A 72,089-nucleotide genomic window follows, 5' to 3' on the forward strand; every position below is an offset into this window, starting at 1 on the left:
TTCCTCTATTGTAGAAGTAGATCGTTAGGCATGTCACCGCCTGCAGTTAGTAAACATAAATAATAAGAAGTGACTACGCTTACGGCGCCGTAGATATACCTAGCCGTTCCATGCCTTTTTTTATCTTTACGTCGCTCTTACTGCGCACGCGCGCTGTTGCTGCGCTTGCTGTGTATTTTTTTCACCTTCTCTTTCAACGGAAGAACAAATGAAAAAGGTGCGTATATAACTTCTAAATTCAACTGTTTTTGCCAAATGAATCGGTGGCACACCTTGCGATCTTTGTCAGGCTCGTACTCCCAAGGATATGAGTTTGATACTACCAGGAGGTGTTTTTTTAAGGCTGTGGCTATATTTACACTATATAGTGTAATAATAGCCTGAATAGTGTTGCCAGATAAGGAATTCTGCCCTAATTTGAGAAAAGTTTAAAGTGCCTCTGACAGGAAAATAAATTCTCTAAATTCACCTATTACACCAAAGAGATGACACTAACAAACTTCCCTGACCAGAAAATCCTAAAAAATATCAACAGGCTACTAAGTTACATGCTTGCCAACTTTCGTTCACTTTCGGCGAATCTGGCACTCATTTAATTTCGAAAATATAAACGGCAACACTGCTGTGACGTCACCATGGGTGGGAAGGATACTTTCTTTCTCTGTGGTGAGTTGGTAAGGTATGGTAAAATGCATGCATGTGCAAAATGAGAATTACTGAAATGAAAAAGTCACCTTATTATTACTATCAGGTTTAGATCAAATAGGTTGAGTTTATTTTATCAAACAGCATCTCAATTCAATTGAAATTGCGGTTTTTCTAAACTCTTGTAGGGTTACAATTTTGATAATTTTTTATTTGTCCTAATCTGGCTATAGCCATTTGCAGTGTAACAGCAGTATCTCACAAACGGGTCTGCTACTATTCGGCGAGTCCGATTCGGAGAGTTCCCTCTGAACAACTAAATAGTTTGGATCAACAAATGTGTGGCCTACAGCTTGGATTGAAAGGAAATTATCGGGTACCGTAGCCTAGTTATCCCGACCAGCAAAAATTTGTTCCAAGAACCCAGTTAGTCTAACAGTTAATTTTTACATTGTAGTAACAGATAACCAAATGTGTGGCCTATCGTTTTAACGTCACTAAACGTTGAAATTGTGTAGAAAAGAAAAATTTTGCTGACTAGGATACGTTGAAACTGAGAAACATTCACAGAAGCCCTTCGATTTGTTCCAAGAACCCAGTTAGCCTAACAGTTCATTTTTACATTGTAGTAACAGATAACCAAATGTGTGGCCTATCGTTTTAACGTCACTAAACGTTGAAATACCATAGCCTAGTTATCCCCGACTAGCAGAAATTGCCGTTTCTACATCGTTAGAATGCTACAACAGAATGCTCACTCCACAGAACAATTAGCCTCAACTCCAAATTCCTTTGTTATGTTGACGTGTATTGTTTTTGATATGATGGTCACAAATAAAAACAATTCAACTGAACTGACATAACGAATTTTCATTTAATTGTTCAAAGATTTTATTTCTATTTTTTTTCTGCACGATTTCAACGTTTAGCAACGTTAAAACGATGTAAAAACGGCAATGATAATTAGGCTACGGTACCCAATAATTTTAAAAAAAAAAATTTCAAAACATCTCCGAATAGGGAACTCTCCGAAAAAGGCTGTCTCCGAATAGGGAACTCTCCGAATTGGACTCACCGAAACGGGCCATTCCGCTCACCAACAGTACCCTTAATTCAGGGGTCGGCAAACTTTCTGTACTACTGGGCCAAATCTACAAACTTCCGGTAACATGCGGGCCGCATAAATTTCAACCTATAAACCAGTGGTTCTCAACCTTTTTGACCCACGGACTATTCTCAAGCTCGCCTATATATCCGCGGACTCAAGCTATATATTAACGAAAAATAGGTTTTTTGATTTCTATCCAAGAGAGTTTAATACGGTATCAACGAAAAAAGCAAGCACTGTGTTTCACTTAACACACACTCAATGAGAGCCTTGTCCTTGAACTTGCTTGACAAGTTTATCGAATTCCGGAATTATGGTTGTCAGTGCACATCTGATGTCATCTTCCAGTTGAAGTCTATTGCGATACTTCGTTTTGATCATCGTCAGAGTTGAAAAGCCAGATTCACACAAGTAGCCTATGTGGTTGGAAATGGCAAAAGAGCTGAGCTGTTGCAGCTTGCTTGCAAAGATCTGAGACTAGGCTCCGTCGACTGCACATTTGCCCAAAATTGAGTCAAAGAAGCCTTTTTAAACTTGTTTTTCCACATCCGTCGGCTTTGCAATTCAAGCAACTGTTCAGCAATGCAGTCCATATCTGAATGAAGTTCTAGCGCTGACACCTGAAAAGGATTCCGAACCCAATTAAAGATCCTGCAATAATCGTTGGAAGGAATATAACGATCCAGTTCAGAAAGAAGTGAGGTGCTCAACAAAGATGGGAAGAATGACGCCCAAATTGATATTATTCTCTTCCACAAATCAGCTAACCTCCCATTTTTCATTCGATGCATCCACAGCTTTATTTTACGTTTGAATGCATCAATACTTTCCAAAACATCAAAAAATAATTTCTCTTTTCCTTGCATAGAACTATTCAGTTGGTTTACATGGCTGAAAACATCGGCCAAAAATAGCAACTTCGCAATCCATTCATCATCACGAAAGCGATCAGCAATTCATAATTTTGCTCTTTTAAAAAAGCATGGGTTTCCTCTTTAAGAGTAGCCACTCTCTCAAGCACCTTTCCTCGTGACAACCAACAAAGAGTTGAATGGAACAGAAGCCCACTGAGTTCCGCTCCCATTTCGTCACACAAAGCACAAAATAAGCGAGTGTTCAAAGGACGAGATTTAATATAATTCACCACAGATACAACCTCTTTGAAAACTATGGCAAGATTTTCTTGTATTTCTTTTGTTGCCAAATTTTCTCTGTGGAGAAGACAATGAACAACCGAAATGTTATTGTTTTTCTTTTTCACAAAACTCATGAAGCCTTTCTTACTTCCCATCATGGCTGGAGCACCATCAGCACAAACTGACACGCAATTAGACCACTCAAGCTGATGTTCTTCAAAGAAGTTATCCACTTTCTTGAATATTTCTTCTCCTGTGGTATTTTTAGCAAGTGGACGGCAAAACAGAAACTGCTTAACGAAATCATTTGTGTCAAAATATCGCACAAACACCATGAGCTGTGCATCACTTCCAATATCGGTTGTCTCATCCAGTTGCAAACTAAATCTTTCACAGCATCTTATGGCAGCGATTGTTTGATGCAGAACATTTCTTGAGAGTTCTTCGATACGCTGCTTCATGGTGTCGTTTGACAAAGGAACCATTTCCAGTTTGTTAGCAACAGCATCACCACACATTATCCTGGCCATTTCAACAGATGCTGGTTTAATCAAATTTTCTCCAGCTGTGTGAGGTGCTTTTGCACAAGCGATTTTCCATGCAACCGCAAAAGAAGCACGCACTGCATGACTGTGAGAATATACTATTCCTCCCCAAGCAGTTGGGCGATCAATGCGACTTCGCTTCACCTGATGCTCTTTTTCTTTAAATACTTCAAGAGATTTGTTAACAAAATTTCCATGGTTTGATTCCAGGTGCCGATGAAGTTTCGTGTCCTTTAAAGAGCTGTGAGCTAAGACTGTTAAGCACAACACACACTGCGGCCTCACTTCGCCATTCACCTCAATCGAAGTAAATCCAAGCTTCAAGTATTCATCATTATATGCAAAAACTTGTTTTCTTTTAGCCATTTTAAGTAATTCTGTCTGAGACTGTTCACCAGGCATCTAATCTAAAACTGACTGTGTTCTCACCGGTAACACAGTCAGTTTTGGAATTTTAGCCAATTTATTATGACATCACAAAGATAAAGTTGGTGAAATAGGAGCATTTTACGTTTTATTTGTAATACAATATGAACTGACTACTATCAAAAGCAACTGTGCTCGTGGACTCATCCAGGCCCTTCCGCGGACTCATTTGAGTCCGCGGACTCGGGGTTGAGAAACACTGCACTATAAACAATCGCCACATTATCCTTAAAATCATGGCGCACCTGCAACTCCTATTTCTGTGTCTATTGCACAATGAGACGTGTTTGTTGCCGTTTCATATTTATTATCAAACACGTAGGAACGCAATGCATTGTTTTTATTTACTTATCATTTATCAATGTGAAGGATGATGTTGTTTCTGTGTCATGGCCAAGGTGTTTAAATCAACTGGCAACTTTGTTGATGATATTTGCAATACGTCATTCAAATGACGATCTGACAGGCGAGTGCAAAGTTTATTCTTTGCGTAATTCATTTTTGAAAAAAGCTTCTCACAGCAATATGTGCTTCCAAACATGCACATTACACGTTTTGCATTGTCATACAGATGAGGATAGGTGGATTTATGGACATTTTCTTTATAAAAGTTGGCAATTGGAACTGAATCGTGGAAAATTACTGCATAAATCAGTTTCGCTTCTGTTACGTCATAATTACACATATATAATCAATGAGTGCTTTCGCTTGCGTCATTCCTTGACAGTGGGGTACATAATTTTGAGTAATGTCAGACCATAATTTTGATAGATTTTGTAGCGTACATGGGAGTTACCGAGTAATGTCGGGACACATGTTAAAGGGCTTTTTGTTATGATATAAAATAAATTCATGCGTAGATAATGATGAAAGTTTAGTTTATGCACTAAAAGTAAGATCGTTCGAGGGCCGCAAAAAGTTTGTCCGCGGGTCGCATTTGGTTCGCAGTTTGCCGACCCCTGCTTAATTAATGCTAGAGGTAATGCCTGCAAATTGCTGTTTATGTGGCAGTGTCAGTGACAAAGACGTGTGCTATCTTTTCATGCTTTCAAACAAAACAAAGTGCTGAGAAGAAAATAGTCAAAGTTTTCTTCAAGTAAAGTAAACAATATCACACCAAATCAGAAGAATCGGTTTATTTAAATACAGAGCTTTCGCCACACAAGTGTGGCTTCATCAGTATAAACTGCAACAATAATAAAGAATGATATACTATTAAGATGGTTATAAAATTTAATGAAAGTGTTAAAAAAGTAGATAATATAGTAAAGAAATAGAAAAGATCAAATATTATACATAACTATAAGACTTTAGGTCAATACACTAGATAATAAGATGATAATTAACATGTAAAAATTCAAATCTATTAAAATTGTAATTGGAGAGAACTTTTAACTATAAAACTAGTTTCTACGTATTGTAGCTCCTATCATTTGTCTGACTTGTCTGACTTCTAACGATGACATAGCCTACACTATTTATTATCGTGATAGCAAGGGATGAAAACAAACTGAACTGCTAATTCAAAGAATGTTGAGATGCAAACAAACTGAACCGCTAATTTAAACAGAACTAAATTCTAAGAATGTTGAGATGCAATGACATTGGCATAGCAACGATAGGTTAAAAGTAAAAATGCATTTCAATAATGATGTCATAATGAAAATTTTATATAAGAAATGAATTAAAAATGAACAAGGGAGTAGTAAAGAAAAAAACGTATTGAAATGTTTAAATCAATTACTGAAAGAAAAGAACATCTAAATCTAAAACGAGAGAATTAGGATTAGGAATTAGAATTAGGAATTAGAATTAGAATAAGAATCCTAATTCTCTCGTTTTAGATTTAGATGTTCTTTTCTTTCAGTAATTGATTTAAACATTTCAATACGTTTTTTTCTTTACTACTCCCTTGTTCATTTTTAATTCATTTCTTATATAAAATTTTCATTATGACATCATTATTGAAATGCATTTTTACTTTTAACCTATCGTTGCTATGCCAATGTCATTGCATCTCAACATTCTTAGAATTTAGTTCTGTTTAAATTAGCGGTTCAGTTTGTTTGCATCTCAACATTCTTTGAATTAGCAGTTCAGTTTGTTTTCATCCCTTGCTATCACGATAATAAATAGTGTAGGCTATGTCATCGTTAGAAGTCAGACAAGTCAGACAAATGATAGGAGCTACAATACGTAGAAACTAGTTTTATAGTTAAAAGTTCTCTCCAATTACAATTTTAATAGATTTGAATTTTTACATGTTAATTATCATCTTATTATCTAGTGTATTGACCTAAAGTCTTATAGTTATGTATAATATTTGATCTTTTCTATTTCTTTACTATATTATCTACTTTTTTAACACTTTCATTAAATTTTATAACCATCTTAATAGTATATCATTCTTTATTATTGTTGCAGTTTATACTGATGAAGCCACACTTGTGTGGCGAAAGCTCTGTATTTAAATAAACCGATTCTTCTGATTTGGTGTGATATTGTTTACTTTATTTAAAATGTTTTGTCACACCGTGCATCCCAGTGGATCATCAGTTGAATTATAGGAAAATTTGATGAAAAGTTTAGGAACGAAGCTTTGTTTTGGAATTTTCTTCAAGTGTTCGAAAGTGGATGGACCATACAAAACTAGTCGTATATGTTCTCTTCACTTCACTGGAGATGATTTTGTTCACCACTAACCCGATTTGGATCTTCCCAGCAATGAGTGGCGTGCTGGGAACTTTAGGTGGTGCGTTTGCCACAAGTGCGAGTCTATGCCCCAGCCCAATGAATGTGTAGCCTATGTTGCTATGAAGTGCCACAGACGAAAGAACTTTTGAAGAAAGACGCACCTACCTGTGTTACCAATTTAACCGATTTTGAGGCACACTTACATCCTGCAGTTCTGAGAACTTCTTTTTATGAGGAGCAGGAAGAACTGGCGAAAAAGCAATAAACCGAAAGGAGAAAACGGAGACCTATCAAACGAGTAAGGATGCTACATTACGCTAAAAATACCCTAAACGCTAAAGAATGCACACTAAAAGTTCTAAGTAATTTTATTTCCTTGCAGGCAGTATCGGTAATTAGTCGCTTACAGGCATGAATTAGATTGGAGTGAATACTACTTACTACATTACTACAAGGTGATGCTCTCGGGAGCAACAATCGGATTGTGCTGTCGTCATGCATTGACGAATCCGAAACAATTTTCAAGTCCAGATGGCCGTTACACCGGATTTCAATGGCCAACTGAAGGCACATTATGAGAGAGAAAGAGAGAACTTTTATTTATGTATGAATAAGTTAGTGAATATGAGTGATGATTTGTACGATTTCTTCATTTTAGATTTTGTAGGAACGCATCCAGTACAGTTTTATTAAACTGCAAAAAACAATAAATCTTTGAAAAAGCAACTGCTTGTACCAACTCCGACCAAACTGTAATCCACCAATTACATCTAGAAAGCATTTGTTTCATACGTCGCTAACGACGCCCACCCAGGATGACATAACACCACCAAAGTCGTCCCAGAGCAGTAAAATATGGAGTTTTGCCTGTGGTGGCGCTGCGGAGCAGTCGTTTTGTATAAATTTTGCCCTAACCAGTCGAGCTTCGAGGTTAAGATTAAAATGTTCGCTAAGCATAGTTCTGCGCTAGGAAATGCTTAGAAAAGTTACTATACTTGGGTCCAACCTGTCAGGGGCACTTTAAAGCTGTTGAAAACAAAAACTTGTATTTTGGAAATTTTTTATATCGTAGTCCTGGGAAGATCAAAACCCTAATCTTATTCCTAACTCTAACCAGGGCCGGATTTAGCTGATGGGGGGCCTCTGTGCAAAAAATTTTTTCGCGCCGTTGGCTCCAAAAACTACCTCTACAACTGCAATAGCATTAATCCAGCACTGCACAGCATTTTGCAGAAAACTTCAAAGGCTGAAAGAAAAAAAAAACACAAAATCACATTTTTTCCACGTAGGGGGCCCTTTAAAATTTGGGAGGCCCAGGGTACCTGCACCCTCTGCCCCCCCCTAAATCCAGGCCTGACTCTAACCCATACCTTAACCCTTCCTAACTTTAATCCTAACTCTGGCAACACCTGATTGTGGAAAAATAGCCACTTTCTTATTTTTAAATTAAATTCTAACCCGAAGTGACTCAATCGTTAGGCTACGCATTTTGTGGCCGTTCAGTTTAATTTAGTTCTGACCATCACAGCGAAAAAACAGTAGGCTATATGACAAACATAGCAGAGGCCTAGAAAAAGGTAGAAGCGACAAAATGGGACGTTATAACGTGCGTGATACCAAAGCAGGACAATCAGTTTAAAATATGGCACGGTCGCAACACTTTAAAGGCATACTAAATGAAAATTTCAAACCGGAATTAAGCATTAAAATGAGTAAACTGAACATTCAAGAATACATTTCAAAAACAATTACCCAAAAAAAATTGTTTTCAATGGCGCTGGCAAGGCCCAAAGTCCAGTGTTTCATTTATTTTCATTTTTTTCAAAATGACCAAAACGTGCAAACACTGCTCGAGAATACGTAATAAAAGACAGCAGTAACAAAAGCCACGTTACCACATTTGATGTTTTGAGCAAACTGTCTGCTGTTTTGATGTTGAAATGCGCTGTTTTGATGTACATACATACATAGCCTACAGTCAAATCGCCCGCAGTAACAATTATTGCGTGATCGGTTGATTGCAAGTCTTTTGTTACGTAGACTGTACAGTCGCACGCTTCGTTGCTCAGGCCCAATCTCATTTTGAAAGCTCTGACAAAAGCACGCGCACAATGGTGGTCAGACCGCAATGGGGCAAAATTTTATTGAAAATTGTTTTATGGTAGCATGTTAAACACAAAGAACGTGGAAAATCGCCAAGTCAGGTTTTTCCTTTAGTACCCTTTTAATAAAAGTTTTGTAAATTTAGAATTTTTCTTTACTAAGATTAATTGTTAAAGAAAAAAAACTCACTAGCCTTTTTTTTCTCTTTTTTCTAAACTTATTAAAATTTTATTAAGGTGTTGCGACCGTGCCATATTTTAAACTGATTGTCCTGCTTTTGTATCACGCACGTTATAACGTCCGTGTTTTGTCGCTTCTACCTTTTTCTAAACATCTATGTTTGTCATATACTATTTTTTCGTTGTAATGGTCAGAACAAAAAACAAACTAAACTAAACGGCCACAAAAATACGTAGCCTAACGATTGAGTCATTTCGGGTTAGAATTTAGTTTAAAAAAATCACCTCCTGGTAGTATCGAACTCATATTCTTGGGAGTACGAGCCAGACAAAGATCGCACGTACCACTGATTCACTTGGCAAAAACAGTTGAATTTAGAAGTTATATATGTACAGTCAAACTTCGATACTATGCCACCTTGCTATTATGCCACTCTCGCTACTATACCGCTTTTGATCATCACCAACTAAATTCAATAGAAAATGTATTTACTATGCCATCCCTTACTCTCGCTAGTATGCCACATGAGAGTACAGTACTGTACAGTCAAGCTTCGATACTCGGAATGGCCCGTTTCGGCGAGTCCGATTCGGCGAGTCCGATTCGACTAGTCCGATTCGGCGAGTTTCCTATTTGGCGAGAGCCATTTTCGGCGAGTGCCCTATTCGGCGAGTTTTTGAAATTTTTAAAAGGAAATTATCGGGTACCGTAGCCTAATTACAATTGCCATTTTTACATCGTTTTAACGTCGCTAAACGTTGAAATCGTGCAGAAAGGAATAAAAAGAAAATGTTTGAACTATTAAATTAAAATTCGTCATGTCAGTTCAGTTATTTATATTTTTGACCATCATATCAAAAACAATACACGTCAACATAGCAAAGGTAGAAGCGACAAAACGCGAACGTTAAAACGTGCTTGTGACCGAAGTAAGTTGTTGAGTTGAAAGAAATTTGGCAAGGTTGCATCACCTTCAGAAAAATTTAAGATATGAAGGAAAAATAAAACAAAGAAAATGTTAGAAAAAAAATAATGTTTATGTCTATAAGTTAGTACTTTTGAATAGTTAAAATCATAGGCGCCTAACTATTTTTTTGGCCGTGGGGGCGAAAACGTGTTTCATCAGCAGCAACGTAAATTCAGTGAAATGTCACGCAGATGGATGACGTAATTATGTCGTCACACTAGGATTGCTTTTATTGCCACACTCGGAGTTATCGCTACGTTCGACCTGCCGTTAATTATTATAAACAAAGCTCGACCAAAACACATGCTATGCGTCTGCGTTGGCTAGCGGTTGATGGACTGCGACTCTTTAAGCAAAGCACAACATAAAGTTTAGCAACGAACTAGATTTATTAGCATGAAACAAGAGACGAAAAGGTTTACTAAAAAGTATACTGTAAATGGAATGAAAATACTAACTTGATCATATGCTTGAAAATATACCTGTTGAAAGCAAAATCATTCATGTTTACATCAATTCAACAGCACGTCACCTTTAATAAATTTAAAAGTTGCTGACATCCGTAAACAGCCCTTGAAAAATAGTTACAGAGAGACGTTTGATTAAGTTTTCGACTTGACATTGCTCCCTTTTCACTACAATATCGCAACTTATGGCTGACCAGCTTTCAAGTTCCAATTCGCTGTAATACGCCCGTTTTCGTGTTGCAGATGAAACAAAAGATGCGCATATTCCCCGCCTTTGATCGGGTTTCCATGGCAACGGACGTGTGTGCGCCATGCAGTTGGGTCCCTTGTTGTGTTGATTATGCCGCTTGTGCGACTGTGGGCAGTGCGGTTTGTACCAGCCCTTGTTACGTTGGTTAATGGTAACCTCGGGCCGAGACTTCAAGTTCATTTTCACAGCAACCGATTCACTGCCGCGACAATTCTCTGCAGAGGTTTCGACTTCCGAAAGCGACAGCGAGGCTGTTTGCTAGCGCATTAAGTTAAACGCACGCTGCGTCAACGTAGCAAATTATGTTGTTTTTGGGTGCATTCAACATCTGATGACATTGAATCGACGCAAAATGGTAGATTTTTGCTATGTCACAGGCAGCAAAATCAGTCATTTTTACATTGATTTTACGTCTGCAGACGTTAAATCAACGTAAAAATGACAGATTTTTTTGTCTGGGGTGGGATTGTAGCATCGCTACTCGTTTTAGTGATTATTTACTGCGAAGCTGTTGCGGTTTGCATTTAAAAATGTTTTCCTGCTGCCGATCGCTAGTTCATCTATTGTTTTATGTATCAATGCCGCATAAAAAGTTGCTCCCACGCGGAAATATGCGTGGGGGCCTGGTCCCCACGGCTTAGGCGCCTATGGTTAAAATGATTAGTTTGGATCAACAAATGTGTGACCTACACTCCTACAGCTTAGATTGAAAGGAAATTATCGGGTAGGCTACCGTAGCCTAGTTATCCCGACCAGCAAAAATTTGTTCCAAAAACCCAGTTAGCCTAACAGTTCATTTTTACATTGTAGTAACAGAATGAAAAGGCTAACCAAGTGTGTGGCCTATCGTTTTAACGTCGCTAAACGTTGAAATCGTGTAGAAAAGGGTGCTTTTGCTGACTAGGATACGTTGAAACTGAGAAACATTCACAGAAGCCCTACAATACGTTGCATTTTTAAGATAATGTATTCAGACGTTGAATCAATGCACAAATGAAATGTTATGCTAAATGGGTTCTTGGAACAAAGCGTAGGGCTTCTGTGAATGTTTCTCAGTTTCAAAGTATCCTAGTCAGCAAAAGCTCCCTTTTCTACACGATTTCAACGTTTAGCGACGTTAACACGATAGGCCACACATTTGTTTAGCCTTTTCATTCTGTTACTACAATGTAAAAATGAACTGTGTTCTTGGAACAAATTTTTGCTGGTTGGGATAACTAGGCTACGGTACCCGATAACTTCCTTTCAATCCAAGCTGTAGGCCACACATTTGTTGGTCCAAACTAATCTTTTTAACTATTCAAAAGTACTAACTTATAGACATAAACATGATCTATTTTTTTTTTTTTTTTGTAACATTTTCTTTGTTTTATTTTCCCTTCATATCTTAAATTTTTCTGAAAGTGTTGCGACCGTGCCAAATTTCTTTCAACTCAATAACTTACTTCGGTCACAAGCACGTTTTAACGTTCGCGTTTTGTCGCTTCTACCTTTTTCTACACCTTTGCTATGTTGACGTGTATTGTTTTTGATATCATGATCAGAAATAAAAACAACTGAACTGACATGACGAATTCAAGCACGTTTAAACGTTCGCGTTTTGTCGCGTCTACCTTTGCTATGTTGACGTGTATTGTTTTTCATATGATGGTCAGAAATAAAAACAACTGAACTGACATGAAGAATTTTAATTTAATAGTTCAAACATTTTCCTTTTATTCCTTTCTGCACGATTTCAACGTTTAGCGACGTTAAAACGATGTAAAAACGGCAATTATAATTAGGCTACGGTACCCGATAATTTCCATTCAAAAATTTCAAAAACTCGCCGAATAGGGCACTCGCCGAAAAGGGCTCTCGCCGAATAGGGAACTCGCCGAATCGGACTAGTCGAATCGGACTCGCCGAATCGGACTCGCCAAATCGGACTCGCCAAATAGTAGCAGACCCTCGATACTATGCTACCCTTTGGGACCGCGAGAAAGTGGCATAGTAATAGTATCGAGAGTTTGTAAAAACAGCCATGTGACATGACAATGTAATGCCACGTTGTGTTGTACGATTATAATTGTACGAGGAAATCCAATCTGAGCAAGGCGATGTTAAATTTGCTCGAGACCTGGGAAGCGCTGCCTTCCGAGGAAGATGCACGAGAACGAGGAGATCGAGCTTTCTGACTTTCTTGAAGCTGATGAGCGCGTCGAGACTGGTGGGTCTTTTACACTAGATGAGATTGCAAAGGAGATGTTGCTCCGCGAGGAGCCGATTGAAAGCGAAGATGATGAGATAACTGTTGAGGAGGAAATTGTTTCGTTCGAGGAAGCCCAGTGGGCATGGAGCACTGTCTGGAAGTTCACGCAGCACTGTCCGGAAGTTCATGCAGCAGAGTAGCAGGAAACCCAGTATGATGCAAGCATGCGATCGGCTAGACGACGAGGTGCATGAAATCCGCGGAAAGAACGTGCGCCAGCTGACGATTCCTCACATTAAATGCACAATGTGCTTTGCACATACATATACTTTTGCCGTTTTACAGCCGTTTAATCGTTTCGTTTGTAGCGTTTGTTATTTCGTCAATACAGTAATACAGTCAAACTTCGATACTATGCTATGCCACCTTGCTATTATGTCACTCTCGCTACTATACCACTTTTGATCATCACCAACTAAATTCAATGGAAAATATATTTACTATGCCATCCCTTACCCTCGCTAGTATGCCACATGAAAGTACAGAATTACTGTATTAACGAAACAACAAACGCTACAAACGAAACGATTAAACGGCTGTAAAACGGAAAAAGTATATGTATGTGCATGTAATGTGTTCTCTCAAGTTATCTACTGTAGCTCAGCTCAAAACTGTGAGGGATCGTCAGCTGGCGCACGTTCTTTCGGCGGATTTTGTACACCTTGTCTAGCCCAGAGGTCACCAAACTACGGCCCGCAGGCCGAAACCGGCCCGCAAACTGATTCATCCGGCCCGCCACGTGCTGCGGAAATAACAGCTACACTACAACTGTTGAGGAAAAAAGTTACCAAACTTTTTGTAAAGGACTGACCTTGCTGTTTATCATTCGGCTAGGCCACCACAAATGGGGACAGCCTAGGCCAAACTTGGAAAGGTGTAATGTTTTTTCTACAGCACGATGCCCTGTAGTATATCACAGCAGGGGATAACTTTTCCAGCAACCTTTCGATTTCCATCACAACTTTGCTATTCCACCGCTGGCTTAGTTATTTATTGTGCTCAATTCAAGTCATTGGAGATTCTAAATAGTCGTTTATCTTTTCGCAATTTGCACCCGGCCCGCAGCTGTTAATCTCGCAGCAATCCGGCCCTCAGAGAAAGAAGTTTGGTGACGCCTGGTCTAGCCGATCGCATGCTTGCATCACACTGGGCTTCCTGCTTCTCTGCTGCAAAAACTTCCGGACAGTGCTCCATGCCCACTGGGCTTCCTCGAACGAAACGATTTCCTCCTCAACAGTTATCTCATCATCTTTGCTTTCAATCAGCTCCTCGCGGAGCAACATCTCCTTTGCAACTCATCCAGTGTGAAAGACCCACCAGTCTCGTTCTCGTGCATCTTTCTCGGAAGGCAGCGCTTCCCAGATCTCGAGCAAATTTAACATCGCCTGGCTCAGATTGGATTTCCTCGTACAATTATAATCGTACAACATAACGTGGCATTACATTGTCATGTCACATGGCTGTTTTTACAAACTCTCGATACTATGCCACTTTCTCGCGGTCCCAAAAGGTGGCATAGTATCGAAGTTTGACTGTATGCAGTTTTTTCATTTGTTCTTCCATCTTTTGCTTTGAAAGAGAAGGTGAAAAAAGAAAAAAAAAACAGCAAGCGCGCAAAAGCAACAACAGCATAGCCACTTCCTAAATAATAAGGATGTCTAACTTACTGTATTTTTCTTTTCAGAATTATTGTTTGACGTAGATATTTTGTAATTACTTAAAAACCAAAGAAGTTCTGAATTCATATGGATCTATATTCTATATTGGCGGTGGCTTTGAAAATTTCAAACATTTTCCATTTTTATTTTAATAAATGAGCGCAAACAAGCTTTAAATCTTGAGACATACAATTTATAATGCATAAACATGATGTCAGAGTCACTGGTATATATTGTAGAAGCAAACCAAGCTCAAGATTTCACAGTAAGTATGTATTAATATATATTAAGGCTTACCGTATCGTAAACGATTGATAATTGTGTGAAATTTTACCATTATCATCATGCGTCGTCTTTGAGCCATAGATGAAATTGAATTTACGTCAAATAGCCGACTGTGGTCAATTACCTTGCACCAAATTGGGCACATCAGAATGTTGTGAACCCACATTCATTGCTGAAATTGTATTACTAATGAACAAGCCTTTTTGACTTATCAAATTAATAAAAAGTTTCAAGCTGTGCTGTGTTGCAATTACGGGTGTTCAATTTCGATTTTCAATTCGATTTCGAATAAGGTGATATTCGAAATTCGTTTTCGTATCGGACATATTCAAAATTATAGCTGCCCTTTCGGCTGAACGCGGTTGAAAGTAACGCGAGTGACGCGAAATCTGTCTTGTCGCATTTTGCAACCGAAAAAAGACTTCGACGCATGCGCATCGTCGATCACGTGACTATCACACGCTCTCGCGGGTCCAACGGCCAGTCCTGCACACGTGCGTTGAGGAAAGTCGTGCGCAACGTCGTTGTCTTCCACGCGCGTGCAGCCAACGGAAGGTGTCAGTTCTTCCGATTCCGATAGCCTCGACGTTGAGCCAACACAGGCGACGCCATCAGGCGATGAGCGAAGACGCCAGACCACTCTGACGGAACTCTTCTCCATGGGCAGGGTCCAGACGGAAGACTCCAACAACAGTGATGATGATGAAATCAGCTCAATCTCTGTAAAAGCTAGCCGCGAAGGTGTTTGTGATCCCAACGACCTCGGCTCCAGCGGAGCGATCGTTTTCAAAAGCTGGCCTGACCATCACGAAGCTGAGATCCCGACTGACGGGTGACCACTGACCATGTCGATCAGCTTGTGTTCTTAAACACCAACATGGGCCTGGAGCTGTAGACGTTATTTTGTGTTCTTTTTTCTCAAATTTTCATGGCGTTTTTTCGTGTTTTCTAGCGAATTTTCATGGCGCTTCTTTCAATGAAATCACATTTTGCAGTGTGGTGAATAGTTGTGATATTCGAAATCGAAATTCGGAAATCGAAAATAAATTGAATTTCGAATATTAAAATAATCGAAATTGAACACCCCTAGTTGCAATGTGTATAAAAATTTTGCTAATTTTGCAGTATAATTTTACTGACCACATAATATATAAATAGGCTTGCACTGCCTTTGAATTTAATGTAGGCAATTGTCAAGTTGAATGGAGAAGTAATTAAACAACATGCAGCAACTAAAACCCTATCAAAACATTTTCAGTGCTGCTCATTGTCTATTTGTGATTGTTAAATAGAAAAGAATTATCATTTGTCGGTTTGATGCATTTCAGGTACGGTACTGGCACATTATGCAATTAATAGATAAATTATTTTCCAACCCTGGTAACTTTTGGACTGGTAATACTGGGGTGGAACCGTTTTGCAAACATGATAGAAAGTTTGTTCCAAACATCCCTTGGCTATTGTTGCTAATCTTTGACATAACTATGTCGAAGGAGCCTTTTTGTATTGAATGTTGGTTGTTAGTCGAATAATTGTGTACAAATGAATTTTAGTCTGAGAGCATTGCCATTTCTACAAGTCTTAAAAGATGGTAGTTAATACTGACTGAAAAAGTTTGAGGCAACTTTGTGTAAGCCTAATTAGAAAAAAATGTGAATGAAGGGCCAGAGTACAAATATGAGTTCTATGACAATAAATATCATAATTCAGCACAATAAGAATGTAAGTTTAGTTCATATATCAGTTATTGGTAATTTTTTTAATGTTAGACAGTTTTCAAATTTCGATCTCCAACACCATCGTGAAATAAATGTCACTAAACTACTTAGGCTATTAGCTTGTTAAAGGAATGACTTTCATTAATTTAGGCTACAAAGTAGGTAGGTGAAAAATTCGCAACCCACCACTTATTCTTGCAACTCCTTAACCAGGCTATCTCAATTCTTAACTTAGCTAAACTTGCACTTTTTTGAACTGTCCAATGTCCATCTCCTGCTGGAAAGTTGTCAATGTAAAAGCAGCATGGTTTGTAAGAAGTGCTTGGGAATTATGTTGTGATGATACAAATGTGATTATTACAGTTGTCGATTTACTTTTCAGGAGTATTCAATTGAAGTCCATCATGGAGGTTTTATTTGGACAGTTAAACACAGATACAGTGAATTTAAAGAAATGCATGACATGGTATGTTATCAAAATGACAAGTATTATATACCGGCATAGGCGTCGAAATAGGGTGGGCCGGGTGGGCGGCGCCCACCCTGCCGTGAAACGAGGGTGGGCGAAATATGTTGCGCCCACCCTGTCTTCATGACACTTATGAAGAGTTTGTTACAATTATTTCCGTTTATGTTAAACGCTGAATTATCCAACCAACTGCAGCGCAACTTCTTGTTTTGCGCTATGTCTCTCGCTAGGTCTATGACAGAACAAAGCAATTCCGCAACAACGCTGCGTTGAAAAAAATGCGTTTAGGCACGATTTGATATCAAGCCAATACACTGTAAAACCGCCGAACTCATCTCTCTCTCTCTTGGGACGCCGCATGTTGAAAACCTGTCTAGAGCAGAAAGTGAAGACAATTAAAATCTGCGTGCCCTAGCTTTTCGTGGTAATCGAAATTGCGCTGACAAATGTGTCTGTACTTGAAACGCTAAATCGGATGCGCGCATTTACCGCAATCCTCTCTTCTAAAAGGACATGTCGTACGTTTCCTCTATTTTCATATTGAATATCGTCGCGGTTAGAAACGAAAATCAGCATCTGCAAACCATTTTCGGTACTCACTGCATTGTTGTTTCTCCGGCAACTGCCAAACGCTGGCAATTCCTGGTGAGAGAAAGCCACGTTTGATCTTTTCCCCGAATGGTCTCCTTTCGTTACGCCACAATCAAACTTCAGTTCTGGGTCAGCGTAAGGGAATATGAATATGACATCATAATGAACATGACAATAAAATAACCGATACAAACTAAAGACGTACTGAAACAATCGCTTTTTACAAATCTTTCCTCACAAACTTGTTGCTGGGTATAAATTGGGGCACCGTGCGATGTTGTCATTTCAGCCACGTCCAGCACGAATGAACTTGGCGATGACATTGATGAAGAAAGCAGTGTTTCAAGGATGGACAGTGGTGAAGTCAATGCATCGGTAGTTGTAGAAGACAGCATGAGCCATGGATCTCTACCTGCTCCATTTGACGTTAGCATGCTGCCGGATCAGCTTCCGGCTCGGGAAGGTCGTGCGTTGCAAAGGAAGCTTTTTTACGAATTCCAGTGGATGCGTCTTAACCCTGATGGTAGGCCTAGCCTACTTGTTACTGTAGCTGCTGTTTGTGGGCCTCGGAAAACATTTTGCGGCAAATCCGAAGGCGCCAGTTTAAAGATAACAGGTCATGAGTCACGCGCTTTTTAGGTCGCAAAGGAACACATAAAAGTTTAGCAGCGCTTCCCAGACAGAAAACCAACCGTTTTTTACATTGATTCAACGTTCTGCAGATGTTGAATCAATGTAAAAAACGGTTGGTTTGCTGTCTGGGTTGTTTAGTTTAGCAGCGCTCATAAGATCGCACGGCGCAAGAAAGCAAACATCAAATCTATTAAAGCTTAATTGCTGCAACGACGCTAAACGCAGTCTTTGTGAGAAAGACTAACCATTGCGAATTTGCGAACATACACATTGAATGAAATCTGTTTGAAAACTCTCGCCCACCCAGAATTCCTCTCTTCTAAGAAAAAATCGACGCCTATGTATACCGGTATATATTATCTTTCTTTCCCCCTGAAAAATTGGGTTTAACTTTGCATATCACCACGAGTTTGATTTCTGTGACAAACCTTGTGGAATTGAAAAAATGTACAGTCGTGGCCAAAAGTTTAAGACCAGACTTGATTTATGACGTTTTTCGTATTACGCCATAATACTGCATCAGATATTGTTTAAATTGCATCATCTTTATTCTGGGTCGAAATCTGATGTAATCAGTCATTATTTAGAAAATATCAATTGAACATTAGCCAGTAGAGATCACTTTTTTGTATTACTTATCCGCCCAAAATGGGTAAAATATGCTCCCTTTCGGAGGTTCAGCGATGTCAAATTGTTGTTCTCCGCAGGGAAGGCTACACAGAACATCAAATTGGTGAGCAGCTTGGATTTAGAAAAACTTTTGTGCATCAGGCAATTGTGAAATTTAAGAAATCAGGAACTTATGCTGATGCAAAACGCAGTGGTTGTCCTTGAAAAACAACTCCTAGATCTGACATCTTCATGAAAAGGCAAGTGGTGAAGTCTCCAATATGTTCAGCCAAACAAATCAGGGCCGATTTGAATGAAGCCGGTATTCCAGTCAGCAGGAGGACTGTTAGCTGCCGTTTAGTTATAGAATTTGGTCTAAAGTCACGAAAACCAGCGAGAAAATCGAGGCTTACACCAGCGAGGAAGAAGAAGAGTCTCCTGTTTGCATTGCAGCACAAAGACTAGACTTCTGCCCAATGGTCTAAAGTTTAATTTTTGGACGAATCAAGTGTCCAACAGCTTGGTGCAAGAAAAAGAAATGTCCGTCGACCCTCAGGAACACAATTTGATGAAAAGTATACCCGGCAAACGATGAAACATCTACCAGGTGTGATGATATGGGGAGCCATTTCGACCAAGATACAGCCAAACTCATTTTTCTAAAACCAGGAACCACGATGAACGGCCAGAAATACTTGAACTTTATGAAAGAGAAGCTACAACTGCACAATAATGCCCATGTCAGTGCACGAGTGTACAATTTTGGTGCAAGATGGAGCCCTATGCCATCGTTTAAAGATAGTAACAGAGTTTTTTAGGGCTAAGAAAATTACTCTTCTGCAGTGGCCGGGGAACAGTCCCAATCTTAACCCTATCGAAAACTTTTGGACTTTTCTCAAGAATAATGTTGCTGAAAAACATCCCTCGAGTATTCCTTCCTACTTGAAGCAATCAAATTAGTCTGGATCCGTGAAATTCCTGAAGAACTTTGCAACAATTTAATCGAAAGTAGCTATGCCCAAGCGAATCAAGGCCGTCATCAAAGCGAAAGGAGGACACACCAAATATTAAAAAGTTGAGATTTTGGTGCAAAATACAATATAAATGCTTATTACTTTGTCATATATACAGTTAGCAAGAAACAAGTGAGAAAACGACAAGAAATAGGGTGGAGAACTGATTTTCTCGAAATTTGCGGTTTGGTCTTAAACTTTTGGCCACGACTGTATATAATATCATATAATATATACTTTCAGACTTACGTTGTTGAGCCAACAACTGTTGTTCAATATATATATACCAGAAAAAGTTTTTAATTTTTATTGCACAAATTGCATGTGTAGAATTTCCCTGTGAAATACAACTGAGAGCAAACATTTAAGGTCACGGGTAGCAATAGCTTTCTGTTAATTGGTGATTTGCCTCATGAGGTGAAGTAATAGTGCTATCCATCAAACCGTGTCAGAATTTTTGTGTAGAGTAAGTCACTATTTCCACATTGGATATTATAACTGTTCAGCGTTCGCTTCCTATTATATTTTACTTTTTGATTCCAATTTCTCTACAACATTTTAGATGGCGTTTCGTAGCCTAACAAACCCATCAAGTAGAAACACCATAACAATAGTTGAGCAATAGTTGTTTCAATTTAAATCTAGTAATCTACTAAAGATCATTTTTTGTCATATGCAACCACCAGCTCACATTTACTTTCCGATTTACTTCCAGGGTTACTTCCAGATTAAGTTAATAGGAAAGGCATTGGCTGGCTATCTGTGTCAGACTATTGCCAATAAAGCCTATGTGTTCACTGTTCATACTGGTCAAGCAAATTTGCGTTATCATTTTTCATCACAATCAATTGATAATCAACTTTTTGCAAAATTTTTTAAGTGTTTTTGAGTTGTTATTAGTACTATTTATTTACCTATCCAATAAAAAATACACTGCCCTTTCAAAACCAACAATATGCACTAATAATACCGGTAGTTTAATAGTTACACTCAAAGTAGTTAAGGTTTGGCTCCAAAATAGTCGTATGATAAACTGAATCAATATTAAAATCGCCTACTGACAAGAAGTAAATAGCAATCTGATATGCTGCAAATTGAATATTCTATTGTAACTTGACTCATTAGCTAGATGATGCACTGGCGCGCTAAATGTTATGTAATGTATAACGCCGTATTTTTAGCTTCAAGCATGAAGCCAAAATGTGTAAGTTCAGTTTTATTGTTTTTGTAACAACATCCTTTCATATTTTGTTTAATATGTGTATTGTGTAATTGTGTATTCAATAACTCTCATAGTACTATTGATGTTTTTTGCCCAATTTTGTGAACTTTATAGCTTCGTGCAAAGTATCCTGATTTGATAGAAAAAAATCTTCTTCCTCCTAAAAAACTTTTTGGAAAGATGTCACCAACATTCATCGATAAACGCAGGTACAGTTGTTTAAATGCGCAGAAGTTTTGAAGGCATGTCAGTTTTTATGTAATGCTATGTATATTGAGTACCATCTGCATCTTTTCCATTTATATAAATCATTATTATACTTTAATAGTACAATTATTTTTGGTGATTTTAAGTAAAATGGTAATTTTCTTGAACCATAGACAATGACAGACAATCATCATTATTAAAACATTTATACTCGGCATGGCTAATGAAGTACCGGTATGTAAATTAATCTAAATAAAGATATGCTATGGAAACACAAAAAAGATTCATTGAGTTGTCGTAATTTCACTAGCACAATTGAATCGTCTGTTGACTATAAAATGGTATGGAATGTGTCCATTTTGGTCAGCAACGTGTATGTGGGACAGCCGAGCTCAAGATAACGGCAGGCTAGGCGGGGAGGAACTGGCTTCCATAATCTGACCTCAAACCTTGTATATAATATTTTGTAATCCCAACATTATACATCAACCAGTTGTTGACGAAGAAGACATTAATGTCCAAATGCTATATGTAGCTTAAAAACCATTGAGTTGCTTTCTATTGCTTGTAACACTGTCTTACAGCATTGATATTATGAATGCAGATGTAAATCATATAATGCCGTAGTTGTGTATGTTATGAGACAGAGTGGGGTCCACGTCTTTTAGGCACAGACAGTTAGGCGCCGGTCAAATAGGCGCACACACTGTGGTGTCAGGATATTTAGGTGCGGAGCACTGTGGTGCCCGTTCATTTAGGTGTTGTGAGGAATAACATCTAAGGTCCTAAATGAACAGGCGCCACAGTGCTCTGCACCTAAATATCCTGACGCCACAGTGTGCACTGTGCATGCCTATTTGACCGGCGCCTAACTGTCTGTGCCTAAAAGACTTGCTCCCACAGAGTGATGGGTCTAGCTCAAAAACTTAACATGATATAGAAAAAGTAAAGTATAGCCTACTAAAGAATGCACATTGGTGGTGACAAAAGCTTTATTGAATAAATTATGCAAGTTTGTAAACCTAGCTGATTTATTTACATGATAGTTCACAAGTATTTAGATGTGAATGCATTGGAGCAGACAAATTAAGTTTTGAGAATTTGACAATTTTTTTAAATTGTGTTGTATATTTGTCTTTTGTGTAGCGGAATGGCCCGTTTCGGCGAGTCCGATTCGGAGAGTTCCCTATTCGGAGACAGCCTTTTTCGGAGAGTTTCTTATTCGGAGATTTTTTGAAAATTATCGGGTGTCGTAGCCTAATTATCATTGCCGTTTTTACATCGTTTTAACGTCATTAAATGTTGAAGTCGTGCAGAAAAAAATAGAAAATTATCGGGTATCGTAGCCTATTTATCATTGCCGTTTTTACATCGCTTCAATGTCGCTAAACGTTGAAATCGTGCAGAGAAAATAGAAATAAAATGTTTAAACAATTAAATGAAAATTCGTCATGTCAGTTCAGTTGAGTTGTTTTATTTGTGACCATCATATCAAAAACAATACACGTCAACATAGCAAAGGTCGAGAAAAAGGTAGAAGCGACAAAACGCGAACGTTAAAACGTGCTGTGACCGAAGTAAGTGATTGAGTTGAAAGAAATTTGGCACGGCCGCAACACCTTCAGAAAAATTGAAGATATATACCGTATGAAGGGAAAATAAAAAAGAAGATGTTACAAAAAAAAACAACTCATGTTTATGTTTATCAGTTAGTACTTTTGAATAGTTAAAACATAGATATCTTAAATATAGATATGCAACTCAGCAATCGTGGAATTATCGTCACGCTCGACTGACTTTATGGACACAATCAACAATCAAGGTTGCCAGCTTGGCTAGCGTATCTATGGTAGGCTATTATTGTACGGTTTGGGCTTGGCGAGTGGTAGCTTTTGAGCTCCTTTGGAATATTTTTGATGGCGTATCATATATTTCAAGTTTTCACAGAATAGCCTACTATGAAAAATCAAGACAACAATCTTTCTTCACGTAGGTTATGCAACTTCTATTTCATGATCGTTGGAACTATCATTTAAGCTTATTTCCAGTGACTCATTAAAGCTTGTTGTAGGCAGTTTACAAACCTGAGATAGAGAGGCGCCGGAACGATTTTAGGGTGAGATATACGGTAGCGATAATTGTCAAACATTTTCAGGGGTTGTCGAGGATTTTCAGGGGTTGTCAGGCATTGTAGAGTAGCTACTTTCAGGCATTGTTGGGAATTTCCAGGCATTGTCGATCAATATCAGTGGTTGACAGGGTTTGGTAGTCATTATGGAACATTTTCAGGGGTTGTCGAACATTTTCAGGAATTGTCAAACATTTTCAGGGGTTGTCGAGCATTTTCAGGGGTTGTCAGGCATTGTAGAGTAGCTACTTTCAGGCATTGTTGGGAATTTCCAGGCATTGTCGATCAATATCAGTGGTTGACAGGGTTTGGTAGTCATTATGGAACATTTTCAGGCATTGTCGAACATTTTCAGGAATTGTCAAACATTTTCAGGGGTTGTCAGGCATTGTAGAGTAGCTACTTTCAGGCATTGTTGGGAATTTCTAGGCATTGTCTAGGATTTCCAGGCATTGTCGATCAATATCAATGGTTGACAGGCTTGTCAACCATTATCAGTCATTGTCGGAAATTTTCAAGAATTGTCGAATATTTTTAGGTGTCAGGGGCTCTCAGGCATTATAAAGTACTTTAGATTCTTTCTGGCAGGCATTGTCGGCAGTGGCGTAGCTAGGGAATGTGCCGCCCGGTGTGGATTCAGATTTTGCCGCCCCTTCAAGAAAAAGCATGTGAAAACAGGCCCGATTTAGGGGGGGGCAGAGGGTGCAGGTACCCTGGACCCCCCGACTTTTAAAGGGCCCCCCTACGTGAAAAAAATGTGATTTTTTTACTATTAGCTTTTGTGGTTTCTGCAAAATGCTGTGCAGTGCTGGATTGATGCTACTGTAGACGTCGAGGGGGTGTTTCGCGCCATAGGCGAATTTTTTTGCACGGGGGGCCCTGATCTAAAAGTGCCCGGGCCCCCCATTAGCTAAATCCGGCCCTGTGTGAAAATGAAATGCGTTTTTTATCAGATTATAATCAAAATCAAAAATCGTAATCTGAAATTGCCGCCCCCAGACGTGCCGCCCGGGGCGGTCCTCCCCTCCTTCCCCCCCCCCCCCCCTAGCTACGCCACTGATTGTCGGACATCTTCAGGCATTGTCTAGGATTTCCAGGCATTGTCGAACATATTCAGTGGTTGATGGTTTGTTAGGCGTTGTCGAACGTTTTCTTGGGTTGTCGATCATTACCAGGTTTTGACAGGTTTGTCAGGCATTGTCGATACTTATGATAGCCAGGTCATTTAAACGCTGCTGTGTTTGTGTATACCGTAAATACGTTTACAACCTACGCAAAATAGAAAGGGATCATTCTGCTGCGCATGCAAAGCTGGGAATAAAAATGCATGAAAATGTTCGACAATGCCTGACAAACGTGTCAAAAACCAATAATGATCGACAATGCCCGGAAATCTTAGACAATGCTAGGAAATGCCCAACAATGCCTGAAAGTAGCTTAATCTAGAATGCCTGACTACCTCTGAAAATGCTAGACAACCCCTGAAAATGTTCGACAATGCCTGACAAACCCGTCAACCACTAATAATGATCAACAATGCCTGGAAATCCTAGACAATGCCTGGAAATTCCCAACAATGCCTGAAAGTAGCTACTCTGCAATGCCTGACAACCCCTGAAAATGCTCGACAATCCCTGAAAATGTTCGACAATGCCTGAAAATGTTCCATAATGACTACCAAACCTGTCAAACACTGATATTGATCGACAATGCCTGCAAATCCTAGATAATGTCTAGAAATTCCCAACAATGCCTGAAAGTAGCTACTCTACAATGCCTGACAACCCCTGAAAATGCTCGACAATTCCTGAACATGTTCGACAATGCCTGAAAATGTTCCATAATGACTACCAAACCTGTCAAACACTGATATTGATCGACAATGCCTGGAAATCCTAGACAATGCCTGGAAATTCCCAACAATGCCTGAAAATAGCTACTCTACAATGCCTGACAACCCCTGAAAATGCTCGACAACCCCTGAGTATGTTCGATAATGCCTGAAAATGTTCGACAATGCCTCACAAGCCTGTCAACCACTGATAATGATCGACAATGCCTGGAAATCCTACACAATGCCTAGAAATTCCCAACAATGCCTGAAAGTAGTTAGCCTACTCTACAATACCTGAAACCCCTGAAAATGTTCGACAACTCCTGAAAATGCTCCACAACCCCCCAAAAAGCCGACAATGCCCGACAATGCCTGACAATGCCTGACAATGCCCGACAATGCCTACAATGCCTGACAAAGGGTATTTAGAGGTACCCTCTGTGACTGTGATTTGTTTTCAATCGCCAGAATCTCCATAAAGCAGTCCATGCGGAACGAGAATGTGACGTCAACACAAGCAATCCATACGTCAACTTGAAAACGAAGAAAGTTTTATTTAAACAAAAACCAAAAAAATATATTAAAAATAAAGTTGTTTTGCTGTGCCAAGTTTGAAGTCAATGCATACAGCCATAGCTACGCTGTTAGCCTTCAAACATCTTACGCACCACTGAGTTGCATATCTATATATAAGATATCTATGGTTAAAATGATTAGTTTGGATCAACAAATGTGTGGCCTACAGCTTGGATTGAAAGGAAATTAACGGGTATCGTTGCCTAGTTATCCCGACCAGTAAAAATTTGTTCCAAGAACCCAGTTAGCCTAACAGTTCATTTTTACATTGTAGTAACAGATAACCAAATGTGTGGCCTATCGTTTTAACGTCACTAAACGTTGAAATACCGTAGCCTAATTATCCCGACCAGCAGAAATTGCCGTTTCTACATCGTTTTAACGTGGCTAAACGTTGAAATCATGTAGAAAAGAGAACTTTAGCTGACTAGGATATGCATACTAGGATATTCCACAATATCGTTTCTTTTATAGTTGAAATTATCGAAGCTTTAGATGAGTGGGGTTTAGACCTAACCACTGAGATCTTAAATCATATTTATGACACCGGAAAGACCCTAGTGATATGGTACGTTCCATATTCATAACTTTACCAAAGAAAACCGGAGCAACAGAATGCTCACTCCACAGAACAATTAGCCTTGTAAATCACCTAACAAACATCTTACTCCGAATCATGATAATGAGATTGAGACCAAAACTACAATCGGAAATTTCAACAGCACAGTTTTTATTTGTTCCAGACAAAGGGACCACAAAAGGAATTTTTACATTAAAAATGATAACAGAGAGATGTATGTCCGATTCTTCTGTTTATTTAGAGAATTTTGTATTTTATTCCACAATATCGTTTCTTTTGCATTCTTGCATTTTATCCAGTGTTTACCTTTAAGTGCTTTCCCAGACGTCAAAATCCATCATTTTATGTTGATTTAACGTCTGCAGACGTTTGAATCAATGTAAAAATGACGAATTTTGTTGTCTGGGTTCTTTCAAAATATGTGTTTTACATCAAAACAACAGTTTTCATGATTAACAATAGGGATTAATGAGATAAAGTCTCAGCGAAAACGTGTCAACTAAAAAAAGACAGTTGCCAAATAGCGTTTGCCATAAAAGATGAAGTTAAAACCTAAGTGGCAGTTTAGAGTAAACCTATAATTTTTAAATAAATAATTTTTAAAATTAATAATAATTACTAATACTTAAAAAAAAAAATTTCAAAAAATCTCCGAATAGGGAACTCTCCGAAAAAGGCTGTCTCCTAATAGGGAACTCTCCGAATCGGACTCGTCGAATAGTAGCAGACCCTTTGTGTAGACTGCAGAGTTGTGCACTGCGCAGTAACTCAAATTTGTTGCACAGAATTGAACTGGAGGCTTACTTACAAGCTGTTTTGAACAAAAAGTACTCCTGCGGCATTCCTCGGCCCTTGAGACAATTTTTGCACTTTCAATACTATGCAAGTATTTCATCCTTTATTACAATATCGACAAACAAACTTGCAATTTTACGTTGTTTCAGCGTCTAGTGTCATTTAAATGATGTAAAAAAGCAAGTTTTCTTTGTTGGAATATTATTTAATGAAGATTAAAGAAGAACTACTTTTTACTCCTCGGACTTCAGTTGTATCCTGGCTAATTAGTTTTTGTTAATGGTGTTACAATCTATTTGCAATATTTAGCACATTTATTATGCAATTTAGCATAATTGCAAACATTTTTTAGTGATTGATCATTTATTGTTGCCATAGAAATAGATGATTGAAAATGTTTTTGCTGTTCTTACAGTCTGGTACATATTCTTTTTGCCATGTATTGTATATTATATATAATAACAAACGACTTTATGCGTATCAGAATAATTAAAAAGTCTGCAGGTATTTAATCTACTTCTTCTGCAAAGTTGCTTTAAATTTGTAGGAACGTAAGATGGAAGCACTTAATTTGTGAAGTCACATTTTTTCTTGACAACTGAACAGTGAACAATCTTTAAGTGTACTGGTACTGCATAAGAGGAGCAAGTCTTTTAGGCGGTGACAGTTAGGCGCTGGTCTAATAGGCGCGCACACTGTGGCGTCTGGATATTTAGGTGCGGAGCACTGTGGTGCCCGGTCATTTAGGTGCTATTCCTAGTAAAGTCTGTAGATTGTATCAGCTTGGCAGCTTGCCAGAAAATTATATCATGGCTTCATTGAGTGAAGCTGCTAAAACCGGCAATGCTTTTCACACAAAATGTTACATTGAACAGAAAAATATATTGTTGTTTTATTGATTTATTATTGTTTTATTTGTTGTTAGTCCAGGTTTGCTTTGGTGAAAGCTTTATCAATAAATTATTGAAGCTTCCGAACATTATTGAGTTCATTTTTAGTTAACTCTTTCGCGACCACGGACGTGTCGTATACACACGTCATGGGATTTTTGCCATGATGACCAAGGAAGTATCCCTACGTCCAAGGTTAAAAGGTAGCCTATTTCAAGCAAAAAAATAATGTAAATGATGGCAGATCCATAGTCTTTGCCTGTCCTTTTTTGGCTAATTAAAAAAAAATATTTTGGCGGTGCAGTTATCAGATGAGGACTTCTTAAAGATGGGGACACAGTGGATTTTTTTTCTTTCACTCATTGGAATTGGCAGTCAAAACTGGCTAAGCAACCCCTTACTTTAGAATTTCTCGATCAAAAAGACTGTAGGCTAAATTACGTAAACTTTTTGCTTAAAATTTTCCAAATTTCCCCATAATCATTCTGCTGTACCTCCTAAAGCATTGCGCGCAGAAACAAAGTAAATTTTTTCTCATGTGCAGAATTGTTTTGGCATTTGATTAAACTACATATATTTTAATATTATTGTATCATGCTTGGGTAGTAAAAATTATAATGAAGTACACTTTTCTGCCAATTTTTAATTTTTTTAGAAATTAGAAAAAATACCTTTTGGAAAGTTGCTAGTTGTACATAGAATGTTTTAAATTTTATTGCAAAGCTTTGCATCTTCGGATAGCTGAAGATGTATGCTTTCATTTGATGTCAAGATTGTGCGTCTACGTCGATCACATGACATGTTTTTACCGCGTAAATACAACAGATTTGTGTGAAAAATGTCTGGTAATTTAGATTAAATATAAATTACTTCTGTTCGGGATGGATTGGCCATGTGACGAGAACGCGTAAGACGCTCTACTACTGTTCACATGAATACATTTCTACAGGGCAATAGGCTACACCTTGGCTACAAGTTGCAAGCATAATGGTGAGACTTCGCTCGTTATTAAACCTAGTCCGGGTTTTGACGGAAAACTAAGTTACTCTTCACTCAAGCCTACCGCCCGCTTGAGTACAGCCTACGGTACATTTTTTACTGATGTGTAGTTATTATTTGACCTAACTAAAAGTGAACTCAATCTCATACATTTTCGGAAACTTGAATAATTTATTGATAAAGCTTTCGCGCAAACCTGGACTAACAACAAATAAATGCTGAACACGCGCTAGGGTGCGTCATGTGCCCCAATGTTCATATTTTTTGTATTATTTTTTTTCAGTGGTGAGGTTTCACTGAAATAGCAATAATATGAAGTTTCAGCAAAAAATATTAATGTTTAGGTCCTCCACATTGCAGCTAAAAATACAGGAATTTGACCCTATAGTCCATAAATACCTTGTTTTAACATAACAGCTCGAGTTTTGCTCTATGGACTTTTGAAAACTGATTTAGAGTAATTTTGGGGTGCTGAATCCGAATCTGACCTCAGATTAATCCTATCACGTCAGGTTTGTGAGATATGATAACAGCAAATTGTTATTTTTGTCAAAAGTGGAAGATTTGACGTTGCGTTTATTGCACGTTACACATTGTGCTATATCCAGAAATCCAGGCCATGTAGTGCATAAGTACTATAAGTAGCTGGAATACACTCACCAAGTCACCAACTATAATTTTGATACCAATTTGCTTTCTAAGCAACATTATTAACAAGGCAGTAATAACAAGCTAAAAGGGAGGCTAAAAGTATAACTGACCCCCTCCCCCATCAATGTTTTGCATAAAACTACAAAATTTTTAGCAGGCCTATGGCAATGCTTAGCCAGTAACCTTACTTAAAGGCTGTTTTGGCCTGTCTAACACTAACCTTTCGCTATAGCACTGCATATGTTGGTGGTGAACGCAACGCCAAATCTTCCACTTTTGACAAAAGTAACAATTTGTTGTTATCATATCTCACAAACTGACGTGATAGGATAAATCTGAGGTCAGATTCGGATTCAGCACCCCAAAATTACTCTAAATCAGTCTTCAAAGTTCATGGAGCAATAAAAAATCTTTTTTTGTAGACCGGTGTAATATATGGATTATGCCTGCATTGCGCTTGGGCAATTGGGCATGTTGAATGTTGATGAAGACTTGCAGTTTTTGTCAGTCGGGGAATTATGTCATTCAAGGTGGCTAACACTTGCTTGTAGGCTACTTACGACTCATGTAATCAACCCTTCCAAAAGTTTCATGAACTTGTCTGAGTACTGCGGGTCTGCTACTATTCGGTGAGTCCGATTCGGTGAGTCTGATTCGGTGAGTTCCTAACCTCTAACCCCTAAACCTAACTCCTAACCCCTAACCCTAAAACGGCAATGATAATTAGGCCATGGTACCCGATAATTATAAAAAAAAATTGAAAAAATCCCCCGTTAAGGGATCGGACTCACCGAATCGGACTAACCGAATCGGACTCACCGAATCGGACTCACCGAAACAGGCCATTCCGGAGTACTGCATAGTGCATCAAGGTTTGCTTCCCATCTTGGTTTGAAATATAACACCACAATTCATTATTATATCTGATGGGTTAAAAAACTTCTTCAACATGTTGCAAAGAAATCTTCCTAAAGCAAGAAGTAAAAGAGATTTCCAAGAAGGTTTTGGAACGCAATGCATTATTTGCTCAATCTGAAAATGTCATTGTTGGTATGCTAGGCGATGAAGGCTGCCAAGTTAGAAGAGCAGCAGTCCAACAAATCTATTCCTTAGGTTCACAAGCACAGGAAAAGCAAAGCAAGAATCATGTTGGCTCCTCACAAAAAGCAGAAGATGAAAATCAAAAGCTGAGAAAGGAAATTTCACCAGCGGTGCCACCTGCAATATGCAGATTTCTTGTGCAACAGCTTAATAACAAAACAAAATCATACCACCAACTTGTGAAGCTTGGTACAGTTCATAAGTCTGAGCCACCTATCATGAGATCGCTAACAGATCAACAGCTTGACAATGTCATCGACGAACCTCTGCGGCTGGATTATCCTTGCCACAACCAAGCAGTGGAGCGTTACGTCAATCTTGTGACTGAAGTAAGCTTATATGCTGTAGGTTTTGAAAGAAGGGATGACCTGGGCTGATTCATCAGGTACGATCTTGTCAATTTATGAAAGAATTCAACAGCAAGAAGCAATTCCCACTAGGGTTAACCCACTAGATTGACATGTTCACCTTTTTGTGCTGATTGCTGAAGTCTCAATGTAGTACCGGTAGTCTAGCACATGCAGCAGTATGGAGTATATCAATCTGTGTGCTGGTATTTTCTTGACAATGATTTCATGGCAGATCACAGTCTACCCATCACCAATTACGTCTACCAATTACACTATATGTTTTATGCACCTACACTTTGAACAGTCCAGTTAGTAACCCCCAGGTCATGCAGCTGTGTGTGTACATGACATGAGCACTATATTGTATTACCAATCACACTACTGTACCGTTAGATCACTGCCAACATCCTCTCGATTAACCCTTGTATTCTCTATGTCATGTGTGCCGTATATTATGCATAGTTGCATACTATGCTGTATATTTATTGCACATGCAATAAGCAAAAGTATCCAAGTCATCTGTGACCAGTATATGCAGTACAGCATGTGCATTTACCCATTATTATACTTTGTGCTTGCGCTACCGTTTTTGTCCAAAACATTGTCAAATATACGTTTTTTGTCATAACTTTTTTTCTAGTGAAATTAAGGCAAAAAGTCCTCTTAGAGCAGATAAAAACATTACAATTCTGCATTATTTGATACCAAACTCATGTTCCTAGCACCAGCAGTTCCAAAGTTACATCCGATTTGAGAATTTTGGGGGTCTTCCCCCATAAAATGGGGGGGGGGGTAGCACAGCCAATAGGTGGTACAACTCCCTGAAACCAGTTTGTTGTTGTTTTTTGCCAATTTCTCAGGGGTGTAGACCCCCTTTTTGTAATTTAAAAAAAAAATTTTTTTTCAATCCACCCTGTTGTGAAGCTAACAAGGGGATACGGGCAATTGGGATGTGGAGCACCTAGACCTTGACCAAATTCTTTGAAATTTTGTAATTTTGCTTTTTTAGTCAAGCCTCACGAACAAAAAAAAATAATTTTGTTTTCGATCATTTTTTAAAATTTTGGGGGCACGCGACGCACCCTAACATTAAAAAAACATTAAAAAAACAACATATTTTTCTGTTCAATATAACATTTTATGGGAAAATCATTGCCGGTTTAAGCAGCTTCACTCACGGAAGCCATAACATATTTTTCTGTTTAATATAACATTTTGTGTGAAAAGCATTTCCGGTTCAAGCAGCTTCACCCATTGCCAGTTTAAGCAACTTCACTCACTGAAGCCATGACCAACAACGCACACGCATTAACAAAACAATATATTTTCCTGTTCAATATAATATTTTGTGTGAAAAGCATTGCCCTACGCCCCTACCTGCCAAGCTGATACAATCTACAGACTTTACTAGGAATAGCACCTAAATGAACGGGCGCCACAGTGCTCCGCACCTAAATATCCAGACTCCACAGTGTGCGCGCCTATTAGACCAGCGCCTAACTGTCAGCGCCTAAAAGACGTGGACCCTGTATAAGTGTATATGGACCTGCCCTAGCCTGTGTGTATAGATCAGAGGTGACGAACCTGCGGCCCGTCAAAGAATTTTATGCGGCCCGCAAAACAATGTGACAATCGCTCATGCATTAAAGACAAAAGACATCTCAAAGCTGTTTTATGCCTTTACTGGTACACCTTTCCTTTGCTATTCTCTTGCCCTAAACACTTTGCCTAAAAAATCGTTACAGGTCGAGGCTGACAGATGAAAATCTTAGTAGGCTATGCAGTTGAGTTGCCACATCGTCTGTTCGACCTAATATTGAACGCTTAGTCAAGCAAAAAACTTTCCAAAAATCCCACTAAGCAAAAAAATTCAATGCTTTAATGTTATTTTTTAATATTTTATGCTTCAATGCTGCATTAGATAGCTTCAGCTATATGATTCGCATGGGCTTGTGTTTGTTGTTTGAAAAAGGAATTTTATTAACTGATTTGTTGTTTCGGAGCATAATGGTCGAAACATTTAGTCAACTTAAGCAAAAAGGATAGAGCCAAAAAAAAGAAGAAATCATACTCGTATGAAAGCAAGCGCTTCGAAAATTAAACTGTCTTGGAGTGTCTTCATTATCAGTGCCTGCTGTTGCTTTATCCTTTTTGCTCAAGTTGATTTGTTTTTATTTTTTACTGTTGTATGTTTCGATTCTGCATAAGATAATTTCAACTGTGTGGGTTTTATTACTTTCATCTGCCGTTTGTTACTTTTCACGAATAATATCTTGAGTCGCTTCTAAAAGATTTCATAGTAGGTTACGATTAAAAAGTTGTGTGGCCCGATAACTCATGTGTAATCGACAAAGTGGCCCGCGACCACAAAAAGGTTCATCACCCCTGGTATAGATGAACCATCGTCCTTGTTATTTTACTAAAATATTTGATTGGACCTGTTACCTGTTGAATGTTGATGGCAAGTAGAAAATAGTTTGAAGGTGAGTTGTTTCAGCCAGCCTTAACATCCATCTTATTTAGGATGTGGAAATGCTTTGTCAAATTTTGGCTAAAGCTCTTTTTGAAACTGGGGACTCTATTCTGCTCTCTGGAAGTGCTTACACCTTCACTCCAGTGCAACTGTGGGCGATTACTGAAAGACTTCAGCAAGAGAAGCCACCAACAGGTGACATGCATAGGCTAGATATATATACATTTCTTTTATTGTTTCAGTTGGATACCAAACACTGTGGTTCTGGGTTGTTGTTTCGGTTATAGGTGAATTGTTCGTAAACAGTTGTTCGTAAAACAATTGTTCGTAAACAATTGTTCGTAAAATTAATTCTTCGTATACAACAATTCTTCGTATAGGTGAATTGTTCGTAAACAGGTGATAGGTCAATTGTTCGTGAACAATTTTTTCGCAACAGCAAGGTTTGTCTTGCAATTTCCGATGAAGGTGCATATTGCATAATGCAAATTTTCCTGAATAACCAAGTTACGACGACATAAACAAATAAGCACAATGAAAAAGCGCATTTCTTGTTATTTATTGGAATACAACAATTGTCTGTGTTTAGCAATTCTTTGCTTACACTACCAATACTACTTTAAGTAACTTCGTACAAATTGTCCACGAGCCAAGTTTAATATGAAAATATTGTGTGCAATTCCACGCAAGTAATCACAAATTTCATCATCTTGAAAGTCTTTCTGCACTGTCCTTGTACTTCTTCTTTGGAGGGGGTCCTGCCTGGCCACTAACATACTGTTCAATGCAAACCTCATTGAGGTTTTGTTCTCGCTTGATTGCAGATATGAACTTCCAAATATCTGGATGATTTGCAGATACCTGGAACATGAACCCTCTGTGCCATCCTTCAATGGTATTATTAGTTTTGGGAAGGCCACTGAGGACGCCATCATAGCAGTTACACATTTGAATTGCAAACATTCGAGGACGGCGCCCTTGACGACGATCTGGGCGCCCAACCCAAGTGTCTTCAAAGTAGTCAATTACTGGCTGAGCAACATCTGGTAATACATTCCCATCAATGAGAATGTCAAAGGCCCGGCTGACTTCATCAATAGGCACAAAGGCCAGAGACGACAACACTATAATCTTTGATAAAGTGAATGTCATCTGAGACACCGAGACCTAACCCTGGCACGCCGTCAGCAAGAAGCGGTTGACTTGATCACATTCTCAACTTATCACTATAATCTTTGTAATAAAGCTGGCCACTATACAAAAGTTTTGGCTTTCCTTTTTCGCTGCTCACAAACTGTAATGCCATTCTGAATCAGGGACTCTACAGAGTCTACACTGTGTCTGCTCGTCTACACTATACAGGTACAGCACGTCTTTAAGCACAATTAGCACATCTCTAGCATATAGGCTACCCTAATTGTTTGTTCGTAAACAATTGTAACTGTTTTTTTTTTAAAAGCTGTAGCCTAACTTTTATGAACATTGTCATTTGTTTACGAACAATTAGTATTACGGTCAATTGCATGCCCGAAGAATTGCTTTACGAAGAATTGCTTTACGAAGAATTGCTTTACAAAGAATTGCTTTACAAAGAATTGCTTTACGAAGAATTGATTTTACGAACAATTGCTTACGAACAATTGCTTACGAACAATTGTTTTACGAAAAACTGTTTACGGAGAAAACGTCGGACACCTGTTGTTTCGCTGAGACTTTTCGGTCATTTGTGCGAAATGACTTGAAAAAATTCGGTCATTTTTTCTGATGAAAATATTTCCTTTCAAGTAGCTGATACAAACCAAATTTTGCACTTCCTGACTAGCTACAACATAAGTTTCGCTGAGAAACATTGTTTTTTTTTTTTGGACATTTTGACCGAATTGACTACCGTATATATTTTTTCAGACATTTTGACCGAATTGACTATATGATATATTTTTTTCGGACATTTTGCTAAAAAATCGGTCAATGACCGATAAATGACCGAAAAAAAAACAACCCAGCTGTGGTTTATAACTTGTTCTCACTGAGGAAAAAGTGGCAGAAAGTATTTTAAGCACAGCAGGGGAAGCTTTGAAACTGTAACTCGACTTTTTTCAGTTTCGATGTTCAATGTTTTTTTTTTTTTTTTTTTTTTTTTTCAGATACTGAGGATCCCAAGTTTGACTTTGGTCATGTTTTAGATTTTGTGCAAAAACTGAAGCATCTGCATGTAAGTTGCTTGGTGTTAGACTATTCGAATTTCCATATATTTACCAGGATAACTCATTTTATTATGCAATTCTATACAACCCTTAATTTTTTAACATATTAACAGCAAAAACTGACAAGAACAAGGTTATGTGCCACATAAGGTTTCGTGTAAAACGATAAATAGGCTTAAACTTAATCAAATTGTTGTTCAAACCTTCATTTCAACCAAACATTCATTTTCATTCATTTTTGTTTGAATAAATTTGCATCTGGTGATTGTTTACACTAAATCTTAAGTAGTTTTTTATATTAACATTTTGGCTCTGCCTGGTGCATAGCACTTATTTGCAACTGCTGCATCTTATTTCTGAAATAGTTCTGTGCTACCGGTAATGCTTCATGTATTATATGAATCATTCGGCCCAAACTGAAAAGCAAAACTAAAATGAACAGGAAAAAGTAGAATTGTTACCAACTGATGGAAAGCAGTCAATTGAGAGTGTAAAATATGAGAAAATCAAAAATGTTTACACCAACAAAAAAGGCGAACAGTTGTTGATTGTGACCTAGCAATAAATGACACAATTGTTTTACCGAGTGAAAATGAACTAAAGGGGTTTAATATAGTATCTGCAACAAAAATTTTAATACTTCGTCCATTGCGAACGAACAGGCTATTCTTTTATATGTAATCTTAATAGTGAAATGCAATTTCACGCAAAGTGTCAACGTAATTGCAAAAGAAACTTAATACTTTTGTCAAGTCTGTGCCTTTGTACATTTGTGTTGTGTCAGGTATTATAATGTTTGAAGATGGGTTTGATTTAAGAGATACGAGATTGGCTTCATCCATTCGGTGAGATGCCGAGTAAAAATCCAGTTTCACCACGTTCTTCTCCACTAAAAACATGTGGCATTCATCAAAACATGTGGCATTCATCAAAACATGTTTTTCTACTATTTAACAAATTGTACACTTGCACAAATTTCTTTGGTTTTGTTTTGAAGTAATTTTGTATTTCAGATCAAATCCGAGAAAGGCCGTGTTGGCACAAGCAACATAATTACTGAAAAATTGACCTTTGACCTCTCGGTGTTTCACTCGTTGCAACAGGTGGTCGTGGACGGTTGCAGTGCAGGTCAAGTACGGTGCCTCAGTGACTTGCGCTATTCAGTGTCGTCCATTGGCATTCACCAATCATTGACAAATTTGCGGGTAAGTATTTTAAAGATTTTGATTCAATGCTTTTTTGTGACGTTTCACGCTCGCAGTCATTGTGTTTATCACAAACTAAACAGGAAAATCATTGATCTCTCCTGGTTGCAACGTTGTATTTTTTTGTGATGACAGTCTATTAAAGCAATCTCTAAGTTATTGAAAACTTTAGAAACTTAATAACAGATTTAAAACGTTGCTTTTGTGCGCAAACAACATAATGATGCTCGTTGACTACTGGTTGTTATTATGAACGTTGCAATCTACTATTTTGTTTTCGGCAACCTTGCTTGTACAGCCACTGCAGCTATGTTTTGTCACCTGGGTTATTGTTACTCAACTAGCAGACTAGTCATTTTTTATTTCGTCAACATCTACAGACGATGCCGTCTTTTGTGAGGAAAGCGGTTTGTTTCCTTGTTTTTGTATAAATAATTTATTTTTTATGACGTTTATTCTGGTTGAAACACGGCAACAAGCTTTTTTTTGCATCGATCCATGACACAAAGCGTTTAATAGTTCTCATGACGACTTTGTCAAACCCCTAAAATTTACTATTTTTGTTGTGTTTTCTTAAGAAGTTATCGGTTCTTCAGCTGTTGTTCCAAAAGGAAACGAAATTCCACAAGACAGGTTTCGGAGCTTTCTATTTTTTCTCAGTTTGGCAATTATTTGTAGCGCACTATGCAATTTCATAATCATGTGACTGCTATAAATAAGCCGAAATTTTTGTTTAACTTCAGCTTTGACTTGAGATCCTGTCTATGGTTAAGAGAAGAAGGATTTTTAATAAACATCCATTATAATATGTTTGTTGTTAAAAGTAGTGTCACCTTTAGTTCTATTTGTCTTGAGCAAACTTCAAGACAAACTTGTTTTGCTCAGAAGCACTTTTTGATGATACTGTACGTTTTGCGTTAGACCCACCGTTGTCCGAAATTTCAATAACCCGCCAGGGCTTATGTGTGGTGGTGGAAGATTGGAAGCAAGTAGGCGTGAATACAAAGCAACTAAATTTGGCGTTCACTTTCATGCAATCATTAAAGCGGCTTGAAAGCACACAGCCGCGTGATCTTGAGAGGTGCCGAACCGACGTTCTTTCATTCATGCACGGGCTGTCACCACGGTACCCGGTCAGTTGGTCGACAGGACAATTGGTCGACAGACATTTGGTCGACAAGACAGTTGGTCGACAAGACAGTTGGTCGACAGGACGTTAGGTCGACAGAACGATTCATTTTAGGGTTAGGGTTAGTTAACTAACCTTAACCCTAACCTAATCCTAACTCTAACCCTAACCCTAAAATGAATCGTTCTGTCGACCTAACGTCCTGTCGACCAACTGTCTTGTCGACCAATTGTCCTGTCGACCAAATGTCTGTCGACCAATCGACCGTGCACCGTCACCACTAGGCCACTCAGCCAACACGCAGTAACATAATACACTCGATACTTCGATGAAACTCATGCATACGGTTACCTGTATTTAAACTACGTTTTTCGCTTGTTATGTAAACAATTAACGCTTTGGAAAAAATGTTTGATTGCCAAGTAAAATCAAATCTAATAGCGAGGTGCGTTCCATCTAGATTTGTGATTCTGATCAAAAGTATTGTACGCCACTGCTTATTGCGTTAGATAATAGTCACTTTGTTTTATCAACTTTGCCAGGTAATTGTTGCTTTGTTTCAGACTTTGTTGACTGAAGGATACGACACTGAAGACCCTCAGTTGACTTGGCGACGCCTGATCAACGCTGATTTTAGTGACAACACAATTTTTTCTATTGATTCTTCTGTGGTATGTATTTCAACTTTAACAGTAACTGTTAAGTCAGGATTGGTTACAAAGAATGAAATGCAACAATATTTTTGGTTACATCTGTTGTTTTATGGAATAAAACCACGAAGACGGTTAATTGAAAGTTGTTCACACATGTAACTTTTTTTTGTCAGAGTGATTTTTTTAGTAATTCAACTTTGTTTCTTGTCTCGTATGCTCAGGCTTCTTATTTTTTTTTTATATGATCTTATTATCTATATGCAGTGAAAACGTTTATTTAACGTTTCGCCATGTCTGCCATGCTCACACGTCTACGCAGTGCATGGAAAGGCAATGGTTAGTCCGTGTGACATGTGTCGCGCAGTCCGAATGTCACCCTTTTGCAATGTTTCTGTAAAACAAGCTTGGGTTTTCTGAAGCACCAGAAGGTGAGCTTCTTCCTACGATGGGTCCGATGGGATCATCTAACCAGCTTTTTATGAATTTTTAGTTTTCGAGATCATTGAAAACTTCTGAATATCTCTAGTTTTAAGGTTTTTAGCTTTACACGTACTTCCATTAAATGTGAGTCTCGCCCAAGCGATCAGTTTTGTCAACGAAGACTAACCTTTGTTAAAGTGCCACTGATTTTTGTTTAGAAACTGCTCACTTGCGTGGAATTTCTTGACTTAAGCACGAACAAGATTTCGAAAATCGAAAACCTAGAAGTGAGTTGTCTATTTTGCTTGTTACTTTATTACTGACACATGTATGGCTGGATTTCATCTTGTTTTATGAAGCTTGACGCAAGTTGTAAAGATATTGATCTTTTTGCATTGGCTTCTCCGTAGTTTCCAATTTAATTGAATTATATAGTATATATCGAGGGTTAAATGACAGAACGAGCCAAGTCACCCAAAAGTAGTTTTGAGAAAATGGCATTTTAAAATTTAAAAATTTTAATTTTAAATTTGAAGTCAAACCACTCTTTTTTACTGTGTGACTATATTTTGGACCTGTGACGGCAAGTCGGCAATGATGACAAAATGAGTTATGTCACATTAGCTCATTTTGTCAATAGAGATGGTATAGATGCAGAAGCGGCACAATGAGCTATGTAGCAATAGCTCATTGTGTCGTATAGCCCTCTGGACTTAGTTTAAAATGAGCAGTCAGTTCTGAGAAACCTGTTCAGGCTAGAACTTAGCTCTTTCGGTCAGTAAAAATACGGGGCTTGAGAAACACTTTCCAGTATCTAACCACAAAAAATGCAAAAATGGACTTAGTTCGTGCTGTCATTTAGCCCTCGATATGTAGTTTTATTTCAACTGTCTGTGTGAGAGATTGGTCAACAGCATTTTTAAAATTGAACAAAAACAAATTTGAATTTCAATTAGAATTTTTCAAGGAACTATTTTGTGCGTTATTGTTTGGCAGGCTTTTCTCTTGTGAATGGTGTTTAGCAGGATCTTAATGGCAAAACCTAATTTTTAGAATCTATCGAGTCTGACCTTCATTGATTTGAGCCGCAACCAGATCGATGAGTTTGACGTCGCTCACGCCAGACTCGGCAACGTGAAGACTCTTATTTTGTCGGATAACAAAATGAGAACTTTGCGTGGTTTGGGCAAGTTGTATTCCTTGGAGGTCTTGGATATTTCAAACAACTTTATCGCCGAGGTTTGTTTATGAAAAGTAGCCAAATGCGGGTCACAAAAGATTGAATAATCTCTTTTTTTCTGCTATTGATTGAGGACCTGTTTAGCTTTTGATGCATGCTGAAGAGCTCATCAGTTGTGACTTGTGATTGAAGCAAAGTTACATTTACATGTGTTGATTTTGATTGATATTAAAAGAACACGCATTGGAGGTGAGGAAAGCGGTTGCGTTTCAAGGTATAACCTTCCACTGATACAAACCTCCTAAATGAATTCGCGTTTTGAACATGAGCTACTGTCATAAGGCTACTGGTAGTTTCTACAAAAATGCGGACATTTGGCTCCCGGCTGGCCACATTTATATTATTTTTACTTTCCATTGCTTCTTGCGAAAAAGAACGACAATTTTTGTATTACGCAACTTATGCGTGGTGGATATGAGCATGATACGAGCAAGAAAAGTTAAAGTTATCAGAATTCAAATAAACGAGTTTCAGTTGGCTGGCAAAAAAATCAGCTGAAAATCTATCTCTTCACCATATAGCTAATGGTACTCTGCTACACCTTCATTAAACGAATGAATAATTTGTCACAATATGTTTTTCTTAGATAAGCGAAGTTGACCATATTGCAAAGCTACCTTGCTTGTCCAAATTGAACTTGTCTGGAAATGCCATCACAGACGATTGTGACTACAGGCCTCAAACATTATCACGGTTTGGCAGCAGGGCCTGTGAGATTTGCTTGGACCAAGTACCATCCACACAGAAGGAATTGGATACAGCAGCCGTACTTTATGCTATTTTAAAGGTGAGGAAGCTGACAAAAATGGAGTGTTAGATGAGTTTTGTTTATGGATATTGAAAGCATTTTTTAATTTGATCTAAACGTAAACTGCTGTAACTTTGCTGAAGCTCAAGTTAAATCTTTCGATTTTCCAAACTGCATAGGGAAAAGTATTTTGATAAATTCATACAGATAACTTTACTACGGAACTTGATCATGCCGTGCATGGCATAATTAATGATTTGTTTGTAATTTATGATGACATATTTTTTTTGTCCATGCACGTTTTGTCATTGTTGTCGCTGCTCAAGGAAGGCCAGGCTGTCGTGGCAGTTTCAAGCAATTTTACGTTTACGGATGTAGTATTTTATAAATAATGCGAAATAACATTTAAAAGTTTGAAATGCAAAATAACGTTTTAAATAATGCAAAGTAACATCTATTTGATCTTTAGGACTTTGATCTTTTTGATCTTTGGGACTGCAGTTTCTTTTGCAAGTAAAAATTTACTCGGATATTCGGATAATTAGATTGTAGTAATAAAACATGTTAAACCTGTTGAAGTAACTATGTTTTGTCTGTCTATGGTACAAATATTTGAAATAGATAAACTGTTGGATTGGTGCTGATCGTGGCTCCTGTAGTACAGTATAGTCCATCGATAGAGATGATTGTATTTTTTTATTCTTTGTTTGACTAATGTTTACTTTTCTCATGAGAAACTAAGTTTCCAAGTATGAAAAGATTGCACTGGTAACGTTACTTTTCGTCCTCTTTTTGCGAAATAAAATTTTCTATTATGTTAAAGATAATACTTTTCACATTGAATTAAACATCGGGTTGAAACAATTGTTGTTGCGATTTCTCACACAACCGATTATGTTTCAGTCACGAAGGATGTCGGCGCATACCACTACATTCGTCAGCCGCGACACAATAACTGGAAAAGTGATATCGGCACCGATTAAAATCAAAAGACAAGCTGTGAGTAAAGTTTGACAGATGGATAGATCGTTACATCGTAGTTGAACCAAAAGGTTACACCTATGACCTTGCAAGCTTATTTTAGATAGAAAAAAGGCAAGTCAAGTCATAACTTGGATATTTGATGGTTTTGTAAAAATTATTGTAGGTTTGTATTTTTTCTTTGTAAGAGAGTTTATCTCTTAACTCCATTTGACACATTTTGCCGGCTCTGCTCGTTGCTGATGGAATTTGGAAAGACTTTTAATTGTTCACTCTTTTTTCTGCTTAGACGCTAGAGAATATGGCCATGTCCGCTCCCGGTCACCTCCAAACGATGTCCAGCCGCACCCCACCTCCGCAAGATGGTACGTGATTTAACGCAATACGTTCATTGTAAATGTCAACATTATCTTATGGAGGTAGGAAGTTTACGGAGTCCACATTGCAGAAACTTGGATGACGTAGCTTAAGACTCAGATTTTGCTGGACATTCCAGTGCTATATTTGCTTGAGAGATTTTTATTGTCAATAAAAATACTTTTGAAGTTTTCGGCTCCGGAGTTTGTGTTTTGCCATATGAAAGCAGTCGGTCAGCATAAACCAGCTCCACCAGTTTGAAGCATCGGTGGTTGAAGACTGAAGAACCATCAAAACAGTGCAGTCAACTTCGCCAGCGAGCTAAACGCATTAAACACGCTTGTACAGTGTTTTGTACATCTATGAATGCTTTTACACGAACAAAGCATGAGCAAGTAAATGTTTTTAACGATATCGGTTGCAGCTGATACATGCTGAAGAAATTATAAATACTTTGTGTTTAGGCAAAAGCGAGTATCTTATTAGATAAGATTGCAAAAGTTTAAGAGCGTGTTCTTTGAGAAGCTTGATGTACTGTAATTAGTGGTTTGGAAACAGTCAAGATTAAACGAAATTAGAATACTTCACTAAAAGTGAGTACTGATGATGTGGCAAAGTTGTCATTGCAATAGAAACGATGGCTCTCTTGTTTTGATGTTCGTGCATAGTTGGTTGTTGTTACAATCTAAAAATGGCATCGTGACATTTAATCAAGAGGAAAAAACAACTCTAAAACAAGTACCGAGGTCCCTACAAACAGAGCAAAAACTTGACAATGAAGGCCCCATTTGTAGCAATAACATTTCTCTTCATGACTATGTCCAATCATACACGAACATATATTTAAAAAATGGCGATATTCTTTTGAATAGACCAGTGGTTCTCAACCTATTTTCTTTCATGGCCCATTTTTGTTTGCATAAAAGTTCTGTGGCCCATTTAGTTTTTATGTAAGAAAAAAATTCCAAAAAAGGTTTATAAACAAAAAGCAGCAGAACATTGCCTTTGGAATGTTGCTGTAATCCCCTTGTTGAATCCATGCGCTGACGCTTCACACTATCTTCTTTTCGTTAAAAAAAGTTCACACTTCATCCATGTAATTTGGATGAACTTTTTCCAGGTGAAGTCTCAGTTTTGATGGCCTCAATGAATGATGACTAAGAACTTTACAACATAATGCACATTGTTCATGTTCTTCTCTGTTATCAAAAATTGATGTAGGCTACATACTGAATGTACTTTTCTTCAAACTTAAAGCTTCAACTACTGTCAATTACTTCCCAAGAAAATCCACAAAATAAAATGCTGCACGTACTAAAAAGCGGATCTGCAGAAGTTTAACAAGGCTACCGTTTATACAGATGGCTTAATTGTAACCACAAACTAGTCTATTACATCATAAAGTGTTGTAAAAACTGAGTTGATGTAAAACTGTATGTTGCAATAATTGCAATGATTACTGCCACTTTGTAGCTAAAAACAGCAGCATCATTCATTGTACGGTAACTAAACAAACACACACAAGTGTAAAATTGACTATAGTGTCAAAAATGAAACAAAATGTTTCAATAAATCTTTCATTTTTTTAAATATGTCTGTGGCCCACCTCAAATGCTTCTATGGCCCACCAGTGAGCCATGGCCCACTGGTTGAGAACCGCTGGAATAGACAAAACTACTACATTATTTTTATCTCAGTGGCCGAGTGGTTAGCGCGTTGGGCTTGCAGTCGAGAGCCTGCATGTTCGACTCCAGCCACCCGCACTTGATGTTGTTTCTCTGGGCAAGAAACTTTACGATAACTGCCTCTATCCAGTGATCGATTTCGAGTAATGGGTAATACCAAATTTAAGTCATAAGTAAAGTAGACAACAGGAAACAGACATTGCCGTCGGCTGCAGCGTGGGTCAGGTGTACATCGGAAGGCGTACACCGATGCATAGCGCTCAAGTCCGCTTTCCCGCAATGCAGGACAAAGATAACAAAACAAACAAATCTCACCATTTCGTTGGTGTACAGACCTATTAAAAAGCAAGAATGGTGACAACAATGAAGAAAAAAGTGTAAACTGATGTCAGAATTAGTTTCGTAAGCAACTACGGTACATGACTTTCATAAAACTGGAAACGTCTCCATATGAAAGCGTCACGTAGCTACTAGTAGTTTCACGATTAATAACAGTGACTACTTATCTTATCAAACTCTATCCATATACGAAACACGCAGTACTCTCTTGACTAATGGCTTTCACTTCAGTAGAGTTCAACCAGTGCATTGGATTTAAAGGCTAGTCTATATTTGTGATGTTACTGGCGTAGCCCTAATAATGTTGCCACCCGCACCAACATCGATGTAAAGGAAATTTAACTCCATGTCAATTCGCTTTTTAATTTTGTCATTGGTTGGGTAGAAAATGTAGATTTACGTTTATGATTTTCTTTGGTTGTTCCTTGTGGTCTTCGTTTGTGCTTTAGGGGCTCAAGATATGTCCTTCACCACTTTGTGATTTTCCCCGGACGACACCGAAAGGCTTTCTTGAGGTCACGTCGTAAACTACTGAAGTCATTCATCTTGTACATTATGTCATTTTATGCACTTTACGCTCGCTATATGCAAGGCACTTCTATTTGTAGGCTAATGTGTTCTTTTTTCACATGTCCAAAACAACTTCTGATAGAATCAGGTTTTGTTTTCTCTTATCTTTTGTTTCAGGCTATGCTGGCTTTCAATGATTTAAAATTGTGGTTCTTTTAAAAGTGCAGTTTCATTTGTCTCAGTTAAGTATTCATTTTTGTTTAATTTGCAGAATTGTACGACTTTTCATCAAATGCCCTCCGGTGGCAAACTATCATGTATTCTTTTTGAAAAGTAAAAAAACTTATGTCCTGAATCATTCTAGTCACTCTAAATCGAAAATTAATCTATATAAAGTTGTAATTGAAATCCTATCATTGTAACATCACAGATTTTTTAAAGTTATCTGCTGTTTGTTTTTTCGAGCTGTCCTAAGTAACCATCCAGACCCGAGAAGCTGTCTCTGCTTTTACAGTTTTCGATAAATTATGATCACTCCAATGTGCACAGTGGTCTAAAACTTTATCATACGTCATCTTTCTGACTAGGCTGTCACCACGTTAAATGTCGTGATCTGTGCCTTGCCAGTGCAATGATTCGAGAAGTGAGGGTTCATGCAGCAACGCAACATTCAGTTGATAATGATGTCATAAATAGGCCTAACGCTTGCTCGCCTGAGGTTTACAATTGAGCTTGCTCTGAGACCTGCTTCACGCAAAGCTTGTTTATAATCCACTTACACATACTGTAGCTAACAAAACTCTCTATACTCACTATACTCAAAATACTCACTATTCTAACGAAGATTTCAAAACCCACAGTTTTCGAATACAAACATTGAAATTGCTAGTTGGTTCTGTATACTGTTTGTCACTCTTCACCATGCTACGCAATGAAACTGTGCAGTCGAAGCTGTTTTTCATGATTTGATTCCACGTGATTTCGCTCGCAGCTGACGTCATTGTGCTTGCAGCAAACTTCTGCGAATTTGGTTCTGAATTCCAAAACGGGAAAGCAGCAGACTTTGGTTTTCTCTACTGATAAGACGGAGACAGTGTGCAGTGGAAGAGTATTGAAGGGCAGTCAGTGTACAGTTGTTAGACTGGTAGCTTTCGTAGTTATCACAGTTCACTGTTGTGTGGAATAAACATGTTATTTTAATGACCAATAGAATCTCTCTTTGTGTCATTGAAGGGTGCAAAACGCACCACACTGGTGTATAGCAGCAGTTTGATGTATGACATAACAATGTCAACTCTTTGTTTCTCGTGAGACTAACAGCTCAGTGAACTTTGACTTGATATGCATGCTTATTTTGTTTCTGGGTGCATTGCAGTCTTATCGCTCACTCATAGGCATACAAGAAATGAGATCCTGAATTGTTGTTGTTTTTAGGTTTTGTCCCGGAAAAACATAAACCCTTGAAAGCCACTAAACAGCCAGATCGCCGCCAACTGACAAATCCTGACATGTCAGGGTACATGAAAACTTCATCTTTACCCGAGAAGCGTTCTCGTGATGGAACTCTTTATGAAGCTCTGGAGGAGCCTTCACAGCAAGCAAACGGTTCGGCTCCTGTTAGAGACCACTCCATGGAGATTCGGATCATTGATCCTCAAGGAGAGTCTATTTCTGACGATCCTTTTGGCCAGGATAGCAGCTACAAGACTCTTGATGATGATGGTTCTGAGGAAGTTCCATCAGTGTATCATTCTGCTTTCTCTTCTCCTGTTATCTTTCTTGACAAAGAAGGTGCCGATGCTGACACTTCACTAGGAGCTAGTTTCTTGGATGTACAGTCTTCATCACCTCGGATCTTGGATGAACACAAACATCAGGTATGTACCACCAGACTTTCAAATGATTTTTAAATTATTTTTGAGAAATATTAAAATTTTAATTTTGTCTTATTTAGGAGTTGAATGCTGAAACGAGCAACTCTGCTCAATCTCTGAAAGGTTTGGACACTTTTCAACCTCATGCTGGCAAGTACCAACTGATGTTAAAAATATGCTGATTTTGTAACTTAAAGTATTTTTTAGATATACTGCAAAGTTTTTTCAGTTTTAGTGTGCCACAAGCTATAAGAAGCTCTTTTTCTGAAATTCCGTTTGTCAATTTAAGGCTTTTATGTGCTTGATCAATATTTGTGCTACTGTTAATCTTACAATTAAGTTGTTCACAGTTGAGCTTCCTACTTTTATGTTTGTATTTTTATGTGTTTAATACCTGATACCTTTTGATTTCATGTTGTAGTGAGCAGCTTTTCATCCAGTCCTCAATCCAACGAAAAACAACGTTTCTCAGATGATGTTGATATCACTGGTTCTGAAGAAATAGCTGAAACAGAGCTCGGGAAAAGTAAAAATCTTAGAAACAACGATGAGGTACAGAAAGTAACTTAATAGCGTTTTCAGTTCAATTCGTACTTAATGCGATCTTATAGTGCGGTATATGCGGTTCCCATAGCATTTACAGAGGGTGCACGAAAACTCCTGAACTGAAAATACTGAAAAATAGTAGCAATTTAATATTATGAGATGTTTTATAGACGCTTTATTTCATTATTGTATTTGGTTTATGATTTAATGATCCAACTGGAGATGTTATGGGCTCTCCGTTTCAAGAGCAATAAAATAATTAGGAACATAAATTTGCATTCATCACTTACATTACCTTATTTAAGGTTAGATTGTTGTGCAAATGCCAGCATTAATGATGACTTCAAAATAGCATTACTGTTATTTATTATATAACAATTGACTTCGCTGTTAGAGGTTTTATCACGTCATACTAATTTGCTATTTGCAGCTTGGGATATCCAGTGGATTGACAAACGAAGAAGAGAGGCGGTTCTTAAAACTTTACCGAGGTAAAAGTAAAGTTATCTGAAAAAGATTTCACAAGTGCCATCGGCTATATTCTTGTAAAGTGATTAGCTAGCAGCCTTCTACGGATTTGCGTTACTTTCACAGTTACTCAGTCCCGGAATAGACTGCATTGTTCCTTTCATCAATAGTGTTATTCATTTTTTATGACTATGCAAATCTTTTCCGGTTGAGTCATGCAGTTTAACGTCGGTAAAGTATTCGACTGTGTTTGGGTGATCCAACCAACCAAGTGTTTTAATTCTGCATTTGGTTTTGTTTCTAGAATTTAAAACAGTGCTTTTTCCAACCTCGTTTGACTCAAAAATGAGCGAGAAGCGACTTTCTGTCAATGAAGATTGTAATCTGGATGGAGAGCTGATGTATGATGAAGAAGCTGTACGTGGTTCTTGTTCTCTCAAACCAATGTCATGTTTTTGGGGTTATGTTGAGCATCAACAAGATGAGTCCGGTTTAAGCTCAGACAACAATGGTGAAGCCGCCAAGAAGACACCATCTATCCCCGAGCAAAACAGTGCATCACCAGTGGAAATTGTTACCACAGAGTCTCATCATGACCAACAACATGCTATGTTGAATTATGACACTTCAAAAGAAGAACTGAGGGAATGGAAAGAATTTCTGTCTCTTTTTTATGACACATCATTTCAAGAAACAAGAAAACCAAAAGCCCAAGAGGTGAATTATTTGAAGAGTAGCATGTATTAAATCGTGATAGAATTGCTATAAACATTCTCGTACACTCTGTGGCAGTGTTGCCAGACACCACTAAATAAATCTCCCACAGCCGCTTTGCAACTTTCCAAAACGCCAATTCATTTCATCAGTACAGTTTTACTGAAAATTTAAGGTGATCTTAAAAAGATTTTTGGAGCTCAGTTTTTTCAACGATTACAATGTTTTATAAAAAAAAATCTCTACTTACTCCTGTGCCACTGGTTCTGTGGACTTCCTGTATAGTTCTCGCTGTCGGTTACAACTTTTCAAAACCTGTGAATTTCCTCCAATTTAACATTTTTGTTCACAACAACCTTGGGATTTCTCCCTAGTATTTGTACTGTTTCTACTCATTGTGTTCAGAGCAGTACTTCTTGCTCACCCAGCGTGCATTAACCGGCTACTTAGCCTACCTTGATAGCCATCTTGCAACAACATCGCTATAAAAATACTAATTACTAAGATACCAGGATGGACTCCATTTCCGCCCACTGCATTCTGTGGTAAATACCTGCTGTTCATGCGAGTAGGTGTTTTCTAAGTTTTGAATAAATAAGACTTTTCGTGTCACATTCATGTCTACATTGTGTTTTGCTTTGCAATATCTTTGTTGTTTTTTCAGTTTGTAAGCTTATTGGAGAAATCCTCCCTTCCGAAAGATACTTTCACAAAATCACCAGCTTCACCGCTTGGTATTACCGGTTGGTAAAGTGGTTAAATCATTTTGTCAAGAAACGTGTCTAATTGTCTACTCTTGAGATCTAGTAGTGAGAAACTGTTTGTTGCTAAAAGTTTCGCGTTGTGGGTTGAATAGTTTTCAGATTTCCCTACCAAATATCTATGTGTTTTCAGTTTTTTGTTAAAGAAACCGATTCCCCATCTTACTTCATGCTATGTATGATATACTAGACTTGGACTTGTCCTCAGTGGGCTGCTGATTCACTTTTATACGGTTGCTAAAAACTTCAGTCCTCTGGCTCATGAAGATCTTGTTTCTTTTACAGATGCTGATATTTCTCTTGAAGTTTCATTTAATGAATTTTCAACTGCAAAAAAGTTTTTTCCCAAGTCTGAAAATAATATTGAGGAAAAGCTCCCAGCACAATTTGCGAGATCTTTCGAAGAAGTGGACAAAACCAGCACGTCTTCAGAGGTATCTGCTTACATCTGTTTGTAACAATAACAGTATAGCCTCCGAAACTGGCCGTAATGCTTTTTATGTGTGGAAACTCACTACCAAGGAAGGTAAACAATAGTACCATGTCATCCGGTCCGACTGAGTTTTCTTACATGAAAGTGACACTTTGTTCTGCATGTGATGGCAATTTGGCATTGAAGTATGACAAGACGGACTGGTTATACTGTAGATTAGGGGTGGGGAACCTGCGGCCCGCGGGCCGAATGCGGCCCGCGTGACTGTTCCATGTGGCCCGTTTCCATGTGACTGTTCAAAATTTCTTTAATGTATCAACAAAGAAATAATTTAATAATAATTTAATGCATCAATTTCATCAAAAGCAGAGGTTTGAACAGCCGCTTGTTTAAGCAATTACTGAAAGATGTGAATACTGATTACCACAACCTTGTCTATCACTGTGCAGTTCGTTGGCTGAGTCGTAACGACATGCTTACACGCTTTTACTTGTTGCGAAACGAAGTCGATCAGTTCATGAATAATCAGGAAAACCATGTCGTTGAACTCACTGATAGCCAATGGTTGTGTGACCTGGCGCTTATGGTTGACATTAGCAAGCACCTCTCCGAGCTCAATGTCAAGTTGCAGGGACCGAGTCAGCTTTTGAACTCCTTGTTTGCAAAAGTGAAATCATTTGAAGCTAAACTAAATCTGTCAAAGTACAACTTGAAAACAATAACACCGGCACCGCACATTTCCCTACCTTGCAAGAGCAAAAGCCTTCTACAACTACCAAATATGCCCATGTAGGCTATGTGTCAATCTTATGGAGACATTTAATGCAAGATTTTTGGACATAAAGAGTAAAAAAATGAAGTTAGATATTTTTGCCTCTCCTTTTAATGTGGTTGCAACTGATGTTCCTAGTAACTTCCAACATGAAATAGTAGAGCTCCAGAGTGACGGTACGTTGAAAGCGATGTACCAAAACATTTCACTGCTCAACTTTTATCAACGCTACATAAATGCTGATGAATTTCCAGTCATGCGGAAACATGCTTTGAAATATGTGTCTCTGTTTGGAAGCACCTATCGTTGCGGGCAGTTTTTTTCCAAATTGAATCTAACAAAAAGTCGGCTTCGCTCCAGACTGACTGATAAAAATGTGGAGATGCAGTTAAGAGTTGCAACATCTTCCGTGTCAGCAGACATCACACGACTCACCAAAAATAAAAACTTTCGGCCATCCCACTAGCTGTGAAAGTGAAATAAATCATTGTCTACTTCGCTGCAATTTTTATCTGTAAATAAAACTTCGAAATTTTTAGTGGCCCGCCTGTGTTATTTCTCATTTTATGTGGCCCGCAATACTAAAAAGGTTCCCCACCCCTGCTGTGGATTGACAGCTTGATTGTTCAAAACTTACACTAGAGTTGTTAATGACGAGAACTTGTGTGTGAATTGTGCTCTGTGATATTAACCGATGTGCAAAACCTAATTGTTCAAATAGCAATATGTACACTGCAGAAAAATATTTGGCTACAGCGAAACTTGTTACAAAATTAATTATTGATCTGACAGAAATTATGTGACCAAATGCTGGCCAATTTATTTCGCAGGCGAAAGTGTTTGAAGACGCCTGTGCTGCCTCAAAGACTTGTGAGGTTTCAGATGAAGTCATTGGTGAGTTAAGTCTAACTCAATTATTGAATTTAAGAACTTGTTTATGCTCAACAAGACGATTACACGTCGATGTACAGTAGCTTATCGCATCATCATTTCATGGAACACATCGGAGAAATTTTTTGAAGAAATACGAAACGAAAGTTTGATTCCGCTGTATTATTTACGCTCACAAGATGAAAAAGTTATCAGATGCGTTTAGGCAATTCTCCAAGTATATTGATATTGTTCGTCTCCACACCCACAGTGTGTTGGTCACTCGACGTGTTTGAGCGGATTTTTAAAACAGCGCAACAAGATTGTTTTTGTAAAAAAGTAAAAATATTTTATTATTTAGATCGAGAAAACGAGATAAATAGTGGAAATGAACTAGTTTTACTTCATAAAGACGTGGCACTTGAAGAAACTTTATTCGTGGATGTTGAATCCGTGTCCAAAGAATTTGCTCCGTCGGAAGTCGATGGGGTTTTGACAACCGACGCCTGCCCTCAGCAACATAATTTAGCATTGGAACTCAAATATACCGACAAGGATTTGTCTCTGATGGAAAAAGGTGATCCCACTTCTTGTAGTCTTCTTTCTGCCGACACAAAAGATCAGACATTTGGTTTCACCAAGGAGCAGAAAAGTGTGTTAGTGTTTCAGAATGAATCTGATGACTTGGTGTTTAGGGAACAAGTCTTGTCATCAAGTCCACGTGCCGATGCCGTGGCTGAGAAACAGGTTGAAACCATCATCAACAAATCCTTAGTAATTTTGGAGAGAAAAGAAGAATTAAAGAAAGAAGAAAGTTCTCATAAAAACGAAACTAACCCGATCTCAGAATCCGGTTACAATGTATGTGCCGCCAATGCTATGACAAATCCTGCATCATCATCTTCATCTTTTGATCCCAGCATCACTATCCAGGACGTGAAGTCGAATTCCCTGTTAGCATCTGTTTCTCCTGAAGATAACAGTGATGTTGCTCTCAGGAAAATAGAAATTTCTTTTACAGATTTGCCAGGGTCTGAACAAGTTGTGTCGTCTTGTGTTAGTACGGAAGATATTGTTCAGTGCAAGGATGAAGCAAAACCTACGCTTCTCAAAAACTCAGAATTGGATAAGCAAGCTCAGTCTTTTACACAACAAGATGATATTAGAGAATCCAATCCAGATCCTGTATCCTGTATTAGCAGTAAAGAAGAGAAACAAATCCCTCCGCAAAATGACAAAGAAAAATGTGTTCAATTTTCACATAGTGAACGCAATGACACAATCACTATTGATAAACATGCAGAGATAGGTCGTGCCATAAACCAACTAGATAATGCGGTGTGTAACCACGGTGTGCAATATGAAAACAAACCAGAAGGTCCATCATTTTCTTCCACCTTTGAATCTTCGAGTGGCGTTGATCCATTCAGCAGCTTGACCGACACAGCGACTTCTCATTCCACTCCAGAAGTTGCAAAAAACCAAGATCGGGATTCTGAGAAGCGAGGGAGTGAAAATACAAAAGGAACTCATTCAGTGAACAAAGTTCTCAGATTTGATGGCGATCAATACGTTAATTTCCCTTCTATTTGTTTAAGTTTGGCCACGAAGTTGCAGCAGTCACAAGCAACACCACCCACAGAGATTATTGTTAAGTCTCTGTCTCAATCTAAATCTTTGGATTTGCATCCAGAAAGTACCTCCTGCTCCTCCAGTAACCGTGAGATCGAGCCCAGATCTCATGAAGATAACATTCAGTTTTTTAATACTAAATCTATAGGCTCCGGCGAGCAATTGAACAATCGTTCTAAAATTCTTAAACAAAATCAAGAAGCCGGTGATTCTCGTTCAAATTCGAAGCCTTTCCGACGACAACGACGGTTCTCCACCGATGAAGACGATTTATGTGTAGCTCCCGTAATGCATTTGAACTTCAATTCTCTATCTTTGAGCCACTTAAGCAGCCTTTCGCCTTCTCAATATGTGAATTATCAAGAGTGCAATTGTTTTCCCCAGCCAGACGAGCAAATTTTATACATGGTTTGGTCAGATGTGATATTCAGCGACCGTCCAAACACCGAGGTTTCCTGCGCTGTATTCTTAACTAACAAGTGCATTCACTTTGTGTCCGATCCCAGCAACGATACAGCATGTTCTTCATATACTCTGGGAGCTTTTGACCGCCTTAAAAATCCTATTCATCTTTCTCATACAAAGTTCTTTTTCCATGATGAAAATTATGGGAGACTTGTACAAATAGTTCTTGGTCTATACAGTCAATGCGTGAGGGTCATGGGTTCAAATCCTGGTGAGATTGCTACAGTGGTAACTCGGAGTGCCTGGTTAACTCGCCAGTTTTTAAAGAACCTTTTTTCGATTGTGATTGACAACGACGCTTTTCAAGTAGAAGCTATGAGGTAATTAGACATTGTTTCAGACATCTTTTAGAATCCGCGACTGTTTCGATATTAGACAAAAATATCTTTTAAAAATGAAGCTAAATAGTTTTCTTTCATGTTTGCTAGTTTGTGAAAAGGAAATTGTTTTGTTATCTTTTTAAGCTTGCAATTGGAGTGTGTGAAGGTTAACCACAAATGTTTCTAAATAGCTAGTCTTTCCGCAATTTGTTCTTTCTGTCGTACCACGTCTGGATGCAAGTTTGGCTAATGTTTTGTTTTTTTCAAGTTTATTGGAACATTCGGAATCGTTAACGAATGAAGCTATAGAAGATTCTATCACTGGTCTAATCGTACAACTTAACAACGAAGAAGCTATGATGGAGTTCAATTTGTTGTCTGTGGACTCCGAGAAACAGCAAAGAGGTTCTGTCAACCCTCAACTGATACTTTATTGCCTTGCAAAAATAGTTGACGACCACTTCAGGAAATCCCCCACAACTGTGATCTTAACGACAGATCTCTTGTGCCTGTGTAGTGAAGATTTAATTTCCTATCCTTTGACGAGTTTCGACGTATCCACTCCCGAATTTAATCGCTATCGTGACTTGCAGACGGCCCGACTGGCCGACATCCGATGCCTGCAAGTTAGCTTCGTTATCGGCTACGATATTACTATTCACGTAGCGCCTTCAGACCGCGCCTGCGATGCTTCCAAATGGCGATTGGAGTTTCGCGACTATTGTGAACGTGAGAAATTGATTCATGCCATTGCTAGGCAACATAGATATATTTGTGGGCGAGATATTAACATTTTTGTCGGGGACAAAGTTGACGACGAAGTTTCATAGCCTACTTTTAAGTTTGAAAAAGGTGGCTTAATCATCAATTCAACTTTCACTCAATATCTCACGTCTAAGGACTGACTTTGAATGTATTCCTGTCTTGATGCAATGTATTGTGGTCTGAAGATGTTTTCTAGCGATTTGCTTCCAACATAGCCTACTGTTGAAAAATAATTACGAATGAATTAAGCTGATCTTTTACCAATAATGTGTTCGTTTAAATTGCACGCACTTTCCAAACAAGGCGTTGATCAGCTTGATTCACACTTGATGTGTGTTTAGATCAAATGTGATTTTGTTTTGGTTGATCCCAATGTTTTGCCCATTGATTGCCAACTACGTATTGCTAAACATCACGCAGCCACTTGTTATCCTGTTTATGCTAAATGTTGCTTTTCTTTGTTTCCTTTCACCACTTCTGGTTCATAGCTTTAACACAATGAAGTGAAAGCAAATCCGTAACATCTTCAAGAATTCACTTCTTGTGCCAATTTGTACAAGTTGAAAATTTGTTGCCATTCATTCCTGTTCAACAAAACTTCCACATGTTCGAGGTTGAATTATATGTGATGTTGCTTTCTTCAAGATTGTAAGTTCAAAATTATACCTGAAAAAATAGAGCACCGCCACAGTGTTAACTTAGCTTTCGTGGTGACATCATTTGCCTACATTGTTCTTTCGTAAGGCAGAGATCAGCTAAAGTAGCCTCATTGTTTGAAATATCTTTAGTTTTGCAGCCGACGCTGTGCCTGAGTAGCGGATCTTACAAAAGTGTGTGTTTTTTATTGTACTTTGTCGTTCCCAACAATAACCAAAGCAACGCGATCGACGCCGTGGAAAGCCGTTTTTTGATTATCAGCAAAATATTTTTTTTCACTTTTTCCTGGTTAGCAATACTGTGTGTTGTGCAATACTTTACATTGTCATATTATTCATCACTTAATTTTCAATAAATTTTTTTGTCATAGCGTTAAAACAGTTTTGTTGCTGAGTTATGTCTGATTATGGCTTAAAACAGTTTGGTAAACAAAAGCAACCGGATTAGAAAACATTGTTGTCAGTTTTGCATGAAGAGTTACAAGCGTCGTGAGAAATTTTACGCCAGTGGTTCCCAACCTTTTTTGATGCAAAAATATGATGCATTCCTCCCTTCACGTAGGTTGGAACTTTTCATTTGTCCCTTATTACATTATGTAGGCAGCATATAGCTGAATAGCGTTGCTTTTTAGCCATCACTCATTTCGCACAATCTCTGCTGTGAACTATCACTACCATGAGAAGAAAATATTGTTACGTTGTTGCGCCTTTAGGTAATCCACCCATCATAGTTATAACATGGTTTGTCATAGAAGGTAAACGTAGGCTAACAAGCGTGTTTTATACAGGGCTTTGGAGCCCCGGAGCCGTGCATTTTCAACGAAGCTGGAGCCAATTGTTTGAAAGATAGCTCCGGCTCCGATGTATTTCATAAGATACTATGTTCAATGAAAGAAGACTTAATAGAGGAATATAATTCCTTCTTACGAATGGTTTTTTAACACTTCTTTGTGACGTAATGGAACCGGAGCAGTGGTATCAATCTGGAGTTACTTCATGATAAAAGAGAGCTCTGGAGCAATGTAACATTTAAAGCCCTGATTTTAAATAAAAACATCTTTGCAAGAGAAATTTTCAATTATTTTCCAGACAGAAAGTTTGTTTATGATAAAAATGTGTCATTTGTGTAATAACCCAGCTACCTCCTGTCAAGTCAACCTTAAAAGTAAAGAGCGTCCGTAGGCTACCACCCCAGAATGCAAACTTAACACCCATTGTGGGTATGCTTGTAGCCTATGACGCAAGACCCTTAAGGTAGGCTAGATAAGCTCGCAAAGAGTTCTTTCACGTTCCTACAAAATTTCAACTTGCATACATAAAAATCTTCCTCAATTGTACATTATAAAGAGGTATTGTGTTAATTAATAAAGTCAATGAAAACCAAAATGTTTCTGCAGTTAATGTTTCTCCCCTGTAATCATGAAATTCTTCCCAGGTTGGGCACCACTGCTCTAGGCTGAAACATAATGTACAAATGATAGGCTATGTGGTATTGTGGTTGAGACATTCAACGCTACCTTTTCCTGGTTTTTCGACATGTAACTGAAAGGAAGGGATCAGCTATCCTAGAAGTTTATCCCATGGAACGACCTCCGGCTCAGGCCACTTTTTTCAACTTCGGGCCGAAGGTGATAGGCTAGTGGCTCCGGAGCTGTATGTGCAAGCCCTGTGTATGGCTGTGGTCAAGTAACCTTGGATAAAACTTTTTGTATTATTGTGGTGGCCTACTGCAGCAATACAAGAATATGATGCACTTGTTGCCTATAACATTAGTCAACCCGTAGGCTAGCGGCCAAAAAAGTCAAATTGTCAAAATTCTTTTTCAAAAAAAGTGTAACCCAGCATCACCAACACATAATATTTAGCGGTACAATGTGTTGCAAATTTGCAACATTGAGCTATACTTAAAAGTTTTTTGTTTTTTTTCAGTTTCTTCACAAACATTCATTCTGCTTTCCCAAAGTCATATAGGCTATTAAGGACACTAAACATTGTCATGAGGCACTTTCTAGAGCTCTTGAGAATGGAATACAACCGCACGGTTGGAACATAAATTATATGAAGTAGATATTACCAAAGGCCGGAGTTGCAATTTTCTGGCCAAAATATCCGACCTCCGGCCAAAATGGTTTCTCTGGTGCATCACTAGATTCCCGAATACGCGAACTGCTGCCACTCTTCTTCGACGGGGTAATCAAAATACACCAAATTGCAAAAAAGCAGGCAGGCTGTTTTTTATTTTATTTTAGACTGGCCATGGATTGCAATATTTGGTCTGGTGGTTACAAAGTCGAAGACACTTTTAACTTCCTGTCAAGCGTCGTGCAGGTGCTCTTGCCACTCCGTAACCGCCTAAATTGTGAGTAGAAATAATAGAAAAGAAAAGAAAGATTAATAAGACAGAACAAACATAAGTAAAACATGGGCTATTTTAAAAGATTTTGGCAGAGCTATGAAACATGTCACAGGCAAATAAATTCTACTTAGCCTATAAGCTAAGCTTGTTTGTTGTATTGTTTCAGTAGCCTATAGCCTACAATTTTTTAATTTGTTTTGAAAATCTTCTTTATAGTCTTTTGATGTCTATGCCATTGCTCAAATGCACACCAAGGGACTTAAAGTGCAACTGCACGATGACTTTGACCTCACTTTATCTGAAAGAGCATGTTTCAATCTATAAATACCAACCTCGCCCCTGCATTTTAAGGTTATATTTATCTCAGTAAAAATTATCAAAACCATGGTTTTCCACGCGCTTGTATTTTTGGCCATGTTCCTGTAATGGCGGATTGCATGCGCAACACGCGGATTATGACGTCACTTGTAGTCAGACCTCGGAGCGACTATCGGTTTTGCAAGTGCTTTGGTTGGCTTAGTCTTAGAGCAGGGCTTCCCGATTGGGGGTGCTCGCACCCCCTGGGGGTGCGAGTAGCTGTTGCTGGGGGTGCGAGAATCCACCGAGGAAGAAGAGCTATACCGTATATAGAGATGGATTTTGTTTAACGAGGGAGGTGGTGATTATTTCTCAGAGCATTCTATGTTGGCCTATACAGCACAATGCACAAGAAAACACCACCCGACGAGTTGCTGATAACAAAAAGGCTGTGATCTGAACGCCACGTGATTGGTGGCGGGATAATGCGATAATATTTTGTTAGCAATTTGCTCATTGTTGGCAATTTTTTATCGTACCTACAGTACATATTGGAAAAAAACGCGTTTTAAGTGAGAACGAAGTTTTTCACGTTGTAGACTTTGGACTGACTTACGAAAAGGACAGTGTCAGCTACTAGTTAGCCTAAAAACAGAACTGATATTTGCCTGACTAGCAACTGGATTGGTTTTTCTGTCGATTTGAGTAAGCTAAGTTGGGCTGATTGGCCATTGGCATTGCACGCCGGTGGCCCTTGCAATATAGGACGACTAGTTTGCAATAAAGGACGATTAGCTTTTCACGACTAGTTAACTGACCCTTTTGGAGATGCTAATGAAGTCAGGAATCCGTCGGTCCAGGCGGTTTGTTGCTGATAATGGGCAATGGGCATTGTTTCTATTGTCTTTACAATTGGCTTGTAGTGGCTCGAAACTTTCTGGTGCAGCGTTCAAACTGGGTATCCAACTCTGGCTAAGAAAGCATTGCAAGTTTTGGTTCCATTTACTACCACATTGGCTGTGTGAATCGGGATTTTCATCTCTACTTTACATGAAGAATAAATACCGCAACGCCCTAGACCCCGAAAATGATCTGCGCATTGCATTGTCCCACAAGGTTCCACGTTTTGAACAGATAATTGCAAAGAAGAGGCAAGAGATTGGTCAAAGATCTTGATTAACGCCATTATGTTCTCAGTTTGTGTTATTTCTATATTTATTCGCTTTTGCATTTTGTGTGATTGCGTTGTTGAAGGCTGCCCTTTTTCCTATTCGCTAGCCATATAAAGGCCGGTGAGCTGCTTTTCTGCGTTGTTTTGGTAGGTATTTTGAATTTTTTTCTCAGAACCACTCCGCTTCAAAACAGGGGGTGCGAGATTGGCTTCATCGATCCTATGGGGTGTGAGGTGATAAACGAATCGGGAAGCCCTGTCTTAGAGGGAAGAGGTTTTTTTTCGCTGCTTCGATCTCGTGGCACGTGCTTTTTATGTGAAAGTTCAGTTTATTTTTTGTTTTGTTGGCGAAAAAGAAAGACACAAAAAGCAAAAACACAATAAACACAAATAATTCGCGCAACAAGGATGGCAGCAAAAGACCAAAAGGTCACCAAAGTCAGCTGCCACCCAAACATTTAAACAAAAGACCCAAAATTAAGAACATTAACACATACGGTATATAATAAATAGCACAATACCAGCACTTTAATTTGTAAAAATTAACAATGGAATTAACAATACATTAACAATGGAATAACACAGGGCAACATAAAAAAAATATTGTGAAGAGAAATAAGCGGATGATACGTTTCAGGAGTGATCATTGTACAAATTCTTTAATAAACATTTATATTTAAATTTAAAAACATTGTAAGACTTTTCTTTTATTTCTTTTGGTACTTGATTCCATAGTTTCACTCCATTAAAACATAGCATCTTCTTACCAGAGTTTGACGTTGTAGAAGGCAAATATAAATCATTTTTTTGGTTCTGACGGGTTTTATGATGGTGAATTTCATTTACAAAAATAAAGCAGCCAGCAAAGGCCCGGGGCAGCATTTTGTGCACATATTTGTACATAAATTTTGCAGTTTCTAATTTAATAATATCGTCAATTCTGAGCACATTAAATTGGTGATAAAGAACAGTTGTATTTGTTGACCTCGGCAAAAATAAGCAGGATCGAATGAACTTGTTTTGTAACACTTGTAGTGGAGCAAGCAATGTAGAGTTAGCTCGTCCCCAATTTATAATCGAGTATTGGATCTTGGATTGAAACAAAGCATAATATAAAGCCCGTAATACTGTTAAAGGGGCAATGTATCTCAGCTTAAATGCTATGCCGCAGACCTTTGCAAGCTGCTTTCTAAGATTAATAATATGACTATCCCATGTCAATCGCTCATCCAAAGTTACACCTAGATAGTTTATACATTTCTTCCTTTCGATGGATCGGCCACTAATGGACAGACTAAAATTTTCTGCTGCACTTTTTCTATTGCAGAGGATCATATAAGTAGTTTTACTATAATTTAATGAAAGTTTATTGGATTTCATCCACACATCAATTTTTTCTATTTCTCTATTGACATTTTTTTGGAGAGATGACAGGCATTTATCTGACATATGAAAGTTTGAGTCATCAGCAAAAAGTGTAGTTGAAAAAGAAGATGCATTTGGAAGATCATTCACATAAAGAAGAAAAAGCAAGGGACCAAGGATTGACCCCTGTGGGACACCACATTTAACAACATTGAAATTAGAATTCTTACCGTTAATCTTTGTACTTTGCATTCTATTTGTTAGATAAGATGTTAAAACGTTTAAAAACTTGCCACGAAAGCCATAGTGGTGAAGTTTTTTTAAAAGTATGCCATGATCAACTGTATCGAAAGCTTTACTTAAATCAACAAAAACCGAGCATGTGTATTTATGATCATTCAAGTTAGAAAGTAAATCATCATAAATTTTTGTCAATGCTAAGCTTGTTGAATCATTTTCACGAAAACCATGTTGAGCTGGGGTTAAAATATTATATTTGTCAATAAAATTCATCATCCGTTTATATAGAATTTTTTCGAAAATTTTGGCAAAAGTTGGCAATAAAGAAATTGGTCGCAAATCTGTAAAGTGTAAAGGTGAACTAACTTTTGGTACAGGTATTATCAGACTCTTTTTGAGTACATCAGGAAAAATTTCTTGCAAGACACATTTATTCAGTACTTTTGTTAAAAAAGGGCATATAATTACATTAGCCATTTTAATAAATTTAGAAGGTATTTCAAAAATGCCTGAAGCTTTATTTGCTTTGAGGCTCCTTATAGCATCAGATACTTCTATCTCATTTATATCAGGAAAGCCAAAAGAAGAACATTTTCTGTTTAATATGAAAGATTCAAAATTTACATTTGAATTTGGAATTTTAGCTGCCATTGAAGTTCCAATATTTGTGAAGTAATTATTTAATAAATTAATGAATTCAATAGAATCTGTTTTATAGCTTTTATCATTTATAGTCATAGTTGAAGGAAGCTTTTTATTATTCCAATTTCTTTTCCCCTCTATCATCTCATGAATGATCTTCCATGTTTTCTTGGAGTCACTTTTTGTTTCTTCAAACTTTTTTTTATAATGTTGATTTTTCAGTGATTGTTTCAAATGATTCAGCTTATTGCAATATGCTTTGTATTTCCTCTTTGCTGATTCATTTTTATTTTTTATCCAATATCTAAATAGTCTGTTTTTTGTTTTAATAGATTTATGAATGCCTTTTGTTATCCATGGTTTGTTAGAGAGCTTAATTTCAGTTCTCGACATGTTTCTAAGTGGTGCATGTTTATCTAGTGTTGCTTGAAATCGCATAATAAAAGAGTGCATCAAGTTGTCTGCGTTATCACAATCAGTATTTACTTCATTCAAATTAGACTCTAAATCGCATAAGAAGCTGTCAAGACAAAAGTTTTTTAAGCTTCGAATTTTTTTAGTGGGTGAATTACACACTACATTTTTATTTTTAACACATAAGAAAATAGGTAAATGATCAGAGATGTCATGTAAGCAAATGCCATAGGCATTTTGGTTACAAGTTATGTTTGTGTAGATGTGATCTAGTAGGCTTGGATTAGATTCTCCACAAAATCTAGTTGCACTTGTTATCAATGACTGGCAGCCTGCAGCTTCAAGGGCTTCTTTATAATTTAATACTGCAGGAGACTTTGCAGCCTTTAACAAGTCAATATTTATATCTCCACAAATTATGTATTTACATCGAGAGTTTTCTAATTTATTTAAAGAATCAATTATTTTGTCTTTGAATGCAGAAAAAGCGTAACTAGGATGACGATATATGACTCCTACAATAATACTTGGTGAGTTTTTTTGCACAATTTCAACCCAAAGATTTTCACAATTGGGTATATCAATCGAAAGGTCTTTTCGCTCATTAAATACATTGCCTTGTTTTAAGTAAAGTGCAACACCACCAGCACTGCTACAAGAATCCTTATGTAGCATGACATAGCCTGGTAAGGAATAATTAAGGAACGAGTTAGGACCAATTTTTGTTTCTGAAATGGCAAGAATATCAGGAGAATGATTGACAAGTTGAATAAATTCTTCAATGTTTTCTTTGTTTTTCCCTAGACTTCTTGTATTAAAGTGAAACAAAGACAAACTATTTTTGAAACTTGTAACAGTTTCTTGCAATTGTTTATAGTTAAAATATTGAGTATTTGGTTCTGGTTTTAATTGGTTTGTTATATTTTTTGAGCATTTTGGTTGATTATCCTCAACATTTGATTCCAGGCAGTTGCTGTCGTGTGATGTGTTGCACTTCACTTCACAATCAAAATCAATGTTAATTAGGTTTAGCAAATCATTATCAGAAATTCTTTGAAATGGTAACCCATCCTGTAAACAACTTGCACAAAAAAAGGTTGGGGACTGTTCACAAGTATAGAAAATTGTTTAGAAGTTAAACCAATGCATTTTAAACGTAGCCAATAATCACAAATATCACATTGGACAGATCTTTGCTTTGGTTTACATAGTTTGATACAAACTTTACAAGAATTTTTGGATGCCATAGTTATCAGAAAAGGAGATTTCAGGATAGAATCACCAATTTCAAGAAATTTATGAGTTCAAGTTATGTATGAGTGGCTCATAACTCAACAGTTTGAAGTCAACATCAATTTTCATTTTAAACAAATCATCAGGAGTTTCAATAACATACCATCTGTCTTCGCTTTCTTCAAAAACAATTATCTTTCCATTTTTTGTATGACATTTGGAAAATCTTTCATCACAACAATTTTTAACATAATGAAATAATTTAGCACGCAATGGGGTTAAATCTTCTGTGATAAAAGCACTTGATAGAAAGCAAGTAGTATAGGCTCTTTGCAACCTCTAGTTTGAAAAATGAAGCCAGGTCTGTTGTCTTGTTCATTGAGATTGTTGGTTTAAGAGACTGACCAAAGCTGTCATAGGCCCATAAGGAAAGCATACGTCTTAACCAATGTCATGTAACATTCTTGTAAGTTTCAAGTCTTTCGTTCAAATGTATCTCTTGGAAAAATGAACTTTTAAAAGAAAACATTTTTCTAGCAATTTCGTTTCTTAGATTATATTGGGGAGAACCTCCATCATTGGGACGATTCTACAATGGGACACTTGGTCTCCCACGCTTGGTTGATCAAGCGAGCACAACGTACATGACGAATTCCAATTCGCCATGTAGTCTATAGCTTGTACCAACAGTGGGATCCTTCAATTTGCACGCATGACTGGTTTGTTAAAGAAAGTGTGTTTTTTGATACCCAAAGTAAAAAAAGATAGGTCACTTGTCTTGAAGATATTTTTGTACATACTTGGCGAAGCAGGTTGAAAACGCATGGTAGCATAGTCTATATGTCTGGTAGTTCTTAGGACAAAACGTTGTTGTCAGTGAGGTAGTCTTTAAGAATCTAGCTGATTTTTTTTGCATTTGCGGACGGCATCTTACAATGGGACAGCAGGTCTTGCCCATCAATGGGACACTGTAAATCAACTCGACTCATTCGTAAAAAGGGAAACAAGATCCTTTAACTATGAAAACTGTAGTTGAAAAAGCAATACAAACCGGAAAAAATAGACCTGTAGCAAGAGAATTTGACATACCAAGATAAACATTGAAAAACTGGATTGACACATATACAAAAAAGCCCAAGCAAATAATGATCAAGGCAATCTACGTTTTCAACCTCATTGTGGTGTCAAAAAGATTTTTAATGATGAAGATAAGAAAAATGTAGAAAACTTTAATAATACACTACAGTAATATAATCAATAACAAAGTGAATATCAAGTTTATAATATGCATTTACACAGATTATAAATTTTGTCCCATTGTTAGAAATTGCCCGTCCCAATGGTGGAGCCAGATTCAACAATGGGACGTTTTGAGTAAACTTAAAAAAACTGTGCGTTATTTCTAAACCACTGGAGATAATGAAATCAAACCAAGTGTTATTTGAAAAAAAATGCATTGGCAAAAGTGTTGCAAAAAAAAAAACCACTGCATTTCTTTACAAAATTAAAAAAATTAGCAAAACGCAAAATTTGTCCCATTGATGGAGGTTCTCCCCTAGTTCTGAACTAAATATTTAGGCCTAAAATGGTGAAAATTTTCTCTATCTGTCACACAAAATCTGTTCCTGTTGCAAGGTGACATTTTTTGCCTTCCCGAACGATCAACATTTGCAAATTAAGTGGTGCAGGTTTGCTCATCAAGTCCGTATGTGGAATGGACCCTTCCCTAGCAGTGTTATCTGCTCAAATCACTTTCTTGAGCATGATTTTGAAAATTGGGAAAAAGATGACAAGCCCAGACTACGCAATGGAAAGTTGTCAAATGAGTGAGTAATGTTGTTTACTGTTCAACAGCCTTTCAAAAGCTAGTTGCGTAATTGTTCCATTCGTACTTAACGAAGCTGTTATGCCTCTCAGGCTGGTCGCTTATAGGCACGTGCTGGAGAGGCTGTTGGATGGAGAAGTTTTGGGCAAGTCGAACAGAGTCGTGCTGCCATCCTGCATTGTCTCTTTTATTCGTAGAAAATACCCTAGCGACGATGGGGATTATGCTGGATTCAGAAAACAGCCACAATGATGTTGCGACCGTGCCATATTTTAAACTGATTGTCCTGCTTTGGTAGGCTATCATGCACGTTATAACGTCCGCGTTTTGTCGCTTCTACCTTTTTCTAGACCTCTGCTATGTTTGCCATATATCGTTTTTTCGTTGTGATGGTCAGAAATAAAAACAAACTGAACTGATTGTTGAAGCGTTATTGTACAATACAAAATCTTTTCGATATAGGCTACTGTAACCAAGTTTGCCGGTTCAAATCTACGAAACTAGCCTTCGGCGATGGGTATCGCAAACCACTCCTGGCACACAGGCATCAACAACTAAATTTGTATAATATGCTGGCTGAAAGATGCGTCTTCATTATAGATACCTTATAAATTAGCGCATTTACCTATCGCGTCTAGTTTGGTCTCCACAAAGTTCGACTACAAATGACGTCATATCGCTAGGTGGCGTAGACGAGTTTGCCACTTCCAGGTAGCGTGAAAGAGAAGCGCTAGAGAGCGTGGGAAAAAGGTCGGTTTCTTGGCTGTGGGCCTCAATTGTAAGGAAGTTAAGTTTTTCATCCCGTACCAGACCTCTTGGCAATGGATTCTAGCCAATGTTAATTTGATCGTGCAGTTGCACTTTAAACCAGGCAGAAGTGAACTGCAGGCTGCCGCGGCTGCGACTTAATTGTGGTAGCCACTTTAAAGGCATACTAAAGGAAAATTTCAAACCGGAATTAAGCATTAAAATGAGTAAACTGAACATTCAAGAATACATTTCAAAAACAATTACCCAAAAAAATTTGTTTTCAATGGCGCTGGCAAGGCCCAAAGTCCAGTGTTTCATTTATTTTCATTTTTTTTCAAAATGACCAAAACGTGCAAACACAGCTCAAGAATACGTCATAAAGTCCAGCAATAACAAAAGCCACGTTACCAATCTGATGTTTTGAGCAAACTGTCTGCTGTTTTGATGTTAAAATGTGCTGTTTTGATGTAAATACATACATAGCCTACAGTCAAATCGCCCGCAGTAACAATTATTGCGTGATCGGTTGATTGCTAGACTTTATGACGTAGACTTTATGACGTTCTTTACAGTCGCACGCTTCGTTGCTCAGGCCAATCTCGTTTTGAAAGCTCTGACAAAAGCACGCGCACAATGGTGGTCAGACCGCAATGGGGCAAAATTTTATTGAAAATCGTTTTATGGTAGCATGTTAAACACAAAGAACGTGGAAAATCGCCAAGTCAGGTTTTTCCTTTAATACCCCTTTAACAAGTCGAAATTCTGCCACTGAAATTGACTACAATGCAACCGCCAACCAATCAGAACGTGTTATAAGAGGCTACCGTCCAATTGTGACCCTTCTAGCACTCATCCAGAGAGTTAATGCTTGTTTTGAACTTTATTTGGTAATTACAGAAGAAAAAGAGCAATAACAGTGGTGAGAATCGAACACGCGTCAATGAAATGACTACTTTCTAACCCTAACCCTAACCCCTAAGCCAACCAGCTGACAAAAAATCCATCACTTAATTTGCTTTCTATGATCTTCTTTTCGTCATTTTTTACGTCACTTAAACCGTAGCTTATGATTGGTTGGCGGTTTCATTCTAGTCAATTTCAGTGGCAGAATTTCGACTTGTTAAAGTGGCTACCCTTAATTTTGCCTTCGTTACCAAACGTGCTGCTGCCAACTCTTCAGATTTTGGGCCAATCCCAAGACTGTGGGTGAAATTATTGAAGTGGAACAAGTTTGTAAAGGTCACCGCAGAAGGTGTTAGCAGAGACATAAGTTATTTAAAAACGAAAAAATATATTCTCACAAAAAAATGAAAGATAAAATGTTGTTTAACTGTGCCGAATTTCAAGTGAAACTGAACAGCAATCGCTATGGTGTGTTCCGCAACGCTTTGTTTGATAGCCTATTTATCAGGTGGATTGGCTAGCCTGAGCAATCAATGTTTAAATTAAACCATTGTTGCAAAATTTTTTCAGTTCTTTCTTGCAGAGTGAGGTGTGTTCAAAGACTTTTTTTGAAAAATTCTATCGTTTATTTTATCAAGAAATCGAAATAAATATTCCCCTTTTTATGCTCTGCTGCACATCGCTCAGCTGATTAGGAAAACAAAAACATTGGTTTTGACCAATCAGCAGTTTGACATTCATTTGTCTGGTTGTCACAAGCAAGCTGCGATTTCCTCAGTGTGAACGTATGGTGTCAAATGTCGCTTGGTGAACAATTCTTTGTAATAGAAAAAGAACGCAATGAATGACCACTTCGATTGCGCTCTGAGCCATAAAATGACCTCAAAGTAGGTTAGCTCTACTGCGTAATATCATCTATGGTGTCAGCTTTGAGTAGCCTAGTTTTCTTTTGGATTAAGCTTTTTATCATTTGTTACACACTACTTTTGGTAGACTTTGATTTTTTTAAAGCTGTGGCTATATTTACACTATATAGTGTAACAATAGCCTCAATAGTGTTGCCAGATAAAGAATTCTTCTCTAATTTGAGAAAAGTTTAAAGCTGTTGAAAACAAAAACTTGTATTTTAGAATTTTTTTTTAGTCCTGAGCAAAGATCAAAACCCTTATCTTATTTCTAACTGTAACCCTTACCTTAACCCTTCCTAACTTTAATCCTAACTATGGCAACACCTGATTGTAACCATGGTATTAAGTACGTGGAAAAATAGCCACTTCCTTTAATCCCTGGAGGAAAGAATGTAGAAAATAAGTGCTTTTACTTTGAACTCATAAGAACTATTTTATATTACAAATTACAATGTATATTACAATTAAATTAGTATATTACAAATGCAATGAAAACACTTTTTCTCTGCTTTTACTTTGAACTCATAAGAAGAGAAAAAGTGTTTTCATTGCATTTGTAATATACTAATGTTTTTAGATGCATTAGGTACTATATATATACCTAACTTTCTCCAGATTCAATGACTTTAAAACCAACTGCATTTTTAAATGTTTACCAATAATTCAAAGATGGCTGTCAGGAGATCTTCTAGACATAAGTTTTGAAGGGTATCCAAAAAGGCCTATTTGCAAAATGGTATGATGAGTTCAGATATTTTAGTGTTAAAAACAGAAAAAAATCTTTAAAATTGATGACCGTACATTCAAAGAAAAAAAAAAATCACAAGTATGTTTATAATGTCCAGCTTGGTATGACTTTATAAAGTACATTTGATTATAATAAATGCTTGAGCATCAGAAAAACAATTCTAGAAGTTTGGGTTTCTTGATGTGTCATTCTTTTTTCTTTTAGATTGTACTTTTGTTTAAATTTTTATTTGGCTAAGTACCGGTACTTGCAATGTTACCAATGCTTGACAACGTTTAGAAATGGCTACAGTTTCTAACGAGCAAAACTGTTTTGTTTGGATATTAACTTTGTAAATCATTCTTGACTTTTTTCCATTATTTTACTCATATATTTGTTATATTCAAAAGCTTTCCAGCCTATAGATGAATGGTCCTCATGGATAGATAACATGGAATAGAAACCATTTGGTGGAAACCATTTAATAATCCTTTTTAAATTTAAATAAATTTTTCATATATTATTTAAGTCTTTTTTTCTGGTTAAGTGAGTTTGTTATAGGCTGTAAATGTAAGCTGCAATAACAAGCTTTTAAGTCAGACAAACCGATTTTGCACAAAAGAGACTAAATTTTGTTCAGTTGGACCCATATTTTCCTTAAACATTGTGAAAACACAAGCTGATTTGTTGTATGTTTTATTATTTATTTGTTATTCGCCCTGACAGCTCAGTTGGTTAGCGCTTGGCTTTGTGAACAAAGAAGCTTCAAGATCAAGTGGCGTTAGTTTAACTCTCGGGGTGTAGCCTACACTTGAGCAACGCATTTTAAGTATAATACTGCTTTTCATTCAGCGGCACTTAATGGATAGAATAATCCCCGGCAACAATACTTCAACAATCATAAACTTTACTCGTCAATCTCGGAAACTGGCCCTGTGTCAACAGCTTCTACATGTACCGTATGTGAAACTACCAGGAATAACTTATCAAGGCTTTTTAGCCTGAGAATGAAGATTCAAAACTAATTAAACCAACAGTAGCTCAGCTGAACAATGTAAAAAAATAAATGTAGCTGCTGAATTATCTTTATCACTGTTGATTTCATAATGGTTTGGTTCAAATAAAAGTCATTTTGAAGCTCACCTTTGAATTTTGATTACAATACAACCACTAGTTAAAGTTTGTTTCATTAATTGTTTTGCAAGAAAAAGTAGTTAGAACAAAGAGATGGATAAACACTGTACAAACAAAAAAGAAAAACAGAATAGAACGCAAATGAAATGACGGACCAGGAGAGTAAAACCCTTGCAATCAACTTTCAAAAGCACGGAAAAAACTAAACCCTTGAAGAACTGACTTCAGCAAATACCAAGGTTTCTGTTGCGATAACGACACAATAAATGAATAGGCAATGTGATTGTGATATAACCTTATGAGTTTCTTGCACGCAACAAAATGGCATGACAATAGTTTTGTGAAGTTTGATGGGAATTTCAGATGTTTTGAGCAATTGTTAAGTGCATTTTATCTTTCTGGCTGCGTGGCCGAGTGATGAGAACATCTGTGTGACATTCGAAACGATGTGGTTTCGACACCGCTTCAGAGCATGCGGCTGTGTCTCGGCAAAGACACTAAATGACATGCCAAAATAAGGGGAGCAGCTGGACATGCATAGGGACATGGGACATAGGGACATAAGGACATGCAGCAATAAGGGGAGCAAAATAAGACTCAAAAACTGTCGCTTCGCTGCTTCCTGTTGTATCACATCTGTGATCACAGTGTAGGCTACTGTATGTTATCACAAAGGAAGCAAACTAAAACATGATTATTATCACTATTTTGAAATCTGTAGAAAAATTTATGTAATTAGTAATTATTTCAAAAGTTAAAAATATATTGCGAGCGCACTAAAAGTCCTCGTGGGCCGCAGGCGCGTGTTTGAGATCCTTGAAATAAACTGACTTTTCCAAAAACAATTTTGTCAATATTATTTTCAATTAATAAAGTTTGGTGTCTTCTGCAATTCAATATGTTATTTAATGTTGTTGATTATGTAAGGGAGTTTTGTTGTCAGAATATGCAGATGTTATTTTTCTACAGGGAAAACACTTTTATCACATAGTTAATTTTCAAAGCTTTTTGCTGCATTTGATTAAATTAGTAATTAACTAAATCTCCAAACGTGATTGTATTCAAGGAAATGACTTTCATTGCAGCAATTCAAACTTAGCAGTCTGATGTGAATATAACATAATTAAAACAGTTTAGTAAGGAAAAAGTCACAATTATGTTCCTTTTTCATTGTTTTTGTTATATCCAAACACATCCAGTCGTTAAAGATTTAAATTAAGTAAACAGGAAGGTAGGGAAGCCAATTTTTGTGTTCACTTTCAAGCATGCCTTTATTTGTCCTGCCAAAGACACAACTCAGCTGCATACTCATGAATGGTGTGGAACTAGTATCTTTCTGAGCTTTGTTTTAGGGTTTTCACCACTTGGCTATGCAGTCTTCTTCATGGGGAAGATTGGATACAGTCAGAACTGGGTATTCGCTACTTCAAAAGTAGCACGCTACCGTTACTGGTCAATAAAAGTAGTGCTACCGTACCGCTACTTTTGCTTTAAACTGACACAGGAAGCACTTTGTAACGTCAAATTGACCTTGAAAACGAGTGATGTGATTCGTTTACACTGCCATTTCAACATCGACATAGATAACACATTCTAGGTGACATTTATTGTTTTGCATCTTTCAAAAACACGATTATTTCAAAATGCGAGTCACTGAGTCCTGCTAACTTTGGCTTCAGCACCTCTTTTTCAATAGAGAAAAGTCTCTCCACTGCAGAACTGGAAGGAATAGGGGTGTTGTGTTTAATGAAGATATGTTTTAAATCAGCACTGGAAAAGCCCAAGGACTTGCTTTTGTCTGGAAAAAGGCCTCCATGATTCACTTTCCTTTCCGATGTCATACCGATATTTCATGCTATGACACCAACACACCAAAAAGGTGAACTTCCTCAGAGTTGAACATCTTTGAACATCCTCAGAGTTATGACCGGTCATGTTGCTCTTGTCATTATGCAACTTGATTTTTTCGCAATAGGTGAATGATTTCTGCATTGATTTTGTCAAAACGAGTCATTTTTTTCATTTTAATTTGGAAAGTAGCGGGTAGCAAGAGTGCGATTGAAAGAAATGTAGTGCACTACTCCCACAAAATTGTAGTGTCTCTCCTAAAACCGTAGCATGCTACTATCGGCAATACAAAATCAGCATGCTACTGCCCACCTCTGGAGACAATGCACCATTGTTTACATTCATGAGCACATTTTATTAAATTCTTATAATGTAATGGTGTCCTTTTTATAACATTTCATGTTCGAATCAGTCTTTTTTTACTTTTATTTTGCACTTGTCTTCTCTATTAATATTCTTTCATGAATTTTTCTGCTTTGTGGGTCCAAAAGATTTGTTGTGAATGAATCCACTTTTAAATTCTGGTTAATTTATGCCCAATGCCCATTTGTATTTAGTACTTCTGAAAAAATAATGCAATTAAACTATTTACATGTGTGTTGGTTTGCAATTGGGTTCCACCATAAGTTACAAGTAATATGAGCAAAGGATGCAATATGCATTCAAAGTAATCTGCTGGTCCCTTATTGTAACTGTTTCCGCTGCCAGTGTAGCCAAATCGTTTGACAGCCGCTGGGTTCGATCAGTCTTTCAACAAGGTTGATAGGATCTCCATTCTGTTTTGTCCTTTGCGATGTTTTGCAATCGATGGAGATGAGATTTGTTGAGCAGGGATCCCAGGCCAGCTTTTCTGATGTCAGATCTCAGCAGTTGTAATAAGTTGGTATGGTGACGTCCGGTTCGGCCTTGGTACTTTTTGCTGCCAATTATCGCAAACTCAAGGGCTTTCTGGGGAGGTGAGTCCTGGTGAAGTCT

General features: G+C 37.8%; 2 protein-coding genes across 2 annotated transcripts; one reads left to right on the top strand and one right to left on the bottom strand.

The window, feature by feature from the left end:
• Positions 1-2,636: 2,636 nt before the first annotated feature.
• LOC145769030 (protein FAM200C-like) lies at positions 2,637-3,800 on the bottom strand. The gene has a single exon (XM_082580628.1). The coding sequence runs from the start codon at positions 3,798-3,800 to the stop codon at positions 2,637-2,639; it is 1,164 nt and encodes a 387-aa protein (XP_082436754.1).
• Positions 3,801-14,469: 10,669 nt separating this feature from the next.
• LOC145769032 (uncharacterized) lies at positions 14,470-55,674 on the top strand. The gene is made up of 23 exons (XM_082580630.1): positions 14,470-14,695; positions 16,816-16,899; positions 21,085-21,179; positions 27,081-27,177; positions 33,605-33,749; positions 35,699-35,778; positions 36,784-36,963; positions 38,656-38,763; positions 39,384-39,452; positions 40,219-40,404; positions 40,992-41,192; positions 42,057-42,152; positions 42,424-42,499; positions 46,460-46,902; positions 46,980-47,053; positions 47,325-47,451; positions 47,876-47,936; positions 48,218-48,630; positions 49,292-49,370; positions 49,674-49,822; positions 51,424-51,487; positions 51,825-53,880; positions 54,149-55,674. The coding sequence occupies exons 1-23, from the start codon at positions 14,639-14,641 to the stop codon at positions 54,708-54,710; spliced, it is 5,502 nt and encodes a 1,833-aa protein (XP_082436756.1). The 5' UTR covers positions 14,470-14,638; the 3' UTR covers positions 54,711-55,674.
• Positions 55,675-72,089: the final 16,415 nt, after the last annotated feature.

The sequence above is a fragment of the Aplidium turbinatum genome, chromosome 4 (genome assembly GCF_918807975.1).
Source record: "Aplidium turbinatum chromosome 4, kaAplTurb1.1, whole genome shotgun sequence".
NCBI lineage: Eukaryota > Metazoa > Chordata > Ascidiacea > Aplousobranchia > Polyclinidae > Aplidium > Aplidium turbinatum.

Excerpts from the sequence above, each read along its gene's own strand:
- LOC145769032 (XM_082580630.1), top strand. The coding sequence starts at position 14,639 with ATGATGTCAGAGTCACTGGTATATATTGTAGAAGCAAACCAAGCTCAA. Across the intron at positions 21,180-27,080 it reads ACATTCATCGATAAACGCAG|AATTGAACTGGAGGCTTACT; the intron begins GTACAGTTGTTT and ends TTTGTTGCACAG. Across the intron at positions 35,779-36,783 it reads ATCTGCATGTAAGTTGCTTG|AAAGGCCGTGTTGGCACAAG; the intron begins GTGTTAGACTAT and ends ATCAAATCCGAG.
- LOC145769030 (XM_082580628.1), bottom strand. The coding sequence starts at position 3,800 with ATGGCTAAAAGAAAACAAGTTTTTGCATATAATGATGAATACTTGAAG.